Consider the following 72,089-nt stretch of genomic DNA (forward strand, 5'->3'; position numbering starts at 1 on the left):
TGCCAGACTACAGGAGGGGGCTGTGGGCTGACGTTTGGCACTGGTCCTTCGTCTATCCTTGGCTCTTTTTTTTTCTCTCTGCTTTTCTCTTGCCCTCAGCTTTTTTGGGCATATCTGTGCTATCTTGTTTTGTTTATCCGCCAAAAGTCTGCCAATGGTAATTCAGCAGATTTCTATAAATATTTGATTTGTGTAGCAAAGAAGACAGACTATTTGTCAATCTGCGCTCTTTCTTCTTCTCGTTCAGCTTACAGAAGACAAACACATGTTCCTATTTTTGCTTCTCCAGTGTTTGTATTTATTTAACCCTTCCTCAGTGCTAACACATTGGACCCGAAACACAGCACACGGACAAGTGTTCAGCTTAAAATATTGATTGCGGGAAACTTTTCTGACCATGCGGACAATCAGAAGGCAAGCCGTCTATTATTAAAGACGTACAAGCGCTACTTTTGATTTGTATAATAGAAAAGGAAAGCACCGGTACTGCAAAGAGTGCATTATAAATGAGAAAGATGAGAAAGTGCTAACTCAGGGCACTTTTGAAGGATGAATCTATGAGATCTGTCGCAGCCAAGAAAGACACCGGTGTAAAGATATGCATGGACGGCGATGGCTACGGCGCTGCTGCCAAACTCAGAGCTGCTGCTGCTCTGAGACATTCAGGTTCCTCCCACTGCTTTGACACAAATAAAAGGGAATAATATTCTCTCCATGCATGAGCGGCATATTAATGCAGATGAAAGTGCCCTTTATCCTGCACTATTCCTGTCCGACGAGAGAGAAAGAACCAGAGAGAGGGAAAGAGAGAGAAAAAGAGAGAAAGAGGATCTGTTCTTTTTGACTCTTTTGATAATTTAACAAAATGATTTGTTTTTTTGGATTTATTTTTATGTCCACAGCCATCATTTTCTTAAAAACGCAGTCTAACAGCCAGACCACAACAAAACAAGCAACCTAGTGGTCCTGTTATTTCCACACAATTTGATCGTACACCATCACGGTGCTTGGCAATATTTGTTTGAACATGCAGGATGCAGAGATCGAAATCGAAATGATCTGAAAGGTGCGTGGCTTGTTTCCAGCGGGAGGGTTCGAGTGGTTTCTGGTGGTGGGAAATTGTGGCTGCGCACGAGGAAGTACTTAATTGGCATGCAGGGAAAGTGCGTGTTCTCACTCTGCCGATGAGGGGAGCAGCGGGGCATGACGAGCATACACTATCTCATAGACTTCATTAGGCCCTGGACTGGTCCATGTAGACTGGAGAAAAAAGGGGTGGTGGGGGAGTTGGGGGGTGGGTTTGCTGATTGTAGGAGGGGGTTTGGGCTCTATAGACTTTATGCTAAGCAGGCTGGCACCACTGTCTGTGACTCACAGTGTGAGCAACCACAACAAAACCTGACAGGAAACATGCACACATAGCCACAGTGAGCAGTTTTCTCATTGGATCGGGGTTAGTGTGAGTGGGTGTAATCCAGCATCTATGACTAATGAGGTCATAATGTATAGAAAAGCTTTCTCACTGTTCACATCTACTGGAAGGACATCTATCAGCCTAAGAGGATTTTTTTTTTTTAGATAAAAAAGTGCTCGCTGCATGATTCACAGGGCAATTACTTTTTTTAAGAGTGCTACCTCCTTAATTTTGCAAATGTAACCCTTATTCATAGCAGCACATTCATCCTCAGCATTTTCCAGGCATTGAAATTAATCCCTTGAAAGACTTTGAATGAAGTGAGCTTGTTTAATTTTTTTTTTATGCCCCCCCAACCCCATGTATCCAGCTTAAGCTCTTTCATCATTTTGATGCTCTGAGCGCTTTACTGCACTCCTTTTCAGACTACTTGACATATTTTTGCAGCCGACCCAAAGTACACACCAGCTCTCACTTGCTCCTGTCAAACAAAGAGCTCTGAGTGAGGCCACTTCCTGTACTATGGAGCAATGTGTGGCACCTGCCGAGACACTCTGAGCCACGCTGAGCTCTGCGGACGAACGTGTGCTCCTTACTGGTCTATTAACCCAGTTAACCCCAGTTTTCCCAGCCATGCTCTTGCAGAATTTTATTGTGTCGACTTCCTTGGGCTGCCCTGCACAATCTGTACACCTTTCTCAGCTTACTTTCTTTGCTAAGGAATGTATTTGTGACAAAAACCCTTGTGTTATATTGCAGGTCAAATAATCAACATTTAAAAAGAAATATGTCTATTCTTATATTACAAAGATACATAACATGAGGGTTAAAAGTTGCTTTGAAAGCACTACGTTGTAATTTTATCTCATTGTAAGCAAACAAATAAATGAGAGAAAGAATGAAACGAATTCAATCAAAGCATATTATTAGCATTCAGCTAAAATAGTCATCTGAGAGATTAGCAAGAAATCTGTTGTTCATAGGGGTTTGCTAATGCTTTATCATTTTACTTTGGCTAATTTGGACAAACTTAAGTCATAATCAGTGCGTTTTGTGGTTCAAGTTGTTATTGCACTTTCATAATTTTAGCACATTTAAGAGTTTCTACTTCATGTGCAAAATCTGAAGCTTTGAACTTTTTCCAGAATGACTAATAAGCACTTTTACTCTGGCCGTAAGATCATATCCTGATTGCATCACTTAAAAAATGTCTTCGTATGTATTGTTTGTCAATTCGTTGCATCAATTAATTTACCTACTTTTGGTTGTGAATGTTTTTTGATATAAAATCTTCAAAATATTAAGTTGAGGTTACTTTTAGTAAGCAATTTCTTATTTATGTATCCAGTTATATTTCATCAAATTAAGCATGTGCTGAATTGTGTTGATAAAGTCATAAATAAACTGCCACCAATGAAGGTAATTTAACCCCAATTTCAAAAAAGTTAGGACACTGTGTGAAATGTAAATAAAAACAGAATATAATGATTTGCAAATTTGCTAAAACCATATTCTTTTTACAGTAAAACAAATATAACATGCTTAAAATGAGAATAGATTACCATTTTAATCAAAATGTCACTTTGATTTTAATGAGACAAGACCATGTTTACCACTGTGTAGCAGCATGTCTTCTGTTCATATACATCTGGGAACTGGTGACCAGTTGCTGAAGTTTTGGGAGAGGAATGTTGTCCCATATATGTCTGATACAGGATTCTATTGACTCAGTTCTGGGTGTCCTTTGTTGTATTTTTCGCTTCATGATTCAACAAATGTTTTTAAATGTTGAAAGGTCTAGACTTCAGGCAGTCCAGTTCAGCACCTAAACTCTTCTACTACAAAGTCATGCTATTGCAATGGATGCAGTATGCAGTTAGCATTGTCTTGCTTAAAAGACATTTTCTTGATGGAAACATTTGTTGCTCTAACACGTGTATATATCGTTCAGCAGTGGTACATGGTACATTTCCTTAGTTTAAACATTTGATGTTCTATTGTGAGTAAAATATGGGTTTATGAGCTTTTCAAAGCATTGCATTCACTTTTTATTTACATTTTACAATTTTTTAGTAAATGGGTTTGTAGCTGCATTAAAAGGAATATAGTGAGGTGGATAAAATGGCTGCTCACATCCGGGATCAAAAAACCTGGGACAATCTAGAGCATCTGCCCGTAGCTGCCTGTTAAAAATTAAAGACATTATTGCTTGTCTACAAAGCTAAAAGCAGACCAACACCCCTGTACCTCATAGCTTTTATCTGACCCTGCACTGCAACATGATTTTTCAATCCACTAGCACTGCTCGACTGGTCCCTCAATCACTCAGGGTATGAGAAAGGCATGCTTCAAGACACTTCTCATTTCTTAAAAAAATAGATTACTTAGATTTATTGTATTCCAGATTAGTTTCCTAATGAACCAGTATCAGGATGTATTTATTGATAAGAATGTATTTATTATGTCACTCTGGTTACATCATCTACCAAATAACATATTGTAAATGGAAATGGATTTAGGACCTTGAGTGATGTCGGATCAATGATTGGATATTGACATTTAAATTGAATACACCACATACAGCAATTTCATTATTTTCTTTGCAAATAATGTTTTAGTCTTTAAAGGGTTAATACCGCTCTCAGGCAAACGTTTCTTACGTAGGTGCTAAGAGCGTCAGGAGAGAAAAAAAAAACATTATGTCATTTACCAGCTTTGGTGCTTCGTTTCTGTTTCTGTGTGACTCTATCTAGCGTAATCAGATACCAGGGTCATTCCCAGAATTTCCCTGTATAATTCAGGCACAGACAAGCTTTTCTACTTCCCTCTTCAGACTCATCGTGCTTAGTCACTGTACTAAAAACACTCATGCATAACACTTTCAGAGAAGTCTGGCTCTCAGATATGAAAGATGGCTTTTTATGCCTGGAAGACTCGCTATGCTGATGGGTCATTGGGTTTAATATTAACTCCTGCATAACTCTTTTTCCATTTGCTTCACTGTAAATAAACTATATGGACAACAGTATGGGGGACACCTGACTTTTTCAGCCATATGTGGTTCTCAACGGTTACCACAAAATTGTCTTTGGTTGCTGTAGCATAAAATTATGCCTTCACTTGAACTAGAAGACCCAAACCTGTTCCAGCAAGAAATTGCCCTTGTAGCCAAATCCAGCTCAATGAAGATATGCGTTACATTGGTTGGAGTGGAAGATTTACTGCTATAGACCTCTGACCTCAACCCTACTAAACAACTTTGGGATGACTTGGCATGCTGACTGCACCCCAGGCGTCAGATGTTTTTGGATGCAGTAGAATTACATTTTCTTTTCACTGGAACCCAAACCTGTTCCAGCATGACAATGCCCCTGTGCACAAAGTCAAGCTCCAAGAATTTAATCTTCAATTCTATTTTAAATTCTATTTGTTTACATACAATATAGCCAAAGCATCTTTTCCAGCTGTATGCGGTTCTTCCACAAACTGTTACCACAAAGTTGGAGGCACATAAGATGTCTTTGGATGCATTAAATAGGAAATACAAACCTGTTCCAGCATGATAATGCTCCTGTGCACAAAGACAACTCCATGAATATATGGTGTACATGGGTTGGAGTGGATCTTTATTGGCCTGTATAGAGCTTTGACCTCAATCCTTTTGAACAGCTTTGAGATGAATGTGAACGCTGACTGCACCCCAGGCCTCCTCACCTCACCTACCTCAGTACCCGACTTTACTAACACCCTTGTGGCTAAATGAATCTCACACAAATCTCCACAAGCTCCAAAATCTAGAGGAACATCATCCTAGAAGAGCGGAGGGAATTATAACAGCAAATGGAGACTAAATGTGGATTGGGATGTTCAAAAAACACATACGCATCTTATGTTCAGGTGTCTACAAACTTTTATCCATACATTGTAGAAAAGTAAAAATATATATAAATTTTTACAAATACAAAAAATTTACCAGTGTAGGAAAAAAAGTATTAAAAAAGGTAAGGGTTTTAATTGTTTTAATAAAATGGAATGAAATGAAACAAAATAAAAGTCATACAAAAATAAAAATGTGAGGGTGTAGACTTTCCAGTGCATTGCCCTCCTCTCTCTCTCTCTCTCTCTCTCTCTCTCTCTCTCTCTCTCTCTCTCTCTCTCTCTCTCTCTCTCTCTCTCGCTCTCTCTCCCCCAGTGCCTCTGTATATCCTACTTCACTGTCTCCTTTCTCTCTAGTTCTCTCTCTGTCTTTTTATCTCTTTCCTTCTCTGCTCCTCCACATCTTAGGCCCCCTCGCTCTATCTCACACTCTCTCCCTCACCGTCTCACTCTATCTCTCTGTTTCTCTCTCTATCACTAACTCTGTTCTTCTCTCTTTCCTTTGTATCCCTCAGCACACAAACCCAGGGAGAGGGGAAAGAAGGATACTGTATGCAAATAGGAAGTGTTTAAGTATGAGAAAGAAGCCCAGAGCCAGACTCAGGGCCGGGAGGGAGGGTGCGGGTTCAGGGGCGCAGTGGGAAGGGAGGGAGGCTGAGTGACAGTGATGGGGTCCTGGGTTTTTTTGGAGCAACAAAAAGAAGTGCCTGAATTAAAGAGGCAATGAGTGGGAAAAGAAGTTCTTGTACTCAGTCTCTCTCTCTCTTTATCTCTTTCTCTCTCTCTCTCTGTGTCTCGCTTTCTCTCTCTCTCTTTTCCTGTCTCATATACTCGCTCTTTCTCTCTCTCTCTCTTTCTCTCTCTCTCACTGTCTGGAATGTTGGTGTCAGTACAAGCCACATAAATTAACCAGCACTTAAGCAGTGTTTAAGGATAATGCGTTGTGTACTTGTTAGCAGCCAGTGGAAAGAGTAAAGAATGTAAAGCATTCACGACCGCATTCACATGCTGTTTAATGGCGATCTGTTCAAGACATCATAAGAAAGCTTTACTGTATGGTCTCGGCAGTTTCGCCTGGGAAAGTCACCCCGGGGTCATTTTAGGGTTTGATCCCCAAAGTCAAGCTGCTTCCCATTTAGTTTGGTGAGGAATGTCACGAATGGTATTATTACCAGCTGTGTTTCTCTGTAAAATGGTGACGGTTCCGGACCGCATTTGGGTTTAAATTTGACACCCAGACAGAATCAATGTATACAACTGTATTTTGCTGTTCTCGGTGATGCTTGAAATTGTTTTTTATTGGTTCGTTCGTGCCAGTAGTAATCATTTAAGAAATTAGCAATTAGCTGTAATTTCGGTTTTATTCTCATGGTTTGTGTTTGGAAGATTATTTTAACTGTTTTGGGTATAATTTTGCTTTAGTCATTGTTTCTTTAGAAATAAATAAATAGATAAGCAAGCAAACAACTAACTAAAAAACAAACAAACAAACAAACAAACAAAAAAAAAATCCCCAGAAAAAATCTATAAATCATAAAAACAATACAGTTTAAAGAAATACAATAAAAAAATGAAATACAATAAAAAAATATAATAATAAATTTTTTAAATGTAAAAAAATATATATATATATATATATATATATATATATATATATATATATATATATATATATATATATATATATATATATATAATTTAAAAAAAAATTAAAAAATGTATATTTACAAAATTAAATAATACAAAATTAAACAATAGCAAAAAGTCTCCATGTCTATACCAAAAACGTCTATACCAAGACAATTAAATGCACACGTTTTAGACAACTTTTTACTTTTATTTATTTATTTTTTATTATTAACATATATAAAATGTAATGTATGTAAGCTTTTTTTTTGTCTTTCTTTTGCATGAAAACTTTTACACTCCTGGATCTTCAGAAAAAAAAAAAAAAAAAAAAAGATGAATAAATAACTAAATATTTTTTTACGCTTAATAAACATATATAATAAAACAACAATTCTTGCCTGGAAGCTGGCTGGGTAATTTATTTATGCTCCAGCCCTGCAGTTCCCCTTAGATTTTGGAGAACAGAGTAAGAGTGGGATTTAATTAACATGTGTTAGTGCTAACACACTGCCTCAGGCCTGTCGGGCTTCTCAGCATATCGATGCTCTTATGAAACATGACACAAAGATTTCATTTTGTGTGTCCTTCCAATAATGTGCCTGTAAATTACGTGGCCATTTTGCACATAATCTGTTGCAGGGCATGCAAAAGGTGTAAAATGAGACAGGGGTCAGTGCATCCTGCACGCACCATAAATTATCCTCGGCTCAGAGAGGCAGGTTTAATCACGGGTATCCTGACACGCCTGAGTAACCTCACGTGACCTTTTGGCGTGATTAAAATGCAGAAAAGCGAGGATTGTCGCTGTTTTACCTGCGCTGATTTGATCTGGCACTTTTCTCCCTGTGAACTCATCTTCCTGGAGTCGAGTCAGTCACAGTGCGGAATCACGCGCTGACAGGTTCGGTATCATTTTGACCCAATATGGCCGCCTTTAAACATGATTGCAGTGTCGCTGGGTCTTAAAGTCCACTCGGTCCAAGTCGTTCACTTCTGAGAAACAAAACCAGCGTTTTTTTTTTTATGTCTGTTTTTGTTAACTGTCAGATTACGGGCTTACCGCTGACCGAAGGCAAACAAGAGATTCCCTTTACATTTGTTTCCACTTATTGTCTATGTGCCGCTGCTTACGAGCAGGCATTTGACATTAATTACGCAAAGGCTCTGGATGTAAACATAGTACTCTTCCAATTCCATTCCATCTCCAGCTGGTTTATTTAAGGGTGATATTCCCTAAACGCTAGCTACAAATAGCTCTCTCGCTTTTCCTGGCACATTTTCTCAAGTCCTAAAAGGTTGTTTGGTTCCCAGTAAAAGAAAAAAAAAAGGAAGAAGGAGAAAGGGAAAAGAAAAAAGCTGATGCAATTAGCTCCGATGTCAACCCTTGCTTAACATGGTTAAGTGCTGTTTATGAAAGATTAAACATTAGCATGACGGAGGAGACCTCGTGGAGTCGTTTTTTTACGACTCCCTCCTTTGACCCGGGGCTCCGGAGCGACGGCAAACTATAAATGCAGTTAATAAAGCACCTTTGAGTGGCACTCTGATGTAATCTTAGCATAAGATAGCATGGCAGGTAGAAATGGGAAGAGTATGTTCTGTTTCTTCTCAGACGTCATCCATGGGCTGTTCATGTCAGAGAGGCTTAGGGTGAACCTACTTTAGGAGGTGCGATCTCTGCTTTTTCTGAACTTGTACATTTCAGTCATAAAACAGGTTATGGCTGCCCTTAAAAAATACTGTTTTAAATTTAGTGTGATTTTTATGTGTGTAAGAAAACGAGGGAGCTTGAAGGTAAATGGTGAAGAAGAAATGGTCATCAACATCTTTTGCGTCAACATTGCAGCAAAGCTTTGGCAAACTAGCATTTTTTTACACACACACACACACACACACACACACACACACACAGCAAAATGTTATTCTTTTTTTCTTGAACACGCCATTAAAAAATAACTTGGCCATATAAAATATAAAATTATATCCTGGTTCTACAAGAATTGTTTTTCTCAGAAATATTAGCTTTCCTGTTTTCTAGCGAATATCTTTACCATGTGACCTCCATTACATCACTTTTGTCCTTTTAATGGATGATCCGAGGTGTCTTGATGATCCTCTGCACTGTCATAGAACCACAATTACATAAGCAACCTTCGTTTCAGACCGCCAGCGTGGTTTCTTTCAGAACTAGTAGAAGCCGTGAATGTTAATTCACACTTCTCCATGACGTAACTGCTGCGGTTCTCATCAACTGGAGATATTCAACTGAAGGATGGTTCCACATAAACAGCCTAAAGATCCATGAAGTTACTGAAGAACTTGAATGGATTTGAATTGAACAATCTGCTACAACAGTTTAGGACCACGGGTTGCATGAACATTTTTGCGCCCATCACTGCACACATCACTTCACAATAATGTAACTGTAATGAATGGACTTTCAATGCCACCCAGAACTACACCAAACTTATACTCTCCTTATTGACCTCTTTAGCTAAAGCTGCTTTGAGACGAAGAAAAAAAAAAAAAAATGAATCGAATTCACAGTTTGTTTACAAAAAGATTAAACATTTTGATGATTACACTTTTTTGATTGCAAAACAACCATTTTTGATGTTTACGGCATACAAATACCTGTTTAAATTGTTCTTACAGAAAACATATTAGAATCATGCATTTATATACTTTAGTTTTTTTCCTACAGCTAAAAATGGCGTCAGAGCTGCTTTGGTGGTAAAGAAATCAACACCTTCTGTAGCGTTCTCAATCTGTGCCTGTTTGGTTCAATGCTTTTTGACATGATTTTTTATTATGAAAGCATATTAGTCAGCTGGCCCACGTGACCACGGATGACTTCTCGGGTTGCCTGTAGGTGTTCAAGGTGCTAAGAAGTAAAGAAACTTTTATTAATATCTTCGTCTACTATTTTCCCGACTCCCGCTGCTCCTCATCTCCGAGGTCAGGGATTAACTGAAAAGCAGCCGAGTGAAAAAAAAAAAAACACGCCGTTACCCATAAGTGCCGAAGCAAGTACGAAGCGCCTACTTCTTTCCTCGACAAGATTATTTTCTCTCCTGAAGCCGAAATGCATCACTGTCTGCCATTACAAGGATTAAAAGTGGTTTCTAAATCATCGCCTGAGCTGTTAAAAACAAAGATTTGACAGATATAGAGAAGAGCAAAGGGAAGGTTAATGGAATGACTATGGCAAAAGACGTAAATTATTCCAGACCATCCAAACAAATTTGAGGGTAGTGTAAAAGGTAAAAAAGAAAGATTGTTCAGAAAAAGAGTGAAATTAGAATACAAATGATTAAGATTCCCTTTCGTTCTCCGCTCTCTCGCCGGCCGGGATGAGCCGAGATACAGGCTCGAGTTGTCATGGTGATTAATGCAGCTGCGTTAGCGGCAAGGATTTCTGAAAGCATTTCAATTCTGCATGCAAACTAATAGAGGCCCATTCACTCTGCAGGTGTTGATGGTACAGTCTCGGAGATTGGGAATCTTGCTGGCTTTTAAGAGCCACAGATCTGGATGGATATCTGAATGCAGCCCATTTACTTTACATCATAAGGTAACGTTTGTGCAACCTCTGCGTTATATAATGCGGATTTTGGACAAACCTGGAACTGAGCGTACAATCGGTTCTAAATTGTGGAAAAAAGAAACAAACAGGATCTATTTTCACAGCTGCATTTGTTGTCTTGTTTCAGACATCACAAGTGCACAGACTTATTTGAACAGATATTGTCCAGGCTTGCAAATCAAAGATATCTTAGATCAAAAAACTGAAAGTTCTTTTTTGCAACCAGTTGCCCTTTTCGTTTTCGTTTCATAAATACCCCAAATCCTCAATACCCTGATATTTCATTATTGAAATATTTCACCTGATCCCAGCTGTTACTCTGAAGTCTGCACCTGATACATGGTCGAGTTAATTAGCACTTGCGTATCTAATCCTACCTTTGCCATTTTGTCTCCTGTTAGTCTTTTCCATTGTCTTGCTGTCACATGACTGACTGAATGGACAACTGTTCGAATAAGCCCTAATAAAGTGAATGGTGTGTGTAGATCATATCTACCTAGATATATTCTATTCACTTAACCTGATATGTGTTAGATCCTGCTTTTAAACTTGCAGTGATGCTCCTGTATTGGAAAACTAATGGTTTCCAAATCTTTTCTTCCCAATGGATCACAGGGTCTATGGCTTCCGTTTTGACAAGATGTTCATTTTCGTTTAGTGTGTTTGAGCCAGCAGCGGGTTCCCTGCTGCGTCTTAGCCAATTAGCTGATGCGATAGTCGTTACATAACAATCATAGCAAGATTATCAGTGCTAGCTCAGTGGGGACAAACATACCCATTTACCTTTTGAAGGCTGTAGAATGCTGTAATGAGAGTGACGATTTGTGCTTTCAGCTCAGATTTCAGGAGTATACTTCTACACCAGTGACTCAAAGTAAAGCCCCAGATTTGCTGTAGTCACAGTTTACATTGTCATGTTGTCTGCATTCAACGATAAGTCATTCGGCGTTGCTAATGCCATGAGCTCATGTACATTTTATGATAAAAGCTTGTTTTATTAACAAGGTTTATGAGTATGTGACACACCTGTCTGAGTACATAATACATTCTCACACCTACACACCTGTTCAGGTATCTTTACCTGAATGTACTGCCTTTACTATATCTCACTTGTGGCAATCAGACATTTAAAGAATTAAAGAATGTGCATTTTATTTATTCTTTTGTTAAATAAGTGGTTATTGTTGTTCATGCTGTTCAGAATTAATTACCTATTAATTTTCCATCCTTGTTGCCATTATAGATATATAGCTATATTTATTTGTTTGTTTATTTATTTATTTACTCATTTACATAAATTATAAGGTTAGTTATTAAGTTTATTAGTTTTTTGTTTTCATCTTGTTTTATTGTTTTTATAGCCATCATAGATATCTCGAGTGTATATTTTATTTATATTTTTTGTCATTTCAATACATTTCATGTCCATCATATACACTAGTATAATATGCATCATTTTATTGTTGCTAAATGTTTAATTTTTTATATACGATGGAACGTAAAGTGGTATTTTTTCTCTCATTATTTAATCCTTATTACAAATCACATACAGCCAACATACTGTAGATAGTCCAGAAAATGTACAAATGTTGTTTTATATCGGGTTGAAAAAAGTGCAAAATTGCCATCCTTCCAGCCCCCACAAGGTCATCACTCAGTTCAACAGACAAAAGATGTCACCACACAATTATAACACACAACTGCATTTGAGTGTGGAGGTCAAGGGGCCAGATGACCAAGTCTTGTCTCTGGACTAAATCATAAGGTCAGCTTAAACAATATCACAATAAAAGTGGTCAAAAAAGACACTTTAGCCATCAAGGTTTTCTCTTTTTCGCTGGAAAGGCTAAAGATTTGTCTCTGTAATGTTCGTGTTTTGCTTGCAGCTCGAGGGAAAACATCTCTCTGACAGTCTTGTCTCCATACACAAACGAGCCATAAAAGCCTTTTTGGTTTGTTGTGATGGAAATTAATCTGTGTTGAAAAGGAAAGTGCACTGCTTCAGCCTGCATTTCTGGGCTCAGAAGTGTCTAATCACCCAAGACTATTTTCTGCCAAATGCTCTGATCCTTTTTTTCCCCCTGCTATTATTATGTTTTTCTTTTCTTTTTCTTTTTTTTTTTTTTCAGTGTTCATTAGCACTAATTGCAGCATGCTAATTGAGTGAAGCATCCACTTTGGAAACTTGATAACCCTTTTAAAAATATTTGTTTTAAATGAATGGATGGGACTCAGTCACAAACATAGAAGGTAATGATGATTATGATACTCATCCCGAGTTCTAGGTCATGAATGCATTATGGCATGATGACAGTGTGGTAATATTATACAACACTACTCGCATCCTAGTTACAGAAATCAGATACATAAATCAGCACCGACACCTCTTTGATTTCACTGAGGTTTGGACATAATACAGTTTTAGCTCATCCGCTTAAGTGATGTTTAGGAGCTGACTGTAAAGACAGATTTACTAATCCATGTGCAACTCATTCATTCATTTTCTCCCGCTTATCCGTAATTCGGGTCGCGGGGGCAGCAGTCTAAGCAAGCCCCCGCCTTCGACTGCTGCCCAATCCTCTACAGCACCGTCCCTTACAGTCCCTCCTGCAGGTGGTGAGCCCACGGGAAGCCATGTGCAACTAAAAGGTATAAATCAGTTACTATTTAGGAAATTTCTCTTTTAGTGCTTTAGCAAATACTTGACAAGGTCAAATCCAGACTTCCTCTTTATTCCCAGCCACAGATTCCAGTTTCTTCTGTGAGGCAGATCCAAGCAAAAAGTGAGCTATAATCGCTCCAACAGGCCCAGGGTCTTCACTGGGGGTCTCTGTCCTTTGGTACAAGTAAGTGTGATACTGCTATTGCAGGAGCTAGCTCTTAATAAAGCACTTGTAAAATGGTCAAGCCACATCATCTTAGTTTACCATGCAGTAAGTGACTCATTAGATTCTCTACCTGTATCCCCCAGCACTATTCCGGGCTCAATACCTACATCCCCGTGACCACAGATGAGGATAGACACACATATCAATATCATTTATTACTGATTTATCTATGTGAAGCTTTGAGATCATGTTCATTGTTGAAAGTGCTATACAAATAAAAATAAATTAAATAGATTGTCTGGTATATTTAGATATAACTTCAAGATCAAAACTTTACAAATGAGAGTTCAAGGTTCAGGTCACTAATTCATAGTCTATTAATGCTTTAATCTTTTTTGAGGTTCATGGTTGATCCTGAATCTGTCACAGGAACTCTGGAATAGAGTCAAGTGTTCCAGAAACTGCCGATCGCCTGGGTGTAAACACAAATTCACACACTTATTTACACCCGAGGGAACTTTGTACAGCCGATCTAGATATGAGCATGTCGGAAGGTGGGATGAAAGCAGAGAACCTGGAGGAAACCCTCACAGGGAGAACATGTGAATCTTCACACTAAGATTACCTGAGATAATCAAATGAATCCCTTGAGGCAGAAACGTTGTATTAAGAACTTGTTTTAGTCAGCGTTTCCGTTTGCTGAGAACTCTTTAAATCCCATTTTAACCCCTTTTAACAGGACACCACTGGAACACATGCATTGCATTGATTCCTTTACATCGGCAAGTTGCCTAAACAGCTGTCTTCTCCTTTCTTTAGAGCTACTTAAGGGCTGATACTTCAAACACACTGATAACCCACCACCCCCCACCCCCCGCCATCGCCCTCTGGCAAAGACACGCTTTGAAGCTAAGACATTGACTCTAATTTTTTAATACTCTATGCCACGGCCCACCTTTGCACTTATCAAGCAAATACATGGCACCAAATATGATGAGACATGGCGAGTTGCTTGCTTTGTTCGCCATGCAGAGGCCATCGCTTCTTTTCTGGATGGCTTTGTGTTACGCTGAGGTGAGAAGGTGGTAGTGACTTCCTTTATTAATGTATCTCTTGTGCATTAGGTTAAGAAGGACGTCATGTGGTTTAAAACTTTAAGATGATTTATCAGCAAAAGTCTAATCCGGGAATTTAAGGATTCCCAGGATAAAAAAATGGGAACACGGTGGACTTGTGGCAAAAATACGCAAGGTTGGGAAAGTTTGGTGCAATCCTCATTTTTATCACCATTAGTAACAATCACAAGAGACACGATCAGAGCCGTAAAACTTACCACCACCTCCGTCTAGTTGAAATTCTCTTTATGTTTAATGATTCATTCAGGCCCTTTTTGACCTTTAAAGGCGTGATGTATCTATGCAACTATCTGGTCATGCATAACAATGCCTGAGATATCAGTACAGTACCTTGCAGATAAAAGAGTGTATGTCGAAAGCTATCTGTTTCTATGACATTGCTATTTATTAGCACAGAACCAGGAAACAGGTTTATGGCTCCTGGAATAACATCATTACCGTTTTCACATATTAGCGATTCTACAGTTTCACTGTAATACCCTGACTCTACGAAAACACATTTAGTATGCAATTCATACGGCCTACATTTTAATAATTATCCGCAAAAGCCCTTTTGATTAACGTTCAATGGGGAACATTATCTTATTTGTATCAAATAATCATCTAACAGCCATGTAAATACATGATGCTAATTAAGTGCCAAGGGCAGCCCCTGATGCTGATGGGTAATTTGGGTGGCTTTGATCGTGACTGGTCTCTGTGTTGACTGTAGGGAGAAGCAGAAACCATTCTTTTTTCTTTTTCCAAGGTTTAGCGATAGAGTCAGGTCTTGTAAACACATTCCTTTTAACTAACTCTGGCAAAGAGGTTATTGAGTCAGGTTTCCTCATTTAGATCCCAGGTTGTAAAAAGGTGTAATTTGCCATTACATTCCAGCAAAGTGGGAAAACACATTTTGTGTTTCAACAAGGATGCGGAAGACCTCGTCCACGTCGAATTTTGTAGAATAGTGAAATAAGTGAACAACAACAAATGTGCTAAGAATAATTTTTCATATCTTGTTTCTATTCAGGTGACACCAGCTAGGAAATTCTAGCAGGCAGAGGGGATATAAACAGGAATGTACCACGTAATTAATATAGTGGTGGATGACACAGCAATTTTTTCCTCAGAAGTGCATCGTGAAACTGTAAAAAAAATGATCAAAGGGAGGTTGAGGTCACGTGACCACGGTCCCGCCTTCTTCTTTTCTATTGGCTCACGAGTCGAATATTTACCACAGCACAAAGTAAGCGTTTCCTGAGGAAAATGCGCTACATTTCATGTCGCACGTCCTTTCCCCTTTAGTGAACTGGCTTTTGTGGCAGACGGATGTTTATTTACGTTTAACAAAAAAACGAAAAACCAAGCAAAATAACAGCAAAGCGCAGTCGCTTTCATATTACTGCAGCAAGAGATCAAACTTTGTATCAACGCAACATCTCCGAATCGTACATCTCAGCCCTTTTGCGTATCTACTGCCAAGAATTAAAGCAAAACAAGAAGCAAATGATGTCTGATAAGAATTTCTTATTATTCCAATAAAAAATACATTCATACAGAAATAGAACAATTTTGCAAAACAATTTCAAATAAAATTTATATAAAGAAGGAACAAATAAAAATCTTAGAAAATGCTTTTTTGTATCTCATTTGTAACTTTTATCTTTTTTTTCAATTTTGTACAAAGATTCAAGAAATAGACAACAGGAGAAGGTGTGAGAGGAAAAAAGTGTGATAGAAAGCGTCGGTTATAGTTACAAGCAAAAAATTAAAACAAAAACAAAAAAAAAATAAATGGGAGGCTTGATTAAGGCTCGATTACCGCTTGAATGCTGCTGGCCATTCTTTCCAAAAAGAGGATGTACTGTTCTTCTGCAACCGCTAAAGCCTCGCTGATTGGATTTTATAGCGGAGCTACTTCATGCTGATCCTCCTGCAGTGATCTGATCTAAAATTCATGTGCCTCTGCTGCTCGATTCCAGTAAGTCCCTGATATATACACAGTATTACTGTCTGTTGAGCTTTGTCTGGATTTTCTTTCTCTGTGTGTGAACATTACAGGAATGCACGTCATGCGTGATATTCAGGTGTTCTGATTGTAACCGATTGTAATCCTTAGTAAAGATTTTGATCTCACAGGGAGGACAAAAAAAATGCTTACAGGACATCCGATCGAGACAGAGAGAGCCAACGGGGGCTAAACTAAAAGGCATCAATTCAATGTCAGTAAATTTACATTGTACGGGATGAAAAGAAGCGATTCGTCTTGATCTTTCTGGATGCCCGTTCTCTGTTTCTGTAATACTGTTGCCAGGCTAAAACAACGCCGTCCAGACAGGTCAATAGCGAACTGTCGGAGTCAGCAGTCTGTGGCAGAATGTGTGCCAGCAAAGCCTTTAGTAATTCATTACACCGATGCGCTACAAGGCAAGGCCTGTCCTGCTAGAGCTTGTTAATTACAATAAATCATTACTTTTTTCCCCCTCTCTCTCTCTCTCTCTCTCTCTCTCTACATCTTGGTTGCAGGGGAGACAAGTCCAGGCCTCCGAACCACGGTGTCGAACAATGATGGCAAAGCAGCTGTTTTTTTTCTTTTTCTTAATTTTCCCCTTAAACCTTCTTGCACAAGAAGCAGCATTTCTGCACTCACCAAGGATTTTGTTTTTGCTTGCAATATGTCATTTTTTTAAAAGTATTAATTTACATACAGTGTTGTTAAACGGTCCGTAAGTGCTTCAATGTGTTTCGACTCCCACGTCCATACTTGCGTTCGATTGGTTTAAAAACAGCGTGTTTCTCTATGTGAGCGAGCGAGCGGGCGATTTTTTTTTTTTTTTTTTTGGGGGGGGGGGGACAAACAAACAAACAAGAAAAAGGTGCATTTTTTTCATAGGAAATGGAGCCTTAATAAAGCTGGATTCACTCATACAAGACAAGTGTGACCCCCAAAGACCAATCTATTCCACAGGACAAGGTCACTTGCATAAGGCACCATTAAGGTCAACAGTGCATTAATAACAGGTAAAAATGAAGGGTTGAAACGACAGAGAAAAAGAGAGAAAGAGAGAGCGAGACCATGATAGGGAGATGCAAGGAAGAGAGAATGAGTTGGAGATGAAAGAAGACGTGGGAAGAAAATAAACGCTAAGCAATAGTGGTTTTCCTCACAAAAAAAAAAAAAAAATAATTAAATTAAAAAAGCCCATTCGTGACAGGATTTTAAGAGAAGATTTATCAATCCATTTATGTACAATATATTGTAACATTTAACCATTCGTATTTAGCTGCACTTTATTGGAATCTATTAGCAGTCCTGATAACAAAGAACAGGAAAAGGAAATTTCAAAATAAAGAGTATAAACCCTAAGACCATGCAACACCTGTCTATGATAGTGAAGTTATAGTTTTTTTGTGTTTTATCTCTAAGCACACAGCTTATACAATGGACAACGAAAGAGCTTTTTATGTAGCCTGTCAACAAACAAGCTACCGAACACATTGCACATTTAGTAGCTGCACCAAACACCAAAAAAAATAAAAAAATAAAAAAAGCCACTTTCATTCATGAAGGGACTCTGAAGAGCCTCCAACTGCAAAGAGGAAGGGAAGGAAAGAGGGAAGTAAGGGGGAGTTAGCAAGGAAGGGGGGTGGGTTTGGTGGATGGGAAGGGGTGCATTTAGATGTAACCAAAGTCCCATCATCCCTTTGAGAACAGAGAGCCTGGGGGAAATTGGGGTGAGTCCCGGCTTCCACACTGACACTGAGCAGACGCTTTTTTTTTTTCTTTTCTTTTTCTTCCCCTTCCCATCGCAGGCTTTTGAGGGAAAAAAGAAATTCTCCCACACCATTCAGTCTGCTGCAACACACTGGTACTCCCCCTTCCTTCTCACGCACTATACACTTATCCTCACACTCCGCCAGCTCATGTTCACCCCCAGACAGGCTTTTTTTTTCTTTTTAATAAGTACCAGTGTATTGGTTGTCCAGGAGCTGTCCCAAAACAACATGCACCATATGACACACACCATCATTCATTCTTTTTTTTTTTTTTTTGTTTGTTTGTGGGGTTTTTTTTTTTTTTTTTTTGTGTCCTTCATTTGTCCTTCACTTTTCTTCTTGTTGACATGATTTCATCCCTCTCCGTTTGCATTTTTGTCTTTTTTTAATTTTTTTTTGTGTTTTTTTTTTTTTTTTTTTCCACAACCGCTCAGTAGGCCTTTCTCCCCGGAGAAATCCCGGAGGCACAGGGTACGGTGCAAAATGGCATGCTTTGGCTGGACACACACTCCTCCCCCTGACAAGGGCAGGGCAACCAGGAGGCTGGTCACGATACAACGAGAGCAAATCCGCACTTGCCACGACCTGCTCAGAGGTGCCTCTTCATGTGCAGGGCCAGGTGGTCTGACCTAGAGAAACACCTGGAAGAACAGAAAGAACATTGGGGTCACTCGTGATGGCAGGAAGCTTCATATGTGAACAAATATGAAGAACGGTTTCAGGATAGAAATACTATTACAGGTAATAGGAAGACTATTCTTTTTCCCAGCATCCTTAGTAACTGCCTGGTCAGGGTTCATTTAACTTTTTTTAAAAGTTACAGAGTTTATATTTTAGAAGAATTCGAATTTTGTGGACAAAAAAGGTCAGACATCTACAAGCCAAAATAATAAATGAATTAATAATAAATAAAATAAATAAAAATGAATAAATAAAATTGAAAATGTCCCACGGATAGTAGGAAGACTACATCCTTAGTTACTGCCTGGTCAAATTATTGTTAAATTATTGTTCTTTAGCTTTTTATAAAAAATAAATAAATAAATAAATAAAATAAATAAACAATTTAAAAAAAAAATCATATAGGCCTTTACAAGCCAAAATAATACATTAATTAATAATAATAAAAAAATTAAAAAATAAATACAATTAAAGATTAAGTCCCATGGATAGTAGGTAGACTACATCCTTAGTTACTGCCTGGTCAAATTATTGTTAAATTATTGTTCTTTAGCTTTTTATTTAAAAAAATCCAATTTTGTACAAAAATAAATAAATAATAAAAAATAAATAAACAATAAAAATGAAAAAATCAAATAGGCCTTTACAAGCCAAAATAATAAGTGAATAAAAAAATAAAAAAAAAGCAATAAAAATAATAATAAAAAAAATTAAATAATTAATTCGGAACTCGAGTGAGGTAGCAGAGTGCGAGAAACTATCATGGGGATTATATGCAATTAGGCCACACCCACAATAGGTTTAAAATTCAAAACAAATGTAGATCTGGGGGACTTTCGAGGACATCCCTATAATAATTATATTCAATATACAGGAACCGACTTTTTTTTTTTTGCTATAATAACTTAAAAATGTTTACAAATGAAATCGAATATCTCATGAGAAACATGACGCCGATTAACATTTGTCCGAAATGTCCCATCAAAAACAAAGTGATGGCCTTTTCTCGATTTAACCCGGAAAAACTGAGCAGATAAATCTTTTTAAAGGCTAACGATTCTAAAAAAACGAGAGCGGCGCCGCTAAAAGAGCCGAGATGCCGTTTGTAACTGTTCAAACGCTCGGCGCATTCGCTCATAAAACCCAGTCAATATCAATATTCGGGAAATACGACACTGTTGTCATTGCTCTTTGAAGCACTTAATCCGATTAGGCAATTAAGTGATGAAATCCGAGCATAATGTGACGACTGCCATCGATGAACAGATAAAAAGGAATCAATGGAGAACGCCGGATTGCGAAATCTATTGTATTTCGTGTCGGCGCACATCAAAGGCGCAGGCAGGCTTCTGTGGAAAGAGGCGAAGAACGGGACACGATAACTGTCACCGAGAGAGAGAGAAAGAAGGAAAGAAAGAGAGAGAGAGAGAGATGGGGTGAGAGAGCGTACCTGTCACAGTGACTGCATTTAAATGGCTTTGCACCCGTGTGCTTCCTGAAGTGCCGGGTTAGCTCATCGCTGCGTGCAAAGCGCCACTCACAGCCTTCCCATGAACACCTGTACGGCTTCTCACCTGCAGACGAGAAAAAAATACAGAAACACCTTCAGGGAAAAGCCAGCAGGAAAACGACGTGAAGAATAGAAGAAAAAGAGCTGATGTCGTCATGTTTAGTTCTAGCATTTACACTCCCACACATAGAGGTTCGGGTCGGATTGCATCATGACTGTGTAAATATTTTTTTTCCCCTTCCTGACGATCAGCAAACAGGATTGGTTTCACTTCAGACAAGTATGAATTTTTTTTTTTTTTTTTAAGAGCGTGAAAAGGAAAGCTCTGGCCACCCGCTTCTCCCATTCAAACGTCTGGCTCTTTCCCATGACGAAACAGTGTTTTGGTAAAACAGGTTTCTTTCCTCCCTCTAGGCCTCTGCCCCCTCTACCCCCCCTTCTCTTGCCTCCCTCCTGCCCGCCCTCCCTAGGGCATAGCCACATTCCAAACAGATTAGGTCACCGTTTAGCCACGCAGTCATGTGAGACAAATATGCCAAGAGAGTCAATGCTCTTTCAGCTGCAGGGGGAAATGGCTGAGTGAACTCACAACATCATTGCACAACTACTAAAGTGGAACTGATAAATGTCACTCGGACGTGAAGTTTCGGTCTCATCCTGATGACGTCCAGCGTGCAAACCCGCGTCTCGACTCACGCGTTAGCGCCAGCCTCCATTACTTCCATAGAGTTGCAAAGGTTTGGTCAAAATTATGGAAACACTGCAGGGGCATTTTGTCTGGAAAATTATTAAGAAAACCAAAACATGAGCCCGTTTGGAATTCCCCCTTCTTGATAAACTGGAAAATACCCAACATCGGTGACACGATCCATTCCCCAGACCCAAACACATCAACGTGAAACGAAGCGTCTTACCTGTATGAGTCCGTTGATGTGCTTTTAAGTGTGAACTTTTCGTGTAAACTTTGCGGCACCCGTTGAAGTGGCACCTGTGGACCCTCCTCCTGCCGTCCGGAGACGCATCACCTCCAGGCAAAGGCAGTTTATCCGAGCCCTTGGCCGTTCCACCGTGCCTGGCTTTACCAGCTACATGCAGTTCAGTGTTTATGGACCCCCACAGCTGAGGGATTCCCGGTTCCTGCAGCGCCTCCGGGGACGACGGCGGCGTAGCGATGATGGACGAGGCCAGGTGTCCCGAGCCGAGAGGGTTTGAGCCGAAGATGTGCGTCGGCGAGAGCTCCTCTGAGCTGTCCGACACCTCGCTGCTGGCGTCGGAGTTCACGCTGCGTGTCTCCGACATCGGGCCGTCCTGAGCGTCCTCTTCCTTGACGTGAACGAGATCGGCGGGCGAGTTCGAGTCCATTTCGGCCTTTTCGCCGTCGCCGCACGCCAAGATCAGTTTGCTCCACAGGTCCTCCTGCGGGTCGAACTTGAGCTCGGATGCCGAGACGTACGGCTCACTCTGCAGGTAGCGCTCCAGCTCCAGACATGTCTGACGTTAGAAGACACAAACTCAGGGTCAGAACAAATTCACAATCTGGTGGTTTAGAACGTTCACTTCCAAGCATTTTAATACATGACTGAGATGAATAAACCAACTTGACACTGCATGACAAACTGTTCACCAACGCCACTTCAAGATCTTCCTGCCCAAGTCAAACGCTACACCTAAATCCAATTATGGGACTCATGGCTTGATTGTTGCCCAAATTTAGCTTTGCTAAAGTGTACAATCGTCAGGCCTCGTTCTGAAAGACTAACATTTACTCTGTGGTAACAGAAGCACAGTGAGTCATACGCTGGTTTTAGAGTCCTTTTAAGGAAGCCGCAGCACTTCCTCCATCTCTGCTTCTGCAGAGTTTCCTCATTCGAGCTGACACGCCATGGATATCCTCCACTTTTACACCACCAGCTATCGCTTTTTAACGTAGACCGCCGATCTGACACAGGGACAATCTGAAACTTTTCACTTCGATGATGCTGATGTTCGTTCAGCAACAAACAAACCGCAGGGAACATCTACACTGGGTTCCTCGATGGTTCTTCGCACGAAATCTGGGGTATGATACAAAGGTTGCGTAGATCTTTACCTTGTTGATAATCTCAGATATAAAAACAAACCAGAAGGTACTGTTTGAAAGTGTAAAAACAGGACAGTTGAAAAAAAAAAACAGGACACACATCACTGTAAACCCAAATCATCTCCAGGAGCAGGTTAAACCTTTGGTTTTGGGTCTGGCATCTTACCAAGAAATGTGCTACACTGGTAGTGGTCCTTTTCTTTTTTTTTTTCTTTCTATCATGCACAGACTGAACCGTTGGCTGCGTACCAAAAACCGCATACTTCCGCCCTATAGTCAAAGTAGTACGCCACCTATTGAGGATATAACAACCGTGCGCGCGCGCGTGTGTGCGTGTGTGTGTGTTTTGGCATGAGCACTGTTAAGTGCGAAAGTATGCAGCTGCTAAGCCGTTACACACACACACAGTTTAAGTTTAGGCTTATTTTCCCTCATCATCGTTCTTATTTCCAACTAAAGATCATTTGCAGAAGGCGCGCGCGCTCCTCACTTCGCTACTAACTGGTGCTGTATGCGTTATTTGTGGCATTGCTTGAGCTCGGAAAACACACACACACACACACACACACACACACACACACACACACACACACACACACCATTCTGCATTTCCATCCTCTTTTAAAAGCAAATGAAAACCATGCTCATCAACCTCCCTGGTTATAATAATAATACTAATAATGATGACGACAATAATAATGAGCTGTGTTTTTTTTTTTTTTTGACAGCTCGCGCCCCTTTGCTGCTCCGGGATCATCTCGTGCGCAGTGCAGGAGCAAGGATGCAACGATTCCGACTCGAGTTCAATTCGTGCAATTCACCCCAAAAACACACGTGGGAGTGTTTGCGTCTATTTCTCGTGTTATTCTGATCAGCGTTGAGGGATCGCGTGCATGCAAGCAAGCAAGCAGGAGGACAGGCGCGCGCGCTCTCTCTCTCGCGCGCACTCGCGCGCGCGCGCACGCAAGTAAGAGGTTTTGTTCGGATCACTTTTTTCTTTCATTTTTTTTGGGAGGTGGGGGAATCGAAAACATAATAATAACAGTTAGGAAAAAAATAAAGTAAAATCATTGAGAAAACGCGTGCACTCGCTACCTCACCTGTTGCCAGTATTCCTCCAGCGACGGCAAGGCTGAGAAATAGCCGGTGTCGTGGACGATCTGCAGCTCCTGGAAAATGCTGCACATGGGCAGAACATCCATGGCCAAAAAGAAAAAAAATCCCGAGCTCTTGAAGAAGACACACACGGAGGAAAAAAAAAAAAAAAAAAGTGAAAATAAACGAAGGGAGAAGATCTGAAGAGATCGCAGGAGACCCTGAAGCTGAGTCTCGTCCGTGCACAGCGCCTGAGATCTCTCACATTGGACGCGTGAAGACGGAGAGCAGTGCGGCGGATGCGTGCGGCTGCGAGGAAGAAGAAGAGCGTCGGCGCTCTCTGTCAAAAAACTTCCCTTATTCAAACCTCGCTGCGTGCTCGCTCGAGCTCCGCCCACGTGAACAGCCCGTGACGGCGCGAGGCTTTTTTTTCTTTTGCCCCAACCCACCACCACGTCCCGCCTCCCCCCCCCTCAAACCACCGCTTTGCCCCGCCCCTCATCACGCGCGCGCCGCCAATCGCACTCCGAGCGCATAATGATATCACCTCGGGCCAATCGCGGCGTCGCCACGAAATCAATTCATAGTCCCGCGGCGCTGATTGGCGCGTTCGAGTGCCCCAGCGTCGTCGCTGATTGGCCGGCTATTTTTAGCCCTTTATATATATGAAAACGCGCAACAAGCGCTCGGCTTTACCACAAGCCCGTGTTTCACCACAGGGAGCGCAGTGCCACTTTGCTGTTCCTTTTTTTTTTTTTTTTTTTTTTTTTTTTTTTTTGACTTTCTTGTCAGAAAATAATTGAAATAACACAAACGCGATTTATTTATTTGTTATGATTTCTTTTGTTTGCATATCACTCAGAACATCCAGTTAAAAATAAATGAATAAATAAAAATGGACTCCTATGTAAACTACTAATCAAGTGGCCCTTTCTATACAAGGCATTCTGGACAGTTTTTAAGACCAAAACAATAAATATATAGGCACGTCACATTTAAACCGGATCATCTCTTTAACTTTAGATAGAAAAGCGAAGTTTCAGAAGCACTTCAGCCGAGTTCTGCCACATCGCCTCTGACTCAACCCGTGGTGACTAAAACTGTGGTTATTTAAGGTCAGCACTCGGAATATGCACATAACAGCTTTGTTAAGAAACTGGTTTCGCTCAAAACTGGTTTCTGGTTTCAGTAAAACAAAATTTCGAATGGCTCTGTACTTCCCATCCAGATTGAGATAGGGTCAATGAGTAGCTACGACCCAAACCCCCCCCAACACACACACACACACACACACACACACACACACACACACACCCCATGAAATGGCTCTTATGGACTTTTGGATTATTAGCCGTTAGATTTTTAACATACTTTAGAGCACTCTCTGACTCTGAGTTTGCACGTTTCACTCGATTTCAGTTTAATGACCAAAAAAAAAAAATTACTTTGTCTAAAAGGAGTTCAGGGCTCAAATTCTATTTAGAAATTTCATTCATCAGACACGTGCAGAACCCCAAGCGTACTTTTTCTACTCTGTGAGGTGATCTGGGTCCGGTTCCAAGTACACTCGCAGAAAGATTTCACGCTGAATCAACCCAAATGCAGGAAGCGGACCAAACATGATGTGTATTTTGGGTTGTGGGTGATGTTTGTAAATGCGAGCTGCTACACTGAGTTGTGAGCTGCAGCTGAGCCTAAGGGCAGAGCAGTATAAGTGCTAAAGGTTCTGTACTAAAAGGAGATAATAAACAGCTGATGAGATACAAACATTTTTTAAACTAGCTTTATTCGCTAAGTTAGCCCTTGAATAAAATGCACCACATGGGTCCACAAGTTATTATATCTTGTTGAAGTAATGCATATTTAGGTCACTTGTACAGTACAAGTGTAGGAGAAATGGGTTTATTCAAAAACCCATGTTTTGAGATTATTAGGTTTGTCTTCAAAGCTAAAATCATGTTTAGAAAACTTGAAGTAATGCCCTTAAGAGAGCATTTGAAAAGTACTTGTGAGAATGGGTCAGCTAGAAGTTATTAGTTTTCAATGAGAAAATGTTCTGTAGGTAAATCTGAACAATGTAGAGTTTGCTTTTCAAGTGTTCTAAGTAAAAATAATACAAAATAAATACATTTTAAAAACTAGAACAGTTCATTCATTGATTAAAACTTTCAGAAAGTAAGTCAGTGTAGCACTTTTTGGCATTGTCCATAGTGGCGAACCCTTCCTGAGTACAATGTAAAAAACCTACATTGCACATTTTGGCATTAAATAACTAGAAAGCTATAAACTGTCTATCCAAAGAACCTTTGAGAAACCCTTGAGACAACAAGTCAGTCCAGCACCCTTAGGGGTTGCATGGTTTTCTGTGGGAACATTTATCATGTTCCCTGCAAAACACTACACTACGCGGTCTGACTTTGAAACGCCCTAAATATTAATAAATAAATAAATAATAACTTATTAGAAAACGTGTGTTGCTTAACATGCAAAATATTCTTGGGAAAGTTTCAAGAGATTGGGTCAATATTTAAGCGCTGTTAGGGTTGTCCTCTTGGTGACGGCCTTCTCTGCTATCCTGTCAGGCCCTATACTATTCAGTTTGCCTTTGAAACATTAGGATAAAAACATTTGGAAAGCTGGGAATGTTCCTGTTCCACAGAACTGGGTGTTCAGCTGTAAGAAAGACAAAATGTGGATTTTATTTGGGTTTCTTGGCATTAGCCTTGTAAGCACTGACAATGTTTCCTGTCACAAAGTTATCTACACTCTATTTAGAAAAGAAATGTGCACATTTTTGTCATTTTTTCTGTAATTAACAACGTGTATGTCAGAGCATTGTGGACTTTGAAGTTAGTGAGCAGCAGCCTACCTATTCAGCACAAGGTAGGCCTACACATGCCTGTGTTGTCTTATCAGCCTGGACCACTGGAAGAACTGCAAATTGGCTGACAGGCTGTGTGTCTAGTCCATGGCAATCAAAGGAAGTCATTTTTACATCCTGTTTTTGAGGACTGTCATTGAGCAGATAGCAGAACAGAAAGTTTTCACTCTTCCTCGCTTAGTCATAGAACTTTTCCAAAAAACCAGATTTGTTTCTAGTGAAAACGCAACAGTTTTTTTTTTTTTTTTTGGTTACGGATAAAAACCGGCAAACATATATTGAACTTTTTACCTACAGAGTTTTGCATTGTGGAACATTGTCACATGGCTTCACATTTTTTTTTTTATCTAGTCTATGAATGTAAGAGCTGACTCCATGGCGCAAAAATAGTTGCAAAATTCTATATGAAGAAACACGTCGCATTGCATAAAGCGTAGGAAGTTCATTTACACAGCAGCCTGTTACTGAGTTAAACAGAGAAGTGACAAACAACAGTTTGAGAACAGAAGTCCATTGTATGCTGTTGCTGTGTAGTCGGGTGCTATCCTCTGGAGAACTGAATCCCCATTGTGGCTCTCAGCTGAGGGCATATTTCTAGGTTGCAGCATCTGATTCAGTCATATGGTGATGTCTTTGGAGCTTCACAGCCTTCAAAGCCATTTCAGAGATTTTTTTCAGTGGCTGCCTGTCTCTATGGAAGTGCTGCAACTGTTCCAAATCGTGTCAAAGGGCAGACATGTCGGACAGTCTCTCCATCTTGCCTCCACTGAAACTGAAAGGGCATTATTGAAGACAGATCCTTAATCTCGTATGTCCCTTTCAGCCTGCCAAGATGTCATTTTTCTCCTTCATTCTGTTTTGGAGGAAACTGGACCCAATTTTGTGGACAGGAATCCGAGCATCTTAATGGCCCGCTTTATATTCACCAATCCGAAATGGCGAGAGTATTCATGCTGTCAGTGACTGAGACTAGACAGAATCACGGCAGGCCTCCGACGTGACCTCTGACACTATGCCCTGTGTTGAATGTGCCCTCTAGTTAGAACTGCAGACAATGTCATGTGACCTCATTATTATGAAAGTCTTACAAGAGACATTTAAAAGATGGGGTTAATGACTTGAGTCACGATTTTTTGTAGTTGTAATATTTCTTCTCGCATTCCAATCGGCTGTCCATAAAATATTAGTGTCTGAGGGACGTCTTGCTCTGCAATATGGGAAAAAATGATTGATGTGGACCAACAGCATCCAGCCGATCAGGACTGGGAGTTTCTAATAGATTAAGTAAAACTTCTGCTCTTGCAAAACAGTAGGTGCTAAGGCACTGTTTACATGTGTAAGGGGACTGATTTCTGAGGTAATATTAAAGATACTTAAAGGACAACAGAATGGAGGAGCAAAACCTTTGAATCCTGAGGGATTGAGGGCTTAAGACAGCAAAAATGAGCTTTTTCCATGAAGTGTATTCAGCTGCAGGGGAGGTGGTAGTTCAGTGGTTTAGGCTCTGAGGTACTGATTGGACGTTCAGAAGTTCGATCCTCGGGTATCGCCAAGATGCCACTCTTGGGGCCCCTGAGCAAGGCCCTTAACCCTTAGTTCTCATGGGGTGCTGTATCCTGGCTGACACTGTGCTCTGACCCCAGCTTCCGAACACCAAGAGTTAATTTTACTGTGTTGTAGGTCTTACTTTGATGTAGTTTGAGCATAAGTTTAAAAAGTGTTTCTATACAAAGTATCTATTTCTTCTCACTCGAGAAAATGTAGATAAAAAACATCTAAAATCTACCAAGATCTATTGGGTAAAAAAGCCTATTCACCTGATATGGACATGATACTTAAAAATTTGTTCTGTTTTTGGTAGCAGTTAATTTCACATCCTCTTTAAATTTTATTTTAAATAGAGTTCATTTGGATGAACTTTAACCCCGAAAAGAAATCCACAATTCTTAGAAGCGTGAGCTAATAGAATTCAAGTGAAATGGCTAAGAACTGCTGGTTTTACTGTTTCACTGTGGAATGAATGCTATTTTGCTTCTCATTCAGCAAGTTTTTTTTAAGTTTTTTTGGTAACCACAAATGAACCACAAAAACTTTTATTCCTGTGTCTTCGAAATATTTATTATATCATATTTTGAGAATTGTATTTATTCTATTTTAGTTGAGGTACTCTGAGAGTCCTGCACCAATTTAAAGATTAACTGTCCTTGGTGAGGGCCAAGTAAGGAAATTGATCATTCCTCAGATCTTTGCATAGCCAGCTTGTGTAAGGAAAAGGGTAAAATGCCAGGCTCTGGCTCTCTTCATGTTTTTCAAATAGCTTTGGCTTAAGTACCACGTTCAACCTCGCTAAGCAGGTGCTCATGAGTAATGGACAGGGAAAATACCCTTGAAACCAAAAGCTTGGCCATTTCTGGGGTTTTCTGGTGAAGCCACTGGGTTTCAGCTGCTCCAGCATGGAGTTTAATGTAAAAGAAACACAGTTTCTAAACAACCGAGTTTTCAAACTTTCCACACAGAAAACATATAATCTGTTTAGCTCAAGATAGAGCATTTCCAGAGGACGGGCCAAGTGCCGCCACGTCTCTTCTGACTCAAACACAATGACCTAATCTGTGGTCAGTTAAGGTCAGCATTTGGAATATGCACACAACAGCACTTTAAACAGCTTGACTTCGGCCAAAACGGAGTCCCAGAAGACTTGCTGTTTCCTAACTGCGCTACATAAAAGTTCTGATCTCCTGGCTCAGATCACATCTCATCTACCTCATGTTCATTCACTTTTTCATCTACAGGAACTGTTTTATTTTGGTCAGGGACAGAGTGGATCCAGAACACAGAGTGTGAAACAAGCATACACATGGTTTTCTTTCTACCATTCATGGCAGTCTTTACCTTACGCTTGCTTGTTTTATTTAGTATTTTATATACAACTTGGTCCCAATTCCCACACACCAATAAATAATATGATAGCTACCATCCATGGAGCATGAGGGCTAACACATGCTTATTCTGAGAGGAGGTTAGCAAATCACCTCCAAACTGCTGCTCAGGCTTCATTTTCTGAGAAAATCACTATTTACCCTCCTCCACCATACATTACTCTGGGACTGACAATCGAGGGAGGGAGGATGCCATTCCTCCTACGCAGAAAACATGACCATTACCAACTTTTGCTCTTTACTTCCAGCCCACAGCTTTAGTGACATTTGTATTCAAACTTCCACTGTCCTGATGATCACCCAAACAAGTGTTTTTTATAGAACAACTATCTCAGGAACCATATTGGTTTTGATCAGTGGTGGATGAAGTACACAAACCTTACTTGAGTTAAAGTAGAAATACACTCTAAAATATTATTTCAGTGAAAGTAAAAGTATTTGCCCTTGAAATGTACTTAAGCATCCAAAGTATTATGATTTATTATAGCTATAATGTTCCTATTATAATTTTTGTCAGCAATTTTTGCTTTATCAACTCAGTTTATGTGAAAAGACTCTAATTTTACTCTCAACTCACCGATCTATTAATATAATGATATTAAATATTTAAACAATGAATGATATCTATTACAATTATTATGAGCCCAAAACCGACTACAAAAAAAAATAAATGCCACAGGTGTTGTGACGAGTTCGAGTCAGGAGTTTCTCCATCATTTACTTCTCTCAAAATGTTCTGCTTGCTGTTGAACTGATGCTGAACTGTATGTTTGTGATAAGTAGAAACCACCAAGCGCCAATCGAAATGAGTTTAAAACTGAGCGTGTGCTCAACACTGATTGGTGGATTGCTGCATGTTTAAATTTTCATCCTCATAAATTAAAAAGAAAGACTGTTTTTGCAAAATGTAGTTGAGTAAAAAGTCACATATTTGACTTTAAAATGTAGAATGAAAGTTGAATGGAAATAGATCAGTAAAATACAGATACGAGAAATATCTACTTAAGTACAGTAACGAATTACATTTACTTCTCGTTACTGTCCACCACTGGTTTTGATATAAATAGATGTTTCCATAGCATATCCTAAAACCTTCTAATGATGTAAATGGGCAAGTTTAGTGGTCAACCACCAATATCATGGTAGTTTATTTAAAATTATAGGAATGTCATGAGCTCCTTTAAACAAAACTTAACAATTTATTTTTCCATTTCTCTCACTTTATGCCGAGCTAACGGCTTATCCAGACGGACACGAACCGACAAGATTCGTCTGAAGAGCTGAGCCATGGACAACTCTTAGCGTCTTTATCTCTCTCACCCACAGCCCAAACTTTATCACCATTATGCATCCCTCGCCACACAGTAGCCACAGGAAAGAGCAATTATTCGCAGGGCCCATTTTAATGCATCACTGTCAGAGCAATCAGTAAGTTGTTGTAGCCTTTTTTTTTCTTTCCTCCTTATCCTCCTTAAGTGATAGGACTGCATGGGAGCCCATTTATCCTGCAAGTACTCATCCGTTGATGTGTGCCCAAACAATTACGGGCTGTTCTTCTGCAGGAAGAGGTTTTCTCGAGTCTTTGCGTGGGGTCAGGGAATGGGCAAAAACTGGGGCCTATATGCAAATATACTGATTAGCCTTAAAACAGCTCAGAGACACAGCAGGCCAAGCATTGCCAATTAAATTTGCTGGAGTGAGGACCCATGCAAAAATGGCTGTGTTTAATTGAATCTGGACAAGTGCCGAAAAAAGTTAATTATACTTTCATTGTCCCTGAAGTAACATTGATATCATCACTGTTTTTTTTTTCCCCTGTAAAATTCTAATGAACAGATATGAGTTTAGCTATACAGTGCACTGGTGTGTGTGTGTGTGTGTGTGTGTGTGTGTGTGTGTGTGTGTGTGTGTGTTTCCCAAAGCTTCACTGTAATCACAGTGCAGTATTTATCAAAGACTCTCACCAGACCCATAGTGCACAATGACTTCTTATGTACTGTACCACTGGAAATAAAAAGTACAAAATCCTATATATTTCACAAAATAATCCTTAAACAAACAATTCATTCTGCTGCATACAAAAAAAAAAAATATAATAAAAAAGACGCACAGCTATTTATGAAAGCCTTGGACCATTGCAGAAGCTTAAAGCAAAATTTAAATAAATGAGTTGATTGGAAATCAATAGAGTGACATCAATCTTTCTCAGTGAAAGAGAAGAAGAAGGAGAAGGGGGGGGGGGGGGGGGGGTCGATATTCATTCTAATGCAACATATAAATAAGGATCATTTCAGCGGTGGTGTCGAAGCGTCACATAACCGATCGTGACCTGCAGCCTGCCAACGGATTCGCTCAGCGGTTATTGAAACGAGGCCTTAGCTGAGATAAGGTTACTGATAGAAACCATTTGTTTAGCATGTTATTGTTTTCAGAGTCATTGTTTTTAAAAAAATAAGCCTAAAAAAAACATAGAATGGTGACAGAATGGTTCAGCAAGAGTGTGTGTAAAGTGGCTGGTTAAAAAAAAATCCTCTATCGCTTTCATGGCATCGCAAAACGGCCTGTTTGATGAAAAACACACACACACACACACACACACACACACACACACACACACACACACACACACACACACACACACACACACACACACACACAAACTCCAGCAAAGAAACAGCACAGTTTAATTCCCTTAAGAGATTTGTCTGGCAAAGTAGAATCACAAACACTTACACTCCAAACACACACACAATCGGCAGTGAATCCTGGTTATTTCTTTAAAAAGGATGGCGATAAGAGGCTTTGATGCTGAATAAAGCGTACAGATCGTATGTGTGTCTGACGGTAGGGGGTCATTCGTGAAAAAAAAAGAAAGTGATGCTAGTAGTAGATCTTAAATGTAGTGGAAAATCTAGAGGACAGCTGAATGGTCATTGCTTCATGCAGCGCAGACTGTTTAGTGGCAAGCTGCTGTTTTGTTTTTTTCCCCCACTGCGATTTGATGAGCTTAAGGGTGCTGCGTTTTATTCCAGGACCAGGAATTTGAAGCATTTTATTATTTTCAGCGGCACTCTGTGGGAACTAACCCTTTTCCTCCCACCCTGTCAATTAGGGGGGTATTTTTAAACTGTGGTGTAAACAAATGCATAAGCCCTGAATTAAGGACTGGGTCAGTATGATGATTTTTTTTGTACCATCCAGGGTGGATGCTGTTTATCAGGTTACCCGGACTATGAATGCACCACGAAATGAGTTGTTTCACCAAAGCAGCTCTACATATTTGCACTGAAACCTGCTGCATTGGAATTAAACACATATAACTACATTCCATTGGAAAAACAATTGGCTTTAAATTGAAAGAATATATACCTTTTTTTTTTTTTTTTTTTTTTTTTTTTTTTTTTTTTTTTTTTTTCTGGTGGTCTAGTGGTTAAGATGCAGCGCTCCCACCGCTGCGACCCGGGTTCGATTCCCGGTCAGGGAACCATCCCCAGCCACTCTTAGTGCCGGTCCCAAGCCCGGATAAATTGGGGAGGGTTGCGTTAGGAAGGGCATCCAGCGTAAAACATGTGCCAAATCAAACGTGCGGAGGATCCGCTGTGGCGACCCCCTTTATATTCCTTGTTTTTTTTTTGTGGCCTGGGTGTAGTGCTTCAGTTTCCTGAGGTTCAGTGCATGTTAAAGCGCTTGAGCTTGGCTTCATCAGCTATACGTTCTTCATCACTGGATTAATCATTTAGACTAATTTGATTTGTTGAAGATTTGATACATTTTGTTTCTTCTTCTTCTTCTTTCGGCTGCTCCCATTAGGGGTCGCCACAGCGGATCATCCGTCTCCATACCACCCTGTCCTCTACATCTGCCTGTTTCACATCCAACTACCTGCATGTCTTCCCTCACCACATCTATGAACCTCCTTCTTGGCCCTCCTCTTTTCTTCCTTCCTGGTGGCTCCATCCTCAGCATTCTCCTACCGATATACCCCATGTCCCTCCTCTGCACATGTCCAAACCATCTCAATCTCACCTCCCTCACCTTGTCTCCAAAACGTCCTACATGCACTGTCCCTTAAATAAACTCGTTTCTAATCCTGTCCATCCTCATCACTCCCAAAGAAAACCTCAACATCTTAAATGTTTGTTTCTTTTTTAATGCCTGTAATTGTGCAGTACTTTTAGTATATACATTATCTAGAGAAACTATCTTATTTAGGCAACTGAGAGCTTGGAGGTTTAAGGGCCTTGCTTAGGGGGCCCCGCAGTGGCATCTTGGTTCTCCTGGGATTTGAAATCACAACCTTCTTACCCAACGTATTAACTGCTAGCTCCCACTTCTCATTCCATTTGCACTAAATGGTACACATTTTGAATGGTACAATTTTAATTTACAGTGAATTTACACTGGCTGGACCAAAAAACATCCAAGTATGTTCTGTTGGAGATCTACAGCAAGCTCAAACCATACTCTTTTTGAGCTCTCAAGAAAGCTACAGTAACTCAAATAGGTGCTCTTTACAAACAAAATGAGCTGAAAAGTATGTCAGAAGGAATAGCATGGTGTACCTGGAGGCAGATGGTTTACAGCTGGTGAAGATCACATCGGGTTCCTCTGTTGTCAGCCAGGAACCGGAATTCCATGCCTCAGCAGACACAGTTTCACACTGTTTCAAATCTTTACCTCTCCACTGTCAGTGAGGATGTGCGTGATGTTTGGTTAAGCAGCTGCAACCTCATTATACTCTCTAATGTGTGCAAATTGTGCGTATATTTTACTAAACGGTATATTTAATTTACCATTTTTTTTTTTTTCATTTCTGCTTTTTAATGAAGTAAAGTGATTATGATTTGAACAAGCACCTTAGAGCTCAGGTGGTTTCCTAATTCTTGCTATTGGATTTGTCTATAGACATTTTTAGTGATAGTGTTAGCATCGTGATGTGAAGCAATACCATTGTAATCAACAACATACCCATTATTTCTTTAGGTAATTTTATTTAAAATGAAGACTGCACTTGATCAACTTCATGCATTTGACAGACTCCCTTATCCAGACCGACTCACATTGATCTCATTTATACAGCTGACCAGTTGAGGGTTAAGGAATTTGCTCAGGTTTGAAGAATTGAACTCACAAGATTCTCATCATAAGTCCAACTTCTTAACCAATCAGCTACCACCTACCGAAATTACTGGCACAACTATAAATCTAGCAAATTACACAACAATGAATTAAACTGCAACTGCTCAAAACAATTTAAACTCTTAACAGCACCCATTAACACATGACCATCCTTTATTTTCTCAGGCAATTCAGATTTCAAGTTTGTTTACACAATCGAATTACCAGTCAGTACACTGGACTGTGACACATCTTTTAATCTTGAATTTGTTCAACCACATACAAAAAAAAAAAGAGGGACAAAGTTAAACAGCAGTATTTTATAGACGTGGAGTGATGATGCACATAGTGACATTTCACAATGCAAATAATTGTTACCTTTTACAAACTTTCCTGTCATTGTCTGAAAAAGACAATAAGGCTTGTGTAGGATAATTATGGGGTATTATGAAAACACTATCTATCTATCTATCTATCTATCTATCTATCTATCTATCTATCTATCTATCTATCTATCTATCTATCTATCTATCTATCTATCTATCTATCTATCTACATTTAGTAATCAATTAAATTGGCACAAATTAAATTGATAAAAAATTTTTTATAAGAAAAACGTAATTAAATTGTTTGAATTTGTAATTTAGAATTATCTAAAGACACGATCTATTTAAATGTTTCACTTATTTCAGCATACTTCAACATTCCTTTCATTCTTAGTTCATTTACTCCCTCGATATGCGGAATTGTCAGTGTTTTCTTCGTTTTAAGAGAATTTCTTGAAGCTGGACATAAAACACTAAAGAATATGTAGATTCAGCATGTGTATGTTCAGCATTAGCCACTAGCCACTCACTGGATAAGAGTTTTTAAAACAAATCTTATTTCTGGTACAGAGCGGGTAGCCACAGTGACACTGCGCTAACTCTCGTTTCTTTTTATATACCCCTGGCATTGATGTGTATGTGTTCAAGTTTAATTATAATTTAAATAATGTTCAAAGCGTGAGGCAGGGACTAAACAAACTTGCCATCTGCCACTTAATACGTTCTTAAAGAAGAACTCAGATTTGAACAATGTTCTACATGTAAAAGGTATTGCATTTGGTACACGTGTACCAAACCATGTACTATTACACCCCTAATGATACATCAACAAGCCACTGGTTGGAGCAGAAAAATAAAGTTATACAACCAAAGGTTCTTGTCAAAACAAAAAAATGAATTTTTGAATTACCGTTTCTTAGTTTTTCAGTTCCAGACCAGAGCTAAATGTTCACGATGAAAAGACAACTATTGGGAAGATAGTGTTAACAGAAAAACACCGTTGAAGTGAGCATCAGTTTACTGTATTTATCTGTTTAAGTGCACAAAGTACAGGCATCACTTTATGTGTTCCGGGGTAAGATCCTTATTTTGAGTACAAATCAGCAGTCAGATCCCACACAGAAGCTAACCAGGAGGGAAGCAGGCCAAAGCCTAGGAGCTCCACATCTCGTCTGCGCTGTAGAATCAGCTTTTTTTTTTTTTCCCACCCACAAATCGCTCTAGCCTGAAAAAAGGTCTCACTTTTCCCTCCAACACACTATGCTTTGTGATAAAGGAAGCAGACCTGAGAGGAAAGAAACAGCATATGGCGCTCTGCATGATATTCGCCTTAACAGAACTATTTCAGGAATTACACCTTTTCTTTTTTTTTTTTTTTTTTTATCTATGAGTGTTTACACTATGAACATGGTCCAGAAGATTAAAAATGGCTTTTTTAATAACTCATTGTAGGCAAGAAATGAGTTTATATGGACGCTTAGAACATTGAAGGACAGATTAGAAGCAATGTTCATTCCTCCAGAATTTGTTTAGGTCCCAGGTTTTAGAGTGATGATATTTTACCATGTACCTATAGCTTTGGTTTTTGTCCTTAACATCAGTCGCTACTTATATTCACCTGTTCTGGGTTTGATCCATGAATAGTGTGATTCTTACCCTTCTGTGCTCACAATAGGAAGCAAAAAGCTGATTGTGCTGCTTGTTGTCAGTCACTTTGAGCCTGGTAAACGTTTTACTGTTGTCTCTTATTGGTATGTACCAGCCGAAATGTACAGCTTGCAAACATTTGTCTGATGTTTTATAAAAACAGGCTTCACATTAACATTGCTAACAAATGAACAGCACCGAAATCATAATTATTTACACATACTTTTGTCTGTGGAGGTCTCTATATATAAGGCAATGCCTTCTCTGCTCTCGTATACTTAATCAGAATCATTCACTTAATATATTTTATTTATTTTTGTCCATGAATTTGTATTATATTATACCCAAAGGTCTAGTTTCTTTATTTCAAAACACACTATTTGCCTGTTATTTCAAATCCACAGGAAAACCAGAATGCAAAAAATGCACAAAAATGCAGATCATTTTATAACATTGATGCTCAGCTAAAAATGATGTACGTAGGTGGTGCAGCTGTGGCTGCAGTGAAAGGAGACTTGTTGAATTGTGTTTATTAGGTTTCTAAAGCCGTCGTGTCATTGGTGTCTAATGCCATGGTATTGAGAGGTGGACTGATTCAGGTAGGACACCACTGAAGGCCTAGGTGTGAAATGCAAAGACATTAATTTATATTTATATTATTCAATTAGTTAAACACAAACATAAAACTTACTATTTGCAGATAGCAGCTAACATTAATTGTATAAGCTGGAACATTTTCTAGACCTCTAAATTTAATTAAGAACAGATAAGAGCTTCACTTCATTTTCCGTTGTGTGTTTTTCAATTTCGATTTCTCAGTCGTTGTCTTTGACGTTATGGATGTAACATCGCTGTTAAATAAGATTCAGCAGATGTCCAATCCACGTATTGTTTCGCTTGGTGTAGTAACAGGACTTAGCACTTAACATTATGCTGGATGGATGTACACACTGAGCTAGAAACAAATCAGTTTTATATGATTGTTTTTCTTTTTAAAATATAAAAATAAGTAAGTATAAATAAATAAATATATAAATTCATTTTTCTAACAGCAAGCTATTATATGGATAGCTAAGATACATTTATTTGCTTTCCCCGCTTAATTATTTCGAGTAATACATTTATTGCTTATTTTAATTATTCTTCAAAAAGAAGATTTAACCCTTTTTATCCCCAGTCCCATTTATACCCAGTCATGACTGCATTATGTTCCTCCCCATCTCAATTTCTTTCTAAACCACTATTTAGTCACTATTTTATAAAATGACACCTAATGACATGGATAAAATGTAGTTAAGGGCCTTGTAAGCAAAGGCAAACAACCCGTGACAGAACTCATTGGAAGCAGACACATAAACAGAGTTGTCACATCCAATCACGCTCCTTCTGCCTCATTAGCCCATGACCTTTATTAGCCTATTATCTGATTCTATAAATCTAACACAATGACACGCATTCATTTTATCTCACTAATGTACTGCCTTCGTGTCATTTTTGGAAGTGGGAAACCGGGCAAATTAATAATTCAGTCACCATAGCAACATTTCTCCTGTTTCCCTGAAGTGAAACTGAATTAGAATGAGATTTTCAGAGGCAGTTGAATTTGTAACAACAGTCATTTAACCAATCTCAGGACGAGGCTCAAACAAGCCTCTATCTTTACCTTGAGAGACCCTTTGTCATGGTTACACAATAAACAAAAAGGGTTCATCCGGTGCTAAAGAAAAGCCCTACGTTTGCATCACAAGGTCTGTTAATCAGCAGATCTTTGCTTTGAGTAATTGTGACTAGCAGTGAATTACACCCAGGATCAGGCTCCACTCATATTTAAGAAGTGTTTAATATCTAATCTTAAAATAACAGACAGCCGGGTTTGTTAGAGTTCCAGAAAGCATCTGTCTGAAAAGGTATCCAAATTTGAACGAGAGACGCACACACACACACACATCAAATATTTAATCATGATTAATCGCATGATTGACATTAATTAACTCCTGATTTATTGCAATTTAATCACACATTTGTATCTTACATTAGTACTTTTCCAGTTTTTAATACTCTAATCAGCATGGGCTTGAACAAATATGAATTCTTTACCCAAATGTATGTTCATTATTAGTAAAATCAAACTCAACACAGAGCATGAAGACAAAATACATAATAACATAATAAATGTTTATTTTTTTTATGAAAATGGTCAAACAGAAATGCATAATATTTGTGCCATTAAAATAAATTCTGTTATATATATATATGTGTGTGTGTGTATGTGTGTGTGTGTGTGTGTGTGTGTGTGTGTGTGTGTGTGTGTGTGTGTATATCAGCCACAGAGGTGTTAATAAAGTCAGGTACTGATGTTGGTGAGATGAGGGGGTCTGGGGTGCAATCAGTGTTCACATTCATCCCAGAGGTGTTAACTAGGGTTCAGATCAGAGCTCTAAAGCAGGTCCCTCAAGATTTTCCTTCCGAACCATGTAAACCATATCTTCATGGAGTCCACGTTGTGCAGGACAGGTTTGTGTTTACAAGTTCAAGTAAACACAATATTTTATTTTACTGCACCCAAAGACGTCCTGAACAATTGTGTTCTTCCAGCTTTTTGGAGAAGAACCATATATGGCAAGAAAGGTCAGCTGTCCCAAAACCTTTGTCCATGTATATATATATATATATATATATATATATATATATATATATATATATATATATATATATATATATATATATATATATATATATATGGAGTAGATAGCTAGATAGATGGATGGATAGATAGATAGATAGATAGATAGATAGATAGATAGATAGATAGATAGATAGATAGATAGATAGATAGATAGATAGATAGATAGATAGATAGATGTTTTTTTTAAAAAAAGAACAAGATTGATAAAAAAAGAAAATGGTAATGTAAAATGGTCACGTCTACCTGTAGTGTCTGCCATTAACACCACCAACACCAGTAAATTGTACTGTTTGTGTTTGAAATGTAAAACACCCACATATGGCACACCCACTCACCCACACACACACACACACACACACACACACACACACACACACACACACACACACACACACACACACACACACACACACAGACTAAGTAACCATGTCCCGGCCCTATAGTGTAACAAGCATGGACTTTGCACTATGATATCATACTTTCAAGCGATGTATCATCCCTCATTTCCGTGTTACCGTGTCATGTCATCTCTTACCAAATGATCAACTGAAATACATATGCTTTGTGTCCTGGTTCTGCCATGATCTCATTTTTCATGACTATAAACCATTGTAATTATGACCCAGCCCAGTCTGTACACACACTCATATGTACAGTACACACAGCAGGCTTCAGGTTCAGGTACAATCCCTGAGTCACTCCTTGTCTGAACGTACTGTCTGAGTGTTTATCTGTAGTGAAATGTTTTCTAGTCTAATATGAGCGTTTGCAGAGGCTTGGCACAGATACACAGCCAGTTAAGCACATGACGGAGTCGTTGAAGCAGCTGCCAAACCGCGACCATGCACCATTACACCACTGTACGAGGCCATATATTTAATCTATAGCACTCATAAAGACACTAGCCAGCGTAAAAGGGGTGGATTAGATTGTTTATAAAAATCACCCTTAATAGTTACCACTTAATAAAACGACTTTATGTTAACGCCTTTCACTTGTCAAAGGCCTTAGGATGTTTCAATAAAGCATATTTATGGATTTGATTGAGATTAAAGGAGCAGTTTGCAATTTTTAGAGCTTCCTGCTACCTTCAGGTGAATTGCAATAGGCAGATAAAATAAATGGCGAGTCTTTTCTCCTTCCCAAAAGCTACTTTCCTCATTTCTCTGTTTAACACATGTTTGGATGCTTAGTGAGTTATCTTCGAAGAAAAGCGGGCAAAGCTGAGCGGCTTAGTGAGTACTAATAATAATACTGTTCAAACCAATACAATACAAACTAACAGCTAAAACTAAACATGTCATTTTTTCACTCAAAATGTCAATATGTTATGCACACAAAAATATGTGGACATCTGTCTATCATACAAATTTGTTCTTTTTGACCACCCCTTTACATTAGAATTGGGATGGGGGTAGGGGATTTGTAATCATTAGTGAGATCAGACACTCATGTTAGATGACGAAGTCTGGGGTTCAATCAGTATTTAAGTTTATCCCAAAAAGATTTATGAGGGTTAAGGTGGTCAGGGCTCTGTGCAGGACCTTCAGGTTCTACTACTATAACCTTAACACAACACGCCTTCATGGAGCTCGCTTTGTCTATAGAAGCATTTTCAGGCTGGAACAGGTTTGATCCTCTTTACCACTGAAGGGAAATTAGAATGCCACATTATACAAAGACACTCTATACAATTGTGTACTCCCAACTTTGTGAGAACAGTTTGGGAAACAACCACACACACACACACACACACACACACACACACACACACACACACACACACACACACACACACACACACACAATAGTAATATATAAAAAGTAAAAGTGTGCCTTTAAACTTTCACTTGATTAAAATACAAAAGTATTTGCCTTCAAATGTACTAAAGTATCCAAAGTACTATAAATTATTATGGCTATAATGTTTCTATGATCATTTTTATCCCAAGACTCTTTGCGTAATCAACTCAGTTTTTGTGAAAAGACTTGAATCGTACTCTTCTCTATCCATAATTTTTAAGCTATTAATGATATTAATGAGTCAGACACTTATTGATATCTATTACAATTATCATGAGCCCAAAACCTTCTTTTCAACTACTTAAAAAAAGAAATAAATCACACAAATAAGTTTGAGTCAGGAGTTTCTCTAAATGTTCTGCTTGCTGTTGAACCAATGCTGTGTTAGTGATAAGTAGATTCCACCAAGAGCCAATCAAAACAACTTTAAAACAGAGCATGTGCTCGACCCTGAATGGTGACTTGCTGCGTGTTTGACCAGTTATGTTTTCATAATTCATAAATAAAAAGCAACGATTGATTTCACAAAATGTAGTGGATTGAAAAGTATTCGGTAAAGTGCAGATTACGAATTACATTTACTTCGTTACTCTTCACCACTGATATTATGTTTGCTTGTTATTACAGCAGACACATGAAAATGTTCTGTTCTGAGAATAGACAAACACATATAATCCTTTATTTTCACCATTTGGTCTTTTCCCATTTCCCTCCCTTGATCTTTCTCTTCTGTATTACACAACAGCTACCATCCACATGCTTCCTCCAAGACACGTGGAGCCAGCCATCTACATCTACCAAGCTTCTGCTCATGGTGTGTCACAAGGCAGGGTAACACACTTAACAGAAAATGCTATCAGCCCTCTTCTGCATACATGAACTTACAGATACCCAGTTGGCTAGTGTCACTCTAATTGACAGGATAATGAGCCAACTTTTTGGCCACTCTTGGCTGTAGCATCACTGGGATTCAATTTCACAGTCTCTCGGGTTTTCGATGTGAACTTTGACCCGTAAAGTCAGAAGCCTTGTTTTTTTCATAAGCCAATAGAAAACGCATAAGATTGTGAATTGTTTGTCCATGAATAAGAACAATAATCGAAATAAAAATAACGGAGCAGCCACTAATTAATTAGCAGTGATCTCATTAAACTTCTGCCTCACGGTTTCTTGACATATGTCTAGAAAGAAATATCCACAAATGTGGTAAACTACTGTTTATTTTTCTCTCTGTGCATGCTAGGATTTTCTTGTTAGCAATATTGGCACCTCTGCTAATGAGTTGCCTTGTATGAAAAAGGGGCAAAGTGGAGCAGCAATGTTCCAGCTAGGGTCACAAGCTAATATTCAGACCAGGAATACAGCGACAGAAAGCAGGACTGAAAAATAAATAGCCAGATCCATTGCTTTTAGATATATCAGACTGTAAATTTTTTGCATTTACAGTATGTGCTTTTTATTATTCCAAGCTGCACTCTTATTGGTTATTCCTTAAAGATGTGTCGAGTTTATATTGTTTCCGACAGTGCGTATAAACGGATTTTGATATTTTTAGTCAAGTTTTGTAACATTTCACTCTGGGATTAGACTGGAAAATGTAATAAATCGTGCAATTCAGGAATTCATTTTCAAACTATATCCTTAGAACAGCTATGGGATTACAATATGGCATAAAGATTGAAAAAAATCCTTCTATATATTGTTGGATACCTTAAACAAGAAGAAGTGAGGGTATTTGTGTAGTATTTGCCCCTGTGCTTATCCACATTCTGAGTGTGTGTTTGTGTGTGTGTGTGTGTGTGTGTGTGTGTGTGTGTGTGTGTGTGCGTGTAGTGAGTAAGCACCTTTGCTCAGCTGAAAATGACTCACTCAGATCTTGTGACCTGGCCTGAAGTAGCGAGAGAGCCCTCTGCCTCACATTCTTTAGGAAATGAATGATGCTGCAATCAAAACTCGGCTGGAAGTAGAGGGAGGGGGTTGTGGAGGGTAGGGGTAGTTTGAAGCATTTTTGACGGATAAAGGTGAGCTCGGTTTATAAAATCCTTTTCTACATTACCATGAAAATATATTGCGTAGCTCATATTTCATTTCCAGTTTATGTAATTTTTTTGTCTTTAAGGGTCTGGCCAGGACTTCTGCATAGCTCTAAAGTATTTACAAAGCCACACCAAAGGACAACATGTCCCTGAGTGATATTTGGCATTTGACAAGGTGTAATGATGTGTTGGTAAAACAGACTGGAAATAAGTACTATGAGGTAATAGTTAAAATGTAAAAGGAGAGTGAATTGATGGATGTAGATATAAATATGGGAGAAAGGGGGTATATTTGAATAAACTGTTTGGTTTAGCAGCCTATTACTGTAATTGGATAATATGACGTAAATCAATCTGGTACGATTATAAACTGTGGTTTCTTTTGATTGTCAATCCTGTTCACAGACTTATTAAGCTGCCATGTTAAATCCACTCCAGAGGACAAAACAAAAAAGCCCAATACAGGGATTTATTCAAAAACCTTCTCTACAACAAGAGTACACATGCCTCAAACTAAATAAGGCTTTGTTGTTTTGCTATGAAAAATTGCTTATATCCAAGGGATTTTGTGAAAATCTCAAATATGGATGATATCACAGGTGCCAACAGCTATGGTTTAGCAGTAGTAGCAGATCCTCCAAATGATAATAAAAGTTGGCTTACAGAAATATCAGTTAAGCGTTCATTTCATTTTGTCTTTAGCTCGATGTGCTTGATATGTGAATTTACACACTCCGGTTTGGTTAGCCAATAAAAAACATGAAGGTGTGTGATTGGGCTATTTTGTTTGAAAAAAAAAATGACCAAAATGGGATGTGGTGGCTCAGTGGTAAAGATATTGGACAGCATATGATTGTGAGTTCAAATCCCAGCACCACCAAGCTGACACTAGTGGGCCCCTGGGCAACTGCTCTGTTGTATAAATGCGATAACTGTACATTGTTTTGGATAGGGTTGTCTGCCCAATGCTGGTAACGTAAAGCAAAAAACAAATGTGGTGCTTATTTTAAGTAGCAAATAAAAATGTCCCAGAATTACGATGGCTTGATTTTTTTTTATCTTACAATGACGATAGAAATACAACTGCAATACGATACTATAAAAATACGATAAAAAAACGATACAAGAAAAATATTAAAAGTTTGGCGAGGCAGGAAAATGCAGTTGCGTAAGCTCCGCCGTACACTAGTGAATTGCCGGCAGTATGGTACCGTACATTTAAACAGTAGGGTACTGTAAATTGCTCAGTTTTGCTACATAATGTACTGTAAATTTGTTAAATTATTAAAAATAAGACTCCTGGGTAGGTTAGACCAGGTCTCGACTTTCGATAATTCCAATGGGGTCATTGAAGAACATGTCCATTGTCCAAGTCAGGGAGTACCTGTATATGAAAAACATAAAAAGGGAATGAGAAAATGATAATGGTAGCGTTATGAGAAAGTACACTTTGCCACGGTCTCACCTCAGTTCCCTTTAGAGTGTAAATACTGTATACCTAATTTATTTCTTTCTTTGCAGAAACACAATTTATCTATAAAACCTGCACATCCCAGGCAGAGGGCAGAGAGTTGAAGATGGTCGCCTATACCCGTGGGAGCATCTAGGCCTGCGGTTCATACCACACGGGCCACATGAAAGCAGAGTATGTCCACACACTTTCGTCCCTGCTCACCTCAGTCATTTGGCCACTAATGGATACCGACTCGACAGACTTCCTCGGGGGATTAAAAAAAAGAGAGACAGAAGGCACAGTGAACACCAAACTCCATTTCCCCACAAGGTCCGGAAGTTCGGCTGGAAAACAACAACAAGCTTGACAACACCACAAATCATGGCTGACAGCAAGTTACCCAGGTGGGTTTTAATTGTGATCACATGCTGGTTGGAAATCTCTGCAGTCGACCGGGATGACTTCAGGGTTACTGAAAATATCAGAAGAGTATTCGGGCTGTGTGCTCAAGTTAAATGTCATGGCTTCCGGAATGGTGTTCTGCAGGCCCCAGACATTCTAAGGTAAGAAATAAACCTGCATGAATGTGCTGAGTTTCTCTGATGAATATTGTAACAAGTAGGTCATTTGTTTGATAAATGTAACCTCTAAAAATATTTCTTCCTTGACATTCTCTCTTACTATAACAGTGACCTTTTTGCGCTTGTCTTACACTCCTAAATCTGTCATCCACATGCAACTGTCACACGAATCTTTTACTGAGCTGTGTAGGCTATAGTAAACTTCTTTCTCACTATGGAATTATGGGAATAGAGAGTGTTATATAAGGCAGTAGTGCTGGGTTGAGCAGTAAATGAAATGAAGGCCATGGCAGACTCTTTTAGCTTAGGCGTGACAGCTCTTGACCAACTTAATTAGCGGTCCATGACGAGTTGCGGCACACAGATCTCTGGGAATTTCTGAATGGAGGTGTGAACTGTGGGTTGGTAGACTTTGGAGGGAGCATTTTGGGAAACCTTACATCCACTCATGTTATCAACTAGTGACGCCGTACATGTTCAATGCAGGAAAGGATTTCGCCCTGGGTCAGAACAGCTGAAACATTCTTGGCATTGCCATCCCGATAAATCCCCCGCGTTTAACAATGTCCCCAGCTCATCCAAACACGGGTAGGCCACATTCCTTAACTGGCACAAAAGGGGCCCTATATTTGAGCACTCAGTGCCACCCACAGTGGCGCGACAACAATTCACACCCGCAAAAGAGCAGTGAGTCGCCTTGCTTAGCACTCACACAGTTGTGCAATGGAATGGTAGTAATTACAGACCACAGCTTGGCAAATTCCCTACCTCTCTCTCTGTTATTCTCTCTGTCTGTTTCACTCCTCATTTCTGCTGGGTTGCTTATAAACGCTCAGTCAACTCAAGCCTTCGGAAGCAAGATACACTCCACAACATTTCTGACAACCCAGATTTTTTTAGAACGGTATATTCCCAACCCAATTACAGTGGCTTTGTGAATGTAAAGTAATTAACCACAGTACTGCACCACTACACTCATTCCAAATGACCCCCAAACTGGCCATTTTCAGCCATTCCCAAGGTTAGATAAATGCCATAGCCCACCGTGCAGTTGAAACCTGACAACAGGGTGCTGTAATTACCGCTGTCCTTGATATTTAATGTGGAATGAGTAGAGTAACCTTTAGTGTTTGCCTGCGAGATCCCCCTCCTCCTCTTTCTCCTCTTGCTGGCTCTCTACAGGCCAGTCGGAAAACAAGTGGCTCACTTCGGAGAGAAATGTGAAGTGTGTTTGCGTGTTAAGTGCTGCCCTGGGACCCGGCCGAAGTGTGTGCATTCTTACACGTACAAAATGGATGCATGTCCATGCTGCCTGTCTTGGTGAGGGCATTGCAGATACGCCGTGGTCGATCTGAAGCAAACCGGAGACTATGTCTGCATTACAGTCACGTGAAGGTGATCTTGCCCTACAGCCAAATGAATTAAACATTTATGTTCTTATCTCTTTTGAAATTATTACTACTGGAGTCCATGCATTCATCCTGGTGATTGCTAGGATCTGTACTCTAACACTGTGTTTTTGCCAGTAAAATTCAAAGGCACTCAATTGTAATCTGCAAAATGTGGAGGGTTGGGTTTGAATATTAAACACGTGCACAAAACCACTTGTGATCTTGTGAATGGCAGCGTAAATGCAGACACAGTAAGAGACCACAAGGCTGAACTGTAATCCAGTGACCAGTGCCAAATTACCACCTGCATCAATTCCATTTAAAAGCACTGTTCTACACAATGCCAGTGTAATGGCAATAACAATACTTGGCAAAAGCACTGGTGCTGTTCTAAATAGATGGAAGGTAAAAAAATATTACTATTATGTTTGGACTAACTCATTCTGATTACTCCTCGTTCCAATTGCTATCCAGGTTAAGACCCAGACTCTGACAGTGATTCTGAAAACTATATTTAAACTGATAGGTATTCTGAATCATATACTTTCATGACTACTTCTAATTCTAATACTTTAGTATAACACTAATACAAGTATACTACACTAGATTCATATATTTATTATAATATTGATTGCTATACTTCAATGCAATTTACATTCATTTGTGTATATATATATATATATATATATATATATATATATATATATATATATATATATATATATATATATATATATATATAAACAATGGACATTGTCCCTAAGTAGCTTTACATAGATAAAGCATTTATAAAGTTGAAATGTATAAGTTTAATGACTATGTCTGTTCCACCAACCAGGAATACAATTCTGACATTATAACATTATGACCAGTGAAGTGAATAAGACTAATTATCTCTTCATCATGGCACCTGTTAGTGGGTGAGAAATATTAAGCAACAAGTAAATATTTTGTCTTCAAAATGACGTGTGAGAAGCAGGAAAAATGGGCGAGTGTAAGGATTTGAGTAAGTTTCACTAGAGCCAAGTTGTGATATCTAGACGACTGGGTCAGAAAATCTCCAAAACTGCATCTCTTGTGGGATGTTCCTGGTCTGCAAAGTTCAGTATCTATGTAAAGTGGTCCAAGGAAGGAACCCTGTGACAGGGTCATGGGTGTCCAAGGTTTATTGATGCATGTGGGGAGCAAAGGCTGGTCTGTGTGATGCGATCCTCCTGTAGCTCAATTGCTGAACAAGTTAATGCTGTTGATATCAGGAATGTTTTGATAGCAAAAGAAGAGACCAACACAATATTAGGCAGAGGGTCATAATGTTATGCCTGATCGGTGTATGTTTATCCTTATGAGCGATGCCAGTGGTGGCCGTGGCAATGAACAACTTCCTAAAATGTTTTAAAGAAATCTTTAGTGGAACTAAATTCAAAAAGGATCCCATCCTCCTCTGAGTGCCACAGAATGTTTATTAATAATTGTTCTATCATGTGAAGGTGTACTGTTCAGTCATGGATGCTTAAATGTAAAACTGTTCATGCAAAACGGGATCATGCGACCCTAGGCCATTGTTGATATTAATTACAGTCCAACTCCATCCTCAAAGTTCTTGAGCTGCTCAGTAACTTCATGGAACTTTAGGATGTTCATGTGGAACCATCCTCAACTGCACAAAGTGTCTCCAGTTGAAGAGAACTCTGTCCAGAGGTAGGACATTGAGTGATACTGATCATCACAATGATACTGATTCTTTATTAATATACTCATTCTGATTAGTGCACTCATTCATTCTCATATGCTGATTACTATATTTATTTTATTGCCAATCTCATGTTGATAATGTTTACTATACTAATTAATTGATTGTGATACTAATTGCTATACAATTTCTGATTGAAATACTAATTTGTGATGATTATACCATTTTTATTGCTACTCTTTCTAAAGCTTTTTCAAATTTCAATTTTAATTTCAAATACTTTCATGTCGCACTATAAGTATCATATTTACATTTACAGCATTTGACACTCTTATCCAGAGTGACTTACATTTTCATTTTTTATACAATTTAGCAGTTTAGTGTTAAGGGCCTTGCTCAAGGACTCAACAGTGGCAGCTTGGCAGTGCGGGAGCTTGAACCCCTGACCTTCTAACCAGGAACCCAAATCCTTAAACACTGAGCTTCCACATCCTATTGTATCTGCATGACATCACATGGGCATTAACTAGTGACAAATGCAAAATCTTTATCTGTATTATCATGTTATCTATGTAAATCTGCTTTAGGACAATGTCTATTATTAAAAGTGCTTTTCAAATAAAAATAAACTGAATTAAATAGAAATTTCAAAACTCCAGCAGCATAGACATGTGAAGGCAAAATGCTCAGTACAATGGGGAGAGTTATTTGATATGTAAGTGTAATGTAGTGATGTTGTTACGTGACTTCACTGATCCCGTCCGCTCAGGAAAATAGACTGAAAAAGACTGTAGAGACACAAAGGAGTGTCTAATTACACGCTTTGCACAGACAACAAAGCATCACATCACATTTCTTCAGGAAATGTCAAATTCTAGTTTTATGATATGGATAATAACCTGATTAATCTGATTACTGTACTCATTCTCAAGTTCCAGCGCTTCTGGCGGGAAACGGTACAAAGCCTATAGCCGTGAAACCTGCATGCTAAACTGGCTAGCCCTCTAATCTGGCTAATGTCATGACAAACAAACTAATCGCAGTTGCATGTTGGCAGATCACTGAGAACATAACAATGTAAATATGGTTCTTCGAAATATATCTAAACATTGAAATGTATCTAAACGTGACACTTGGGAGCTACTGTAGTCACGTATGATTAGCTGATTAACACGCTAGCTGTTATTGTTTGCGAAATTATCCTTATTTTGTTTAACTGAGAGCTGTATGGGTCCATATTCATTCTGCATCCATTTGAATTACTCCCAATACTGTTTAATGTAGGAGAAATAAAACTGAATGAATTGTTCACTGTGGGGAAAAATATAATTTTAAACGCTGATAGATTTGCTTGTGAATTGACAACAAACTCGAAAAGAAAAACACATAGCCTGATGTTGTATGTTGTATTCTAATAATGAGCATTCCTGCATGAAAAAGGAAAAGTAGAGCTAAAAATAGAGTCAAAACACACTATTCTTAGCGGTCCCTATTCCGAGAAAATGCTTTCTCACCTATAACAAAAGAATGCAAGGAACGCACTGACAAGCTGTCAGAGTTGCATTAAAACCGTTTGTTCTGCTGAGAAGTACGGTTTAATTACAACACATTTATCTTCCACTCACTGCAAGTGCAAACTTACAGTTTTTTTTACCCTAATGGAGAAAAAAGTTACAAATGTACTGTGAGACTTTTGTTCAGGATTAAACAATTCAGATATACTGTACACTACATGGGCAAAAGTTTGTGGACACCTGAGCATAAGATTGCCATGTGCTTTTCAATATATACAATATTCCACATTTAGTCCCGATTTGCTTTTATAATTCCCTCCACTCTTCTGGGAAGATGTTCCACTAGATTTCTAAGTGTGCTTGTAGAGATTTGTGTGGGATTCCTTCAGAGGTGAGGGGGTTTTGGGGTGCAGTCAGCGTTCACATTCACCAAAAGTGTTTAATAGAACATGGAAAGCATATCTTCATGGAGCTGGCTTTGTGCACAGGGGCAGTGTCATGCTGGAACAGGTTTCTGTCTCCTAGCTCCTATTAAGTCACTAAGTCTTTAGTTTAAACATACCGAATAACAAGAATAACCAGGAATTAGAAATTAATGAGCAAAGGTAATGCTGCTAATGGTTTATCATAGACTTTAAGAAGTGTGAATGCCATAATCTGTTTATCATTTAAAGCATTGAACCGTCATTTTTAGAGATGCTTCTGAATTAAATCCAATACTAATCCTGACATTTAAAATGAGGCTAAAGGTGTGGAGATGTTCTTGGGCCATCAGAAAGTTTTTTCGAGCAGTACATTAGTCAACAAATATTATTTTTGTATTACCTGGGCAGGCAGCAGAGAAGCAGCTTAGGCAAAGTGATGCAACAAATGAGCTATCTATGTCCAGGAGCGAATTAAGCTTCTGCCACGACATGCCAAGAGTTTATAGCATTACAGAGCTGCTTTCTAGAGCAAACAGCTGTGAATACGGCAAAAGATCATGAATGTGAAGAATGAGCTTTAGATAGATCACCTATGACAGATTTGTCTTCTCGCTCAACATGCCGTAGCCGAGGTGTTTACACTGTGCTGTTTTCTTTGCGCCATCAATGGACAAAGAAATGCGAGTAAGAGAGACGTCGAGATGGTGAGACAGATTAAGAGAGAGAGAGAGAGAGAGAGAGAGAGAGAGAGAGAGAGAGACTGAGGCCTCTGCATTTTTCTCATGCCTGGGAGACCTCGCTGTCATTCTTGACTGTAAACACACAAACCGACACTTAACAAAACCAAATAGGCATGTCTTATCTTTCTAACACACCCACCCACACACACACACACACATGCACTGTGTGACCAGGTAGCCCTAACACCAGGAGCGTGTCTTGGAGGGGCCTTGACTAGCAGGAGGGCTGTGCGTCACAGATCTACTGTATAATCATAGCCAGGTATGTGTCAGTGTTCAAAGTGTGTGTCTAAGCATGTCGGGGGGGGGGGGGGGGGTATGCATTACTACCACACAGATACATTTACTGACACTACATGAAGGGACCAAAAGTGGGGGTAGAGGGTGTGTTCTAGCTTAGGGGTTAAATCCCTGAGGTAGTATTCCAAAAAAAACACAATTTACACAAATGTAGTCGATCAGCCAAGACCTGCTCGGTATCTAAACAGGTAATGGAATTCTGTCTCACTTTCAGAGGAACATATTTTGAGTCCATTTGCTACAAGACACCATTACACAGCCAGATAATATTCATTATTTAAATAAATATAAAATCTGATACTGTTCATTGTTTTTCACATCTGTTTACTGTTTTAATGTTTTATATTTTAAATTTAATTCTGTTCATCATTGGAAGGGTGTGAGTTCAAATACAAGATATGCACAAGATATATATATATATATATATATATATATATATATATATATATATATATATATATATATATATATATATATATATATATATATATATATGAGAGACAGCTGATTCAGCAAAAAAATGCTGGGGGACAGTGTTATGATATACACGAGCTCCATGATCAGTTTGCCACTTTTCCGAGATAGCATTAATATTGAGATTTTTTTTATTACATTTATAAATAATTTAAAATTGGGTGGGGCAAGGTGCTTTAAAAAAATGTTACTTTTTTTATATACAGAATTTTTTTTTTTTATTACAAATACTGGAAACTGTTTTTATAAAAATATAGTAGTATATAGTACATATAATAAAATGTTTATAAATATTTTTTGTATTATTAGCATTATACAGTATTTGTGCTATGCATACATTTCCATTATTTTTCCGCTTTTTCATTTTTCCTTCGTTATTTTTTATTCTATTTTTACTTTTTCAATATGTATATTGTAATAATTATTTTAATAATTTTTTTATTTTATTTTTTATCTTATTTTATCTCCATTGTATACTTGTTTTATTTGATTAATTTCCCCTCTGAACCTATAGAGGTTATTTTGCCCTATGTATTATAAATCTGTTCAATAATAATCAATACATATACAATTATTTATTTCATTATTTAAAATGACATAAAAACTGCATGTCATTGCCGAATGTTTGAACTGTGAGTTGTGCTTAAGAGCTTTTGTCCTCAGATGACACATTAAAGAAATTCGAGCTGCTTAGCGTCTTTATTTTCACTTTGTGCTGTATGTTTAACTGTACAGTGACTGCGTGTAGAATGTGACTGCTATGCTTCTTACTGTATTGTTCTCAGTTTCGTCATAGCTGCATGTTCCTGATTCTGAAAAGATGCTAAGATGCTAATGAATCTGACTATTAAAACACGTCCCACCGCTAGCCAGATGTGAGGAGTGTTTTTTTTGCAGGAAGCAAAATTCAAAAAGCACGTTCTATAATTACAGCTTTCTGGAGCGTTGTGCCAGCATGAAGCGCATACACACCAAGTCAATATCTTTTGTTTTATAGTGCTAAAAATAAGCACCAGCAACCCAGACACAACATCCTGAATAAGTGTGATTTTCAGTGATTCCACTGAACGTCTGGATGTGTCAAACAAAGTGTCACCTGTCCCTCAAATGGAAAATGTATCGATATAAAACATGTCCATGTCATGTTATTTTCCTCCCAAGTTCTTCCCCCAATGTGTCTACACTATAGGCTCTATTGAAAGTAAAGCTGACTGTCCTCTGAGGGACCTCGATACAGATCAGTTAGATTGTTCATGTTCATCTTTTGCTATTGTTCATGGACATGTGAGCGCCAGAACGGGGCTTTTTTCGGCTGTCAGCGATAAACTTTTAACCTCAGCATTTCCCCCTAAAGCTGAACAAGTTTCACTGCTCCGTATCTGAACATGGCGTTCAAAGATGTCGTCTATCGTCGTCTTGCCAGCTGCGCTGTGCCAATCTGCAGTGTTTACTCTCACAAGACGCTTTCACATCCAGGGAATAGAGTCCAATTAAAATGACAAATTGGAGAAAATGAGTCTTGGTCAAATGGTGATATCTAAATTGGACTCCCAAGGAAATTTTTTTTTTACTTTTTCTCTCCTCCCCTCCTCCTCCTTCTCTTTCTCCTTTCCCTTTCTTTTCAGATGAATCGTATTTTTGCATTCAGAAGACTTCACAGACTTTTTGTTTGCAGCGGTGCTACCATCTTTCCATGATGATGAGCTCATAGATATTCTAGTTTGCATGTTTGGAGGATTATTTGCTATTCCTGGCATTCGAGATCACGAATACCAGAGCTGCCATTGCTTCTTTACATGCTTGTGACTCTGTGCTGAAAAAATACAGCTCAGGACTATATTGAGGAGCGGTGTGATATGCGAGTGTCAGGTTCGCATCGAGTCCTCAGAGGAGTGACACAAAGAGTAAGAGAGAGACCTGTGCTGTTTTGTACGCAATATTCGTTATCGTCTCATCGGTGATTCTTGCTGCAGGCAGCCACCGTACATGTTCATAAGCTCGGATCATATCCGTGCTTTGATGGGAGATCATTAGCGCCGGGTCATGACTGATGTTCTAGCAGTCTCCTTGCTCTTTCTCTCGCTCTTATCTGCTCTACTGATACACTTTTTTTTTTTTTGCTTCATGCTTCTTTTTTTTTTCTTTTTTTTTTTTTTACCACCGTGATAAAACATCAGCGGGTGACAGGAAGAGAGGAGTGATGAGGTGATTGCCAGTTGCCACTTCATTCAACTGAATTTTAATTCCCACCATCATCTGGTACTCGACAAAAAAAAGAAAAAGAAAGAAAAGAAAAAAAAAAGGCATGCTTTGTAAATGACTTTAGTCCAGGAAGCACAGAGAGGGATTTTGAGACGAAAGATGCTGTGGCAGATATTTTAGAACAAATCACCTGGACAGAGAGCTGCCGGCTCTTTAATGGAAATCCATATTCATCTCGGTCCTTATTCCTCCCATGGGCCGAGGATCGCAGCTCTCCAGGCCTCCATATCATCTTATCCTCTGCCTCTTTCTCGCTCAAATCTCAGCTTTCTCATCTCATATAGCATGCTCCCTTATTTCCAGATAACGCCTTCGCATTATATTGCATCGCCATGGGGACTCCTCCAAGCGTAAAAGCATGGGAACTATTATTAATCACAGAATCACAGAGTAGCGGTCTGACCGTATGTAGATCGGCCCGCTGCGTATGATTTTCATATGTACCGCACTGATCACGAGCTTCGCTGTCAGGTTTTTGAGTAATGGATGCCATCCTGGATATTTAATCTGACCGGAGTCTGTTTCAGCGTCATGAAGGTTAAGCAGTGCACGTTAATGTGATCACCACTTACCGTAGGAACGGCTCGGTTTTCTCTAGCGATGCGAAAAACATTCGGATCGCTTCAACCTCCAGAATATGGTTTCGTGATTTCGTTTCTCGCTCTTATAGCATTAGTTTAATGATATTAGCTTAACCCGCTAAACTCCTGGGACCTGTTGGCAGAACCAGACTCTCCATAAATCTCCTCACGCTCAAACTATGTTTTTCGTTTATTTCCATTGCGAATGCGTAGTTTTGTAATTGTAAAAGTAAGAAATAATACATGTAGAACAATGTGTTAGAAAATATTTTGTGATGGAGGTTGCTGGTATAAATTTAAAGGTACTTGTCACATGTACATTAGCCCCTGGAGCACAGAGGGTTAAGGGAAAGGCCTGAAAAAGACCCAAGAGTGAAAGCTTGAGAATACTGGTGCTTGAACCCACAGCCTTCCAATCAGTAACCCAGAGCTTTATTCTGAATCATTCTGAAGTAGTTTGTAATGTGTTTTATTCCTCTAGTACCACAGCAAATTGGCAACAGTTTTATATACCGTATTTTACGGACTATAAGCCGCTACTTTTTTCCCACGCTTTGAACCCCGCGTCTCAAACAACGAAGCGGCAAATTTATGAATTTTTCCTGGGTTTTTCCCGGTTTCACAAACTTCAAGCCAAAAAACTGAACCCCATAACATTAGTCCAATGAAATTTCCCAACGGAAACGAAAAAAACGGACTTCACCTGTGATCTGAGCTGCACGGCATCAGGAGAAAAGCTTCACCGATGGTGATTTTTAAATGCACGACGATACCAAAAGAAAAACTCCAGAGAGAAATAGTTGTGAAAGGAAGGAGGAAGACAGTGAACAATGACTTTCTTGGTAGGCTACTGTTTAGATACAAGCCGTGTAACAGACACTGTCTTTCATTAAAGCCTGTGTAAAGTTCATTAGTTTCAATGTAGACATTTACGGCTTATTTATTAAAGATTAAAATCTTTGTCAAATTCAGTGGGTGTGGCTTATATATGGGTGCGCTTTATAGTCCGGAAATTACGGTATTTAAACAGCATGCATTACTTTCCTCTATTCTCAGTTACAGAGGAGAAAAAGGATAAGACTCCAAATTCAATTTAATTCAATTCAACATAACTTTACTTTACAATATCTTATTGTACTATAATATAAATTCAATGTATTAGGTGTATTAAATGTAATACTCTTTAAATGTCTAAAATGTAATCAAATGTAAAATGTACTTTACATTTCATTTGTTTATTTAATTTAATATTTAATGTAATAGATTTTTGCATAGTTTATTTACATTTACATTTGTCTTTATTATGTCCTGTATTTTTTAAGCTTTATAACACAAAGTTTTCTTGTTGATAATTATCTGCATAATAGAATGTATAACAATTATTTGTGAGTTTTAAGCTGAAGCATAAGACTACATATGTATCTGAGGTGTTTTTTTTAGACATCTGAAGCAGTCATGTGACCCAAAACCAAAATGGTGAACCACATTGTACTTTAATTATTGTGCTGATATCCATTTAGATAGTGTTGTTAAAGATTGATGTCTCTTTGTACGACCTTCATTTATATATTTTTCCAGGGGACAGAATGTTCACTCGCAATTCAAAGAGAAAGTAAATAAACTTCTTATAAAATGACGCAGGCCGAAGCGTTGTAGGTTTTTATGTTGTGCAGTATGGGGGTATGTAAGCATTTTTAGAAGTTTGATGTGGATCAGAAATTTTGGCAAAAGTTTGTAAATGACAGTGTTGACAGAGCACAGTTTTCAGGTCTATCCAGATTCATGTCGACTTAGATTTTGGATGGTGGTGTATGTATGTATGTATGTATGTATGTATGTATGTATGTATGTATGTATGTATAAAACCTCAACCCCACCCTCCCCCCAGCAACACACCAAACACCTCAACTCTTCCATGGCCTGGTACTGGGTCATGACCTGATGGTTGAAGAGCTCTAATTAAATGACCTGTTACTATAGAAACTATAGTGTATTAGAAAATGAGCATTAATATCCCACACATTCCCATACCATCCCATTATTTCCCTTCTGGCCAAAACTACTATTATGGCTGAAAATATAAATAAAATAAAACCAATTAGATTTGTGAATTCAGCAGCACTGTGTTCTAAAACTGTAATGACAACGTAAATAAAAACTGTAAATGCGAAGGGTTAATTACTTTATATTTGAATTATATTTGGAAATGTGTTTCAAAATGGACAAGGTATTAAATAAATATAATTCCCATGAATAAAATATTTTTTTTTTCTCCATGTTTCTGATTTGTTTACTGTGTCCTATTTAAAAGGGCATCCTCTTTGTGCTGCAGAAGGAGAATATTAGGAACCAGGCTACACACATGATGTCTCACAAGATAGCCGAAGTGAATTATTACAGCATGAATGATCTTATTTATTAAATCTCCTCGGCCGGAGTCGGACGCGAGCCAACTGTTGCTGCTTCAGCTGCGATGTGTAACCAGGCCGATCCGGGCGAATGGCTGCAGCTTCAGAGAATCCAGATAAAACTTGACTTCAGAGTGAGAGAGAGAAGAAAAAATATATTATAAGCACAGGGGTAATATCACTCTCTTTGAGGCATTGCGAATTTCCTCTTTTCCTTTACATCAGGAGCTCTATTTGGAAAGAAATGTTAGGGGAGTTAAGTCGGCTCCACATTGGGTTGATATTTGGCCCGGTTTTGCTGTCACAGGCACAATCAAAAATCATAAAGGATGATCTTCAGGAGTTGAGATGGTGGTCTCATGACATATGATATGATCAGTGATGGATGAAGTAGACAGTTCCAGTACTTGAGTGAAAGTACAAATCCTCTAATCAAATATGACTCCAGTGAAAGTAATAGAAACATTTTTACATTTCTGCTGGAGTAAAATTTCTCTTTATTTTTTATATAAAAATCTTTATTTATATATAATTATTAGTACATGCACTATACTTTTATAATTTAGAAGGTGACCAATAATTTGTGAGCAATATTTGATATGTAGATTGATTTCTTTCAGTTCTCTCCGCTGCTGCTACCTGAATATGACGTATCGAGGTGTGTCCGGAGAGTCACATAGAATACAGATTAAAATGACAGAGCTGGACAAAGATACATCAACATGTATTTTAAAATTAAATACCAAATACCTTTTAAGTGTATTAAAATAAACTGCAAAATACAGCAGCCACACCATGTATCAAAATAAAATACCGTATTTTTTATTTTAAAATACAAATAAATTATTTTAAAAGGGAGCATGAACTTTCATCGCAAACCTTCTATAAATTGGCCTATTTGATCTGTTGTATTCCTTCATTATCACATTGACTCAGTGAACAATGTTTGATAGCAACAGCTTTTCTAAGGCAGAGTCACGCAATAAATCTGAAACATACAACCAGTTAACAGATCAAATATTCACATACATAATCCCTGTGATCTCCCAGGTGAAGGTTAGTTTTAAATTAACCAACAGTTTAATGTTTAACAGTTTGTAAATGACTCATAATTGGATCCTAATTTAGACTAATTTAGACCTAATTTAGTTACTTGGTGTTTGGTAACGAAGAGCTTCTTCACATAGGGGACTCAATTACAAACACGTCATTCATAAGAAGGCGACTGATGGCCCCTGTATTCATAACAACTAGTTTCAAACTAATTAATGATGTGATTGTTAATCATAAATATAATAATATAGTACCGTCATTTCCGGACTATAAAGCGCACCCAAATATAAGCCGCACCCACTGAATTTGACAATTTTTTTAATTTTTACCATAGATAAGCCGCACCTGTCTATAAGTGTCTATAACTGAAACTAATGAACTTTACACCGGCTTTAACGAAAGACACTAAATGCAATATGCTGCGCTTCTTTTAGAAGCATAGCGGTATTTTGGGAATAGCCTGTCACTGCATTACTGCGTGTGTTCAAGACTGAGGAATATGTCCTTATTATTTTCTGATGCTCATTTCTAAGTTTCTTTGACTAACCCGTAACGCTGTTGCCAAGAAAAATAAAAAAGCACGAGTTTTGGAAACCTGTCTGTGCTTATATGATTTCTGTTGCAACTGGAGTTAGTGAGCTCTCCTTTCACCCAGACTCAACGCGTTACAACGGCTTGTATCTAAACATTAGTCTAGCAAGAAAGTCATTTTTTACTGTCTTCCTCCTTCCTTTCACAACTATTTCTCTCGGGAGTTTATCTTTTGTGCGTTTAAAAAAAAATTTTTTCGTTTCCGTTTGGAAATGTCATTGGTCTGATGTTATGGGGTTCAGTTTTTTGGCTTGAAGTTTGTAAAACCGGGAAAAACACAGGAAAAATTCATAAATTAGCTGCTTCGTTGTTTAAACCACGGGGTTCAAAACGTGGGAAAAAAGTAGCGGCTTATAGTCCGGAAAATACGGTATATGTCAAGCAGTCATTCATGCTACCTCAGTTAGAGCACAATATTCAGCAATCAAATATTTATTCATCAATCATTGGACACCTATTCGAGAGCTAGCAGCCTGTTATTTTTTTACCTGCACCACCTTTTTCCATATGTATAAATTTTTTTATTCTGATCTCAACAAATTTGGGCAAAATACTGAGTATTTTAAACCCACAAAAACAAAACAAACACTAAAGTATTTTGATACAACCTTATCTAATACAAATGACAAAATACAATTTTATATTTGAAATACATGCGTCATAAATACTGCCCATCCCCACTAGTTTTATTTAATCTTTTTTTTATTTTCCCCCCTTTTTTTTGCACTGCAATGGCCTGTTTGTGAAAAGGCTGTGCGTTAAAAGTCAGAAGGCACTTAAGTAAATTGTTGGCTGTCTGTCTGAACCAAAGAAATAAAAAAATCTCTAACATAATAATTTGCACAGCATAATATTGTTTTCATTGAATTGAATCATATTTCAACTGCATTGTAATGGGGTGAATCGTATCGTAGATGCTTTAATCTTTAATCTATTGTTGCACATCCCCACTCCATACACACTCTTACCAGAACCAAAGCAAATTTAATTCCTTTAAAGATATACAGATACTTAAAAATTGTACCTAAGTACAGTAACAAAGTAAAACCACAACCTTGCTCTCCTTCATGGAATGTGGTGCACTTACTGGCAGTCTAAATAGTGCAGCTGTGACCAAAAAGAGTCGAGGACTGTGAGCACCACCACAATCCACCTATAGGAGAATAATTGAATGATTACACAAAGCTACAGCTACAAACATAGAGAGGCGCACAAAAATATGCTGGGATTGTAAGACAAAGATCGATTTGTTGGCAATAGAGACAGAATGTCTCTAAAACATCTCATCAATTATATCAGGATAAGACGACAAGCGATGGGGGGAAAAAAACATGGAAAGAAATGCAGGATGAATTACAGCTTCCAGGTGTATAGCTGGGTAATTAGCATGCAAATGCTGTGTTTGTTTATTATTGTGAGTTTATTTATTATTATGACAACATAAAACTATATTTACGATTTCTAGTTGAACAGCTACAAGCCTGTGTTGCACTGCCACACTCTCAGTATGCCAGGATATAGACTTCATTCTTTAAACTGAACTGAAGGACTTATGTTGTTGGGTAGTCTGTTCCAGAATTCTGACTGGGCTCATCTTGTATAGTGTAACAAGTTATAATAATAATATCAATATTGATAATAATCGCAGAGAATTGCACATTGCAAATTTGGCTTATTAAAAAAACAATTAGTCTTTTGACTAGTATTAGTCATTAAATGATCATCATATAAAATTTTTTTGATTTATTAGTAGACTACAGTCTAGAATTTCAATGACGCATCACTAACGTTAATGACTTGGTCTATATTAGCAACATGGCTTCTATTCTCACAGCATAAAAAATGCACTTGATCCAACACATCCTATTGACATCAAATTCTTCTTGAAGTGTTACTTATACTTACCATAAACAGTACGACATGCGATGAAATGTTTTAAATGATGTTTCCTTGACATAAAATGGACTAAAATCTTTTAAAATGCGAGCTTCTTTGGAACAATGTCAATTGTTAAAGCTGAATTGAAAAAAAAAAAAAAAAAAAAAAGGTTATTACATTGAAGAAAGAAAATAGAACAATAGTACAATATGTAATTAAATAGAATATAATTTACAATAAAAGTAGAAAACGTATTATAAAAATGAATATAGAATATTGAGTAAACATACTAAAAGCCTAACCTAATCTATGGACAAAAAGTATTGGGACATCTGACTTTTTCATCCATGTGTGGTTATTTTCCAAACTGTTACCATAAAGCTGGAACACATAATTTCATAGGATGTCTATAGATGCAGTAGTATTCAATTTCTCTTCACTTGGAGATTCAAACATGTTTCAGCATGACAATGCCGCCTTGCAGAAAGCCAGCACCATGAAGATATGGTTTATGGTTGGAGTGGAGATCTTGTGTGACATGCTATAGACTTGCATATAGGTGTACCTGCTATACACCTTAAGATTAAACACCAACAGAACACCTTTGGGAATGTGACCGCTGACTGCACTCCAGGCCTCCTCACCTCACTTACATTACTACCTGAATTTACTAACACCCTTGTGGCTGAATGAGCACAAATCACCCTCAAGCACACTCTAAAATCTAGTGAAACATCTTTCCAGAAGAGTGGGGGTTATTGAAACGGGAAACGGTTGCTAAATGTGGAATTGGATGTTCAAAAAGTATATACAAATCCTAAAGTCAGATGTCCCCAGACTTATAATGAGATAGATATATTGTTATGTATTGTTTTGAATATTTTTGTTTTATTTTGTGTTATTGATTAGATTTTATTGATATCTAACAGCTAATTCTGCATGTGATTTCACATAGCCAGAAGATACCGCTTGAAATTGTAATGGACAATATGTGTGTGATGTAGAATGTACTGTAGGTTATCGTATCACACTACCTTATAATGTTAAATACAAATCAAATAATGCCTTTAATAATGTTTTTGGTCCAATTTGATGATTTGAAGGATACACTGACCTAGCATTCATCTGCTCTACTTACAGCGCTCTATAAGTCAATTCTTTATTTTGTCTATTAAAAATTTGCTCATGGTCTGCAATTAACATCTCCTTCAATGTCCTTCATTAACTTTAAAAGGATAAAATTATAAATCAATGAGTGTCAATAGTGTTATATTTATGTATATTATATTTCCTCAAATAGCATTCAGTAGCAGGCTTGCGATGATAGATGGAATCTCGATCCTGTCATCAATCAGGATGGCTTTTAAGCTGAACGATTTCAATAACGTTTCTAGCTTAAGCTTACCAAAAAATATGTTTTGTTGTAATATTTCTTTTGTTTAAGCCTATTTAGTGATGTTTTACCAACATTTATAGTCTGTATTGTCTGTCAAAACATCTTTCTCTGAGGCATTTTTGCACCCTGTGTCCGAGCTCACCAGCATAGATAAAGCGGCAAATGATTTTGCTTGCAAGATATAGATGTGAAATCAACACATAGTTTATATAATTCCAATTACATTTATAATGTGCTTTTTTACAAGGCTTTATTTTTTTTACAGCCCCACCTTTATATTTAGAAACATTCCTTACTATCATAACAACTCATTTAATAGCCTATTGCTAAATATTAGAGACGACAGCCTACTGATAACCATCTTACTTCATTATTTTACTGTAATAACAGAACCTGAACATGACATAGCATGTTTGGTCACAACCCTTTAAAGTTTTTTTGTTCCTGAGTGTTTGTTTTTTTGGATGTTAGAGCCCGAAACCTGAATTTCAGTATGACATATTTGGATTATGATAACTGGCAGATAAAAATAGGCCAAGTAGTACAATTATTAAGTTCCCTTTCAGGAACTCGAACTACATCATCAACGCTTTGGGAATACTTCCATGCTCTAAATCACGAGTGTAATCTGTCACAAAGCAAGTGTTCACAGTTTGTGTGTAGCTTGACTGGAATTGGAGCATGCTCAGTCGGCTCTCGAGGAAGCCGACTGCTCTCATTGTGGCCGCATGTCTATGCGGACCCTCCGCTCCCGCAGAACGCTTTGCAAGAAAGGCGCTCTCACTCATCGTGGCTCTGGCCCCAATTCCACCTCTAAGGAGGGGGAGGAAAAGCATGCTAACGAACCTGCAGACACTCTCTCTCTCACAGCCATCCTGTTCGAGGAGCTTTTGGAGGTGCTGACCCATGCTGTCGTCCGTCAAACAAGCTGGACGAGTGTTTCTGCTACCTAAGTTACTGTTTATTTTTTCCGGACCCTCCAGTGGTTCAGGGACAGAGGTTTATCCCGGAAGGGCAACCTACTCAGTGCACAATTAAGGTCATGCGGCGAACACTACAAGCCTTAGATGTGTGGAGAGAACTCGGGTTTCTGTCTCATGGCCCGCACTTTCTACCAGACCTGAGAAGCCACCATGTGCTGATCCATATAGACAACAAATCCGTGGTGTCCTACATCAACCATCAGGGGGCCTGCAATCTTAACCCCTATACAGACTGGCATGCCAGATCCACCTGTGGGCCCAAAGAAAGCTGCTCTCCGTTAGGGGAGCATATATCCAAGGGTGCCTAAACCAGGGAGCAGATGCCATTTCAAGTAAAGGGGCAAACCCCAGGAATGGAGGCTCCACCCAGGTGTGGTGGAGCAGATATAAAGGAAGTTTACAGAGCTCAAGTGGACCTGTTTGCGACACAAGAGACATTGCACTGTCCCCTCTGATTTTCCCTCATTCACCCAACCCTGCTCGGGCTGGAAACCATGGTACAGGAACGCCTGTGTGCCTTTCTCCCTCCGCTTTGTCTACTACGGTCACAAACAGACCCTCAGCAGGTGGATTGTGGATGCTATCTTATCTTCTTATGAGTCCTCTGAATTCCCCACAATTTTTTGTGTCAGAGTTTACTCGATTCAGTCCTCTGGAACGTTTCTCCAAGACATCTGCAGTGCTGCGGGCTGGTCTACCCCACTGACATTTGTCCGGTTCTACAGCATTGACCTTAGGGCCACTCCTAGCCCCTCTGTACTTTAACCAACTGTGCCCATCCACACTAGGCAGGGACTGGTCAGTTTGGCAGTATTAAACACTCGTTCCCAAAGCGTTGTTGATGCAGCTTGAGTTCCTGAAAGGAAATGTCTCTAGGTTATGAATGTAACCCTTGTTCTCTGAGGGAACGAGACGTTGCATTTCCAGGCCACACTCTCAGCATCCCTGCAGTGCTTCCTTCTATTGCAGTAGTTAGCGCCGTCTCCATCTGCATGTGTTTTTTATAGCTTACTGGTTGAGACGGGACCCCGCCGTTGACGTTGCATCTACCTGTTGGACAGATTACACACGTGATTCAGAGCGTGGACATGCGAATGTGTTCCCAAAGCATTGTTGACGCAGCATCTTGTTCCCTCGGGGATCCAGAATTACATATGTAACTGAGAGAAGTTTGTATGGGACATTAATGGCATTTGGCGGGTACCTTTATCCAGATCGAATTGCAAAGGTTCTGGATACATATCAATATTACATATCTAAGTTCTGTATATCATGTATAGACCTGAGCAGTTGAGGGTTAAGAGCCTTGTTTAAAGCAGTAGGAGCTTGGTGGTGTTGGGGTTTGAACTCATGACCTTCTGATCAGTAGTCCAACATTCTAATTCCTAAGCTACCACTACCATTGTGAAAACTAATTACAGTTCTGTACTATGTACAATATATTGGAAAAGGTTTACGGATACCTGGTCATAAGTATGGTATGTGTATCCAAATATCACTGTGTATCTCCAGCTTTGTGGTAAAAGTTTGAAGAAGAACCACATATGGAAGGAAAGGCCAGGTGTCCCAATAGTTTTGTCCATATAGTGTTTTTATACATAAAGTTTACAACTGAGCAGTTGATGGTTAAGAGCATTGGTGGTTCTGGAATTTGACCCATCGACCTTCTGATAAATAGTCCAACATCTTAGCCACTACCAGTGTGGGACATAATTACGGCCCTGACAGGCAGACCATTTTTATATTTATCTAAATAAAAGGGCTGTAACGGTAATTGTAAAAGAAAATTTACGATTGGTACATACCTCGGTTTTTTAAGCCACGGTTCGGTTCAGTTTCGGTATGGTTATAGGGAGAAGAAATGCAATACACTTTTTATTATATTGATTAAATTGAGTAATCAATTCAATTGGCACAAATTAAATTGATAAAGTAATATTAAATAAATTGAATCATTTAATAGTTTACATTTGTTAGACCCATTTTGGGTAATACAGATGTGTATTTAAGTGTTATTTCTTATTTATTTTTCTAAAGTTCTACTTAACTGTTCTGATTATTTCAGCATACTTTAGCAAATGTCTTTATTCCGTCCGTCCTTTATTCATTTGTTTCCCCAATATGCGGAATTGTCAAGATTTCCTCCTTTAAGAGAAAATTTTGAAGCTGGAAATTTTGAAACACTGAAAAAATCCATAGTGCTAGCATTACCTGGGTAGCTGCTAGCACTGTCGATTTTTTTTAGCATTTTCATGCATGTGGAAAACATATCTTGTTTAGCCACAGTGAATCTATGCAAATTTTGTTACCAAATACAAAAAGGAGAAAAACTAAGTGCCAAACAATTTAACCTGATCATGGAGACGAGAACAACGACTATGGAAACACAAAAGTGAAATATATACAAGCAGTAATTATTAGTGACGTAGAAAATATAGTGTAATATCCATGATATTTCTGACACTGTACATCATCTACTGTTGCAGAACGTGGGACAAATTGCTGAAATGCTGTGCAGAAACCCTGGAGCTTACTCTGGTAGCATGCTCTGGTAGGAAGTGGTAGCTTAGTGGTTAATATGTTAATTGGAAGGCCATAAGTTCAGATCCCAGCACCTCCATACTGCCACTACTGGGTTCTTGAGCAAGGTCTTTAACCCTTAACTGCTTAGTCCTAATAAGATAATTGTCTCTCTGGAGAAGATAATCTGCCGATGCCATAAATGTAAATGTAACTGAGACACAATTATAAATAGCGCTTAAGTGTGTAACGTCTGAATTCTGAATACTGATGCCTTTTTTTCAGGAATAAATCTTTGCTACGAGCACATAACCCGAACTGGGATTATGTCCATGTAAAAAATGTTTGTTCTGAGCAGTGGTTTTTCAGCAATGATGCATCTTTGGATGAAGGGCACAACAGAGTGTGGGTGTCTCAGGCTTGAGTTTTCTAGCAATAATAAGGATCATCTGCACATGCTCTCCGTCAGGCCGCACATCAGCTGAGAGTCATGTTTGTTCAGGGTTGTTTTCCACATTATGCGAGCAGCTTGAGGTAAACAAGAGGAAACAGAGCTTCTACACATAACAGCGCCTCTCAGGGCCCGAACAGCACTAGCAGCACACCACATCAATTTACCGTCCTCTCCTCCAGCTGTCTGGGCCATGTGAAGAGCTTCTGTTGAAACGACGCTAACAGCTTCTGCTGGAAACGCTCCAGCAGACGAGCCTCGCAGCACTCGGCAGGGAGGATCAGCAAATGATTATTCCTTTACTCGAATTTTGTGTTTTTTTTGCCTTTTTTCATACAGAGATATTTGACAATTTGTCAGTCACGGGTCTCGAATACTTACGCTGAACAGATTATGACGAAAATGTGTCATATTTTCTATTTGGAACAAGTTTGTGTGTTTTGTTATTATTTAAAAAAATAAATCATCCTTCATGAGCAAAAGGGAATCCTGCTGAAAAGCTGGTTTCGTCATAAAAAAAAAAAAAAAAAGAGAAGTATGTGAGGAAAAGTGCAGTATAAACCTGTATTGAATCAGACAATGTTGCACAAGCAGCAAATGAAATATTGACAAGAACATTCCTTCGGCACATGCCCCGGCAGCTGTTGTGGTGATCGTACGTCAGCGAGGAGAACTTTAACTGCGAAATATTTCCAAAAAGGGTGCTGTTAGTGCCGCATGTTTCCCAAGAAGAAAACCATGCAGGTGAGCTCTTTTTCAAGATGTATCTCTCTTAGGAATCAGAGGACATGGGGACATGTTTTAGAAATAATGTAAACCATCTTTGTTGTGTGTAAAAAACAAAAAAAATGTCAGTTCTGAAGAACAGACATCAAGCTGTTTTTGTACTAATGGTAAACAAACATGTTCCCATGGGGTGTTCGAGAAATTTCTTAAGAAACCTCATACCCTTTGGAAAGGGGGTTCAAACGAATAAAAAAGGTTCCATGCACACCCCTGTACGCTCGAGTGAAAGAATAAAACGTTTCCACTGCTGTAGGTCAGCGCATGAACATACTCATTTCCGCTTTTGCTCATTTTTCAACCACGTGAAGGCTGAATGGGGAAACTGCCATCTGAGGACGTGAAATACAGATCCAGCAGCTCATCCGTCCCCAGGCCCGTCTCTCTGGAATTCGAATTTTCACTCCTACTTACATAAAGATAAGGTAAAATGTAAACCACAGAAAGCCATACACCTGCTGTGCTGACGTGTCTAATGGCCAGCTCGACTTCGTGCATCACTCGCGCTGCAGTTCATATCGCTCGGAAAATGCGCTCTCCACTTTAGGGAGGACGGGTAAAATTGGACACATGGGATATCTGTTTTCTGTTTCGTGTGCTATATGGGAATCCGTTTTACCCAGCAGTGTGTGATGAAGTGCGCTGGGGTCGTAACAATTCTGACTAACACCTATGAAGTTTGGCAATATGATTTTTTCCCCTCCCTGTATATGACACATCGGAGCATCGGGTTTCATTTCTCAAGCAGAACAAATGCATTTGTAAATCGTACGTAGGAGCGGAAATGGTATACCTGAAAATCCAGTTAGTTTAAAAATAACGCTTTTTTTTTTTTTTTATTGCTTTCATGTGATGTATCAAAAGTATTGGGACACCTAACTTTCCCAGCTATATGTGGATCTTCACTAGACGGTTACAACAAATTTTAAGGCACACAACTATATATATAATGTCTTTTAGATGATTTAAATTCTCTCTTTTACTTAAATGTATTTCAGCATGACAATACATTCGTGCAGCTCCATGAAGATACAGATTACATACGTTAGAGTGGAGGATCTTGACTGTTCTGCTATAGAGCACTGACCTCAACCCTATTTAACACCTTTGGGATAAATGTGAACGCTGACTGCACCCCAGGCCTCCTCACCTCACCTACATCAATACCTGACTTCACCAACACCCTTGTGAATGAATGAGCACAATCTGTACAGCACAAAAATCTGGTGGAACATCTTCCCAGAAGAGTGGAATGGGATGTTCAAGAAGCATATGCAAATCTTATGGTTAGGTGTTCACAAACTCTTGTCACTATAGCGGAGATGGCAGAAGTACACACATCCTTCACTCTGGTCGAAGTACAAATACTCGTGTTTTAATAGACTCTGGAAAAGTTGAAGTATTGACTACACTCTGACTTCACTCAAGTTAAAGTAAAGAAGTTTGGGCTCTGACATGTATTTAAGTAAAAAGGAATATTTTGTTATCTAATGAATGTATCCAGGCTGAACATCCACCATATAGAACACAAGCAGAGAAAAGATGATGATCAGGTGATCAGGAATGTTTACATCACGGTCTCTCTCTGTCTCATCCACGGTAACCTCAGACCTCTTATTGCATTCTGCTGTGCTCATTGTGAGCTTCGTAAACTAGCCTATGTCTGTGGTGTGTGAGAGCCAGGAAATTATACACAAGCGGTAGATTGAAAAAGTCATGCAATGACAGTGAGAAGAAAAAATATTGACATTTCACCATTAGATTAATGCTAAAGTTCATAAAGTCCACAATACACTGTCCTTAACATTCATACAACAATAAGGACACATAATTCATATCCTTCTCTTCCTGTCACCCCTCTTCGCTCTCTCTCTCTCTCTCTCTCTCTCTCTCTCTCTCTCTCTCTCTCTCTCTCTCTCTCTCTCTCTCTCGGTCGAGTTAAACTTGCTCCTGAGATTCTAGTGACCACTGTTCCTGACCCTCTTCCCTCCGTGCATCTTCCCACTTCATCCAGACCTGCCTCTGAATAGTGTCCTCTTCGTTTGAAGGCCACTCTGTGCAGCTTGGGACAGTTTCTCATCAACGCCTTGGGTGGTTCCATAAAATTCCGGAGTAAGAACGGGAGCTTTGAGGATGGATTGGACTGTAGTTAATGTCAACAGTCTGCTACACTGACTCAGGACTACAGTTTGCTTCTGATCACCATCACTGTACCCCGCAACATCGTTTATCTGCAATAAATGGACATTCGGTGAAACCCAGATGAGGATGAGTTTCCTCTTGAGTCTGGTTCCTCTCAAGGTTTCTTCCTTATGCCGTCTCAGGGAGTTTTTCCTCGCCACAGTCGCCACTGGCTCACTCATCAGGGACAAACTTACACTTATAAAGAACAAATTCATTTTTTATCACCACATTATCTGTGTAAAGCTGCTTTGAGACGATGTTCATTGTTAAAAGTGCTATACAAATAAAAATGAATTGAATTAAAAGCCAGCTTCACCTATAAAGCTTACGTCTCTCAAGATTCTTTTTTTTTTGTTTCTATTCAGAACCTGAAGATTTTCACTGCCATCCAATTCCATGTAAAGCTTGCAAAACCTTGTAAAAACCCTGCACCATATAAACCCCTAGCCATCACTTTACTGAATGTTGTGCTCCTTTAAAGAGTGAGAGAACGAGAAGCTGTCACATCTCCTACTCTTTCAGGACTCTAAGTTTACACGATGGAGAATGAATTTGGCAGAGGCCAAGGACTCTGGCTAACGTTAATGCGGCTGTTCTGACGTCAAGTCACAAGCCGGTGAGAGTCAAAAGAATTTGTTTACTATCGAACCCTCAGTAAGGCTATAACTCTTGCAGTAATTCATTGATTTACAGCATACAAGGTATAGATTTGCTAGATTTGTGGACTGAGACACTCGGTCTTGTTGGGAGTAAATTTATATCGGACGTGAAGGGAAAAGAAAAGCCCGAAACATCATAGTAGATCAAAAAACAGATGTAATAACCAAAACTGGGTGACTTGTTTTCTGGAATCTGTCAGCCAGTGATTGTAAATGCGGCTACGCTTTCTCCACACGGTGCAGCATTTGACAGAATTAATCATTGCACAACAGCAGCAATTTCAAAGGCAGGCCAAATATTCAAAGCTGTTTTTTATTTCCTCTGGCGATCGGCAGCGTGCCATCAAGCCGGCTCAGCCAATGATGTTTGTCACAGGGAAGAAGCTGCGCCAATAAAGGCGAGACATGCTTTACCTTTGCGTGCCCTCTCCCCCAGCCTCATCACATGAGTTATTGTTTGTGCAAGTGAGCCAGGTACACATAATGTCATCAGCCCTTCCTGCTCTAGCCCTTTCTCCCTCGTCTGAAAAACACACACACACACATAGATATTACTCTCTCCACTGGTCTCTAGCAGAACACATGCAGGTTCACCGTGAAGCAGGAAGTGAAGACTCATCTGTGCATGATTTCAGTTCGAGATAATGATGTGTAAATTTCTATTATTGGTAAGTCAGGTACAGTTTTTTCCAGGTATATGGTGTGATTTCCATTACTAAAAATCCAACACATTTCACAACAGAACATACATTTTAATACAACTACACATTTTTTAGGGAGAAGTGTACTATAATTATTAAATACCATAACTTTTTATCATAGGGAGCTTTAAAACCTTTATACAATTTCATGTAGGACTTTTCATGTTCATAATTTATTCTAAATGTATAGTCTATATCCAGCATTTCATACAGTGTTTACATCATTTTCTTTTATATATGCTACGATATACAGAACAGCAAACTTTTTGTCTTTTTTTTTTTTTACTGACAAATTAACAACTAATTATTGACCTAAGAACTATTTTGCACTATTATTTGTGTGCTATATCTTCCAACAAAGCAGCTCAGCCACTGCAGTGCATCACCCACTGTACCACAGACACACACACTAACTTTTTACACTATTACATTAGTTGTAATTGATTGTTCAGGCCTTGATGTTTTTCATTAAGGATTTGGGTTTGGCTGCTTCAGACGATGTTTAATGAACTGCTTTCAAAATACTATCATAATGAAATATTTAAAAATAAATAAATACATCAAAATAAAATATAGAAAAATATAGAAAAATAATTAGCACCTATCTTACAAACAAGATAGATAGATAGATAGATAGATAGATAGATAGATAGATAGATAGATAGATAGATAGATAGATAGATATAAAATAATTTATATAATATAATTTCAAAATATAATATACTGTATTAACAAACTGTATGGACAATCACACACACACACACACACACACACACACACACACACACACACACACACACACACACACACACACACACACACACACACTCAAACACTTCCTATGTAATGGATTGGTTGAAATGTCCTGAAACAGCTTCTTTAAATAACAATAATAATATTAACATCGTCAACAAAAACAACAACAAAAATTATAATTGTATTTATTTACTTATTTAAAAAATGTCTCTATGATGAACTATTTCAAACAAAATTTGTGTGTGTGTGTGTGTGTGTGTGTGTGTGTGTGTGTGTGTGTATAGACTTCTCTCTTCTCTGAGATGAAACTTAAACTGATTCCTTGCTGTCAGACTTTACTGAAATGGCTAATTGTCAGAGGCCATTAGTAGTGCATCAGTCAGGCAGCAGCGCCTGGTACTTACTGTTAGCCGCGCTCCCAGTTTCCTGTTGGCAGTCAATAATCAGGAAACTGCTGTGTCATCTTACATTTGAAGCGCACCACCATATGGCTGCAGGATGTTCTCGTTAACAACAACAGGGAAAATACATTAACCATAATCTCAGCAGGGCTAACGTAACATTCTCACTATTTATAAATCGCACAGATAAAGAGAGACAGTTAGCGTGATTGGCCTTGAATGAACCGAAAGGGATATCAGTAAATAATTATATGATGCCATGGAGCCAGCACATCGATGATGACAGGAACTGGAAGATTTCTTAATTATAGTGCGTGTATTAAAGTCACTGATTTTAAAAATTAGACCCCATTCACTAAAAGCAAGCTATTCACAGTACTGATTTATATTTGTGACATACAAACAAAATGACAAAATAATGACTAAGTGGAAAAAGAGCTAATAGCATGAACTAAATTGTCCAATAATGCAAGTCAGTCATTGCGGAAAATCAGTCAAAACACACACTAATGCTTTTTATAACATTACTTTTATCCTAATTAATTATTTGGCTAGACTTATTGGTATCAAATTTTTTTTTTTTATTTGTTTTACAATTTTGTGGAAAGTTGAAAAGCATGTGTATGGAATCGGTGCAACTCATCAACAACATGATGTGACATCTTAAAATCTTAGGCATGGTGTAAGAATATTTGGCTTATTAATCAGGCTTCCAGTGCATCAAAGTTAATCCATACAGTCGACTGTCTCTTTAAACAATTAGGAAGATACCAGAAATGTAACGAAAAAGCTTCAATTTGCCAATTGTCATAACTAGAATTTAATGAGAAGAACTCTGGCAGTATTAACGTGCCAGTGCTACTTTGCTTTTGGTGACATGGAAA

At 38.6% G+C, this 72,089-nt stretch overlaps 1 protein-coding gene and 3 long non-coding RNA genes across 5 annotated transcripts; 3 read left to right on the forward strand and 1 right to left on the reverse strand.

Moving 5' to 3' along the window:
* Nucleotides 1-11,831: 11,831 nt before the first annotated feature.
* LOC310730807 lies at nucleotides 11,832-18,285 on the forward strand. Its single transcript, XR_014534970.1, has 3 exons — nucleotides 11,832-12,987; nucleotides 13,138-13,357; nucleotides 13,455-18,285. It is a non-coding gene; the product is annotated as an uncharacterized lncRNA (long non-coding RNA).
* klf6a (Kruppel like factor 6a) lies at nucleotides 15,962-24,086 on the reverse strand. Of its 2 annotated transcripts, none has more exons than XM_083548777.1 (4): nucleotides 23,600-24,086; nucleotides 21,334-21,910; nucleotides 20,360-20,483; nucleotides 15,962-18,869 (listed from the first exon to the last, which is right to left on the reverse strand). In XM_083548777.1, exons 1-4 carry the CDS (start codon nucleotides 23,699-23,701, stop codon nucleotides 18,818-18,820), a joined length of 855 nt encoding a protein of 284 aa, XP_083404903.1. In that variant the 5' UTR covers nucleotides 23,702-24,086; the 3' UTR covers nucleotides 15,962-18,817. The 2 variants fall into 2 exon arrangements, with proteins under 2 accessions (XP_083404903.1, XP_083404904.1); XM_083548778.1 differs by lacking the exon at nucleotides 23,600-24,086 and adding an exon at nucleotides 22,018-22,202.
* Nucleotides 22,352-23,696, forward strand: LOC310730891. Its single transcript, XR_014535005.1, has 2 exons — nucleotides 22,352-22,491; nucleotides 23,228-23,696. It is a non-coding gene; the product is annotated as an uncharacterized lncRNA (long non-coding RNA).
* An 18,814-nt stretch (nucleotides 24,087-42,900) lies between the features above and the next one.
* On the forward strand, nucleotides 42,901-46,984 carry LOC310730788. The gene is made up of 3 exons (XR_014534959.1): nucleotides 42,901-43,015; nucleotides 43,114-43,251; nucleotides 44,552-46,984. It is a non-coding gene; the product is annotated as an uncharacterized lncRNA (long non-coding RNA).
* The last annotated feature ends 25,105 nt before the right edge of the window (nucleotides 46,985-72,089 follow it).

The sequence above is a fragment of the Silurus aristotelis genome (assembly GCF_946808225.1).
Source record: "Silurus aristotelis genome assembly, chromosome: 1".
Classification (NCBI taxonomy): Eukaryota; Metazoa; Chordata; class Actinopteri; order Siluriformes; family Siluridae; genus Silurus; species Silurus aristotelis.

Coding starts and splice junctions, on each gene's coding strand:
- klf6a (XM_083548777.1), bottom strand. CDS start 23,701: ATGGATGTTCTGCCCATGTGCAGCATTTTCCAGGAGCTGCAGATCGTC. Junction 21,911..23,599: donor TGGAGGAATACTGGCAACAG/GTGAGGTAGCGA, acceptor TTCTAACGTCAG/ACATGTCTGGAGCTGGAGCG. Junction 18,870..20,359: donor AAATGCAGTCACTGTGACAG/GTACGCTCTCTC, acceptor CTGTTCTTCCAG/GTGTTTCTCTAGGTCAGACC.